This window comes from Tetrao urogallus (assembly GCF_951394365.1).
Source record: "Tetrao urogallus genome assembly, chromosome: 1".
NCBI lineage: Eukaryota > Metazoa > Chordata > Aves > Galliformes > Phasianidae > Tetrao > Tetrao urogallus.
In genome coordinates, this window is record NC_136813.1 from 21,191,480 (window position 1) to 21,252,427 (window position 60,948).

Consider the following 60,948-nt stretch of genomic DNA (forward strand, 5'->3'; position numbering starts at 1 on the left):
GAGGTATATATATATATATATATATATATGTAAAAGACAGTATTTTGTTTGATACAAATAGAATGACAACTCCTTGAAAGCAAGAAGATCATTAAGTTTCTATGCAAAAATGAAATCCTTGATATCCCAGGGATGGATCATGCCTCTAGACAGAAAATTATGTGCTTAGAGAGATTTTCTACTCCCACAAATGTGTGCACAACCTCTGCACACAACATCAGCTTTCTCTTGTCTGTCCCACGTCCTGCAGTGCCATCTGACATTCCAAAAATAACACATTAACCGTGGTAAAGGAGGGAAGTTGGCAAGCTGTTTTAAGTCTACCTTCATTAGTTGTGCAGATGTACAGAATGATACCAGGCCCATGGGCAACAAGAAGTAGTGATTTTTTAACAGACTTAATTTCCTGAAATTATAAAATAGGGGTGAACAGTGGGCTAAGGACTGCCACCCAAGTCATGGACTTGAAGTGAGCTGAGGTGCTGCTGTTGGCCAAGATTTGTTAAGATGCAAGGTACAGTACCAGTATGGAGCAAGATGTGGTTGTGATGTACCCTCAGGCCTGAAGAGCCTTCCCAGACCCCACGGCTGAGAGAACTCCTTGAACAGACTCCAAAACCCATGCTCTGCACAGACAAAGTCAACAGCTCATATTTTAAGTTTGGCTAACCACAGGCTTGCAGCATATAGTAACCAAAAAGTGTAATGTAAAGGCAGTGGAGTTTTCACAGATTCATTTTTCCTGATGAGTAGCACTGTGACCATTAATATTATCTTCTACTTGAAGGAATCAATACTCTATTACCGTCAAAAGCTATTAGAAAAAAAAAAAAAGCACTCATTTATAAGGTTATCACTGCTTAGATTAGATCAGTAGGCAAATCTGATTTTTCTGAGAGTCGAGGTTATTTGGGAGTTTTCCCTTGCCATTGAATTCCTGCATTAAAAATGGATCTCACAGAATAGTGATGACAAATTACTGAAAATTTTTCCAGGTGCATTCTTATATGCTCATCAGTAAAAGACAAAAGATGTAGCACCACATCTTTGTTTTATGGGCAACAGTATTTTATTTCTTTCATGTAAACTGCACTGTTAGCCAAATCACCACTTATAGTGAAAACTTCGTACGTGGCTGGAAGAATGCTGAGCAAATGACACATGATATTGAATTATCAGCATCATTTGTTTCAAAGCCAGAGCATACAAATGATTATTTTAATATCTGTATTTCTGTAAGTTTTCTCCGTGTTTTTCTTCCATTGGTTTTTAATACACAACTTTGCAGGTGTGATAGAAATTATCACAGGGTTTTTTCAGAGTGGACTATGCAAGTACAACGCCACAGGTTGGATTATATTGAATTCCTTCAGCTACCAAACATTTTCTTATTATTGTTACATTAAATGGAAACAGGATTGCTTACATGACTCATTTTTGCATCTTTTTTTTAGAGGAGAGGAGGAAAAAAAGAAATTGTACTTATGTTTTAGCTATTTTCTTTCTTCCCTTCTTTCCTTCCTTCCTTCTTTCCTTCTTTTCTTCTTACTTTCCTTACTTTTTCCTTTCCCTTCTGCTCTTCACTGGTGAGGCCTCACCTGGAGTACTGCATCCAGATGTGGAGTCCTCAGTACAGGGGAGATAGGAGCTGTTGGAGTGCATCCAGAGGAGGGCCACAAAAATGATTCAAGGGATGGAACACATCCCTGTGAGGACAGGCTGAGAGAGCTTGGGCTGTTCAGCCTGGGGAAGAGAAGGCTGAGGTAATTTGGATAATTTGGAAAGAATTGTATCCTTAATTGACATCCTAAATGTCTCTATTTCTGTGTGATTTTGGTGTGATGGGAGACTTATAGGAGCAAAATGCAGTATTAGCTAACAGTAGTACTAATGATGCTTTGTTTAGTAGGGTTGCAGTAATCACCAGCCACTGGTGAGCCTGACAACTGCGGACAAACCATGCTAAGTAGATCACTGGCATTCTCTATAAACATCAAAATGAAAAATGATGCATTAAATTGCTTGTATTTTCTGTTCTGACTATTTTCTACTTGTATTTCAAACTCTTTTGAATAAAAATAAAGAGCTCTGTTGGTGTGAATGGCTCCAGTAAGAATATGCCATGTAAATCATGCAGGTACAGTGAAGTGTTCCCTTATAACATTACTTTTGTTAGCTGCTAAGCTGTCATAAATACTGTCTGCTTCATCTGAAGTTACTTTACACACTTTCTGCCAGATATTTTCCCCATGTTCTTTAGATTCAGGCAACCAGTAACTCAGTTCCTTGGAAATCCAAATGAAATGCAAAAATACGTTTCATATTTCACTTACCTGGTTTATATTCCGAGTGGCTACTTGTTGGAGGATTGGAGGTACTTTCCTAGGGAAATAGGCTTCAACACAAAGGTACCTTGCAGTGGCCCAGTGAAGACTGTCTTTCTATCTAATATTGTTGCAAACGTTTTCGTACTTTGAGTGGTTTTGCCTTGTAAATTATTCAGGCGGAAACGTTATGTTGCATAAGATCACACTGAAGAGCCAGAGAATGAAGACTGCTGCACAGGGATGAAAGGAAAGTATGCATAAGAGACTTTGTAACCAGTCTTCTCTTTTTCTCGAAACATCAAATCTGTAAGGATTTCTGATGTCTATAGAAATAGAAAAATAAATTGCTTTGGGGTTCTTTGCTTGAAGCAGACCACTTTCCTCACCCTGCTATGCCAATGAAGCATTGTAGCAACAGGCAAATGCAGCTCCTGGCAGGTGCTCCTGTGGTTTATGCTGTTTGGTTCACTTCATGACACTAAGAAGATTAATATTGGACCAGCTTTCTGCTCTCTTATTTTGATCTTAAAGTGACTCTACGAAGGTGCAAAGACAGATATTTAAATCTCCTAACTGGGGCGATACCTCAGTGCCAAGGTCAGGATGCTGGCATTTTTCAACCTGACAATAAATAACGATCGAGATTTTTGCACCTCCTGCCCTTGAATTTAGTTCATCTATTTTGAAGTGGGGATTAACATCTCCCTTTTGGGTACTTAGGACATATTTTCTATGATTTCTCAAGAACTGGGCTTAGCACCATGAGTTAAACAGCAGAATGAGGAGTTTGGGGATTTTTTTCTGCAGTATCATGCAACAGGAAACCCTCTAGAGCACTTGCATTCCTTCTCCACATAGACTGGGCTTGTGGAGAAGTAGCTATGGGATATCCTTCTAACAATGTAAATTCCTCTTTTACAGGTCTCCCAATGAATCTAATGAACAAGTAAAAATTCACTAGCTCCCCCCAAATCCACTAATTCCAGTGGTTGTAAGTTGTGCTCATTTTCTTTTGCAGCTTGTTTTCTCTTGAATACATCTATGGGTTAGAACTTCCTTTTTCTTTTTTTTTTTTTAGCTGAGAGGAATCAGAGCTCCATGCAGAGCCACGTGTCCTCCATCAGCCATGTCCCCCAACCCAGGATCAGACATGCTGAGCCCCACACAGGATTTGTGCCATGTGGGGGGCAGAGAGGTGGCCGTGCTGCGGGGCCGTGCTATCCCCACCTGCCTGCATGGTGCTCAGCTATAAGGGAGGTGCTCAAGTTTGAGATGCACATAAGGTGAGATGATAATTCTTCCCTCTAAATGCCCACACTCTCCTATCTCTTCTTTGGTTCCCAAACTGAAAAATAAATGGGTATGGATTCAGTAATGTAGAACCTCATTTGTTGGTAGGAGTCATCAAAGTTCAGTGGCTGTTTATGGGTCAATGATTCAAAGCCACCATTTTTTTCCCTACATACTCCAATTGCCCTCTCCCACAAAGATGCTCCATTGAGGAGCCTTGCACATTCATTTTTCAACACGTGCATTTTTGCACATAAATGCAGGTTTTGCAGCAAATGATGTTTTGGGACTGTCTTTGTTAGACCAGATGTTGCTTTGGTGCTCGTATTTTTGCTGTTAACTTCTCCCCGGAGCACTGTTTGCAAATGGAAAGCTTGTTCTGATTTCTAAGAAAAAGTACTGAAAAACTGCATGGCCCATGGGTGAGGGAAGAGATTGTAAAGGAAGGAATAAACACATGGCACTGACAAATGTTGGCAATGAGCTTATGGAGCTGACATGGACACTGTGACCCTTCCATCTTCTCTGGTACCAGTTCCCTGTTGTCCATTTTCACAAATCCAGAATAATTACTAGAAGTTAAAACGAGTTAGTAAGATTCAGATGAGGAAATGGTGTTTTATGGGTAATAATCATGAACTCTGGTCATCAGAAGCAATCAGAATCACTTACAGAACTGTGTCTTTCTCCAGCACCTCATCCATGGGCAACGTGTGCACCTCCGTGCTTTGTGGCCAAGAAACCAAGCTGCGACAGGCTTGTAGCAGGGTGCATGGGGTGTAGAGAATGCTGTGCTGAACAGACCGTAGGAGCCATAAATGTGACCCATAAAGGCCTCCTTGAAGGACAGCTGCGTAGGTAAGAACTGGGGACTTCCTGGAGGTGCCATCAATAAGGAAATATTCGACAAACTGGCAGCAACTTGTCACCTGAACAGGTAAAAATAGTATGGAAAACAGAAAATATCCTCAGATAGTAGGGATTATCAGCTCCTATTGGATATTTACCTGTAAGAAAGGAAAATAGTGAGGGGAAAGTAAAATTGTCTCTAGGAGAATAGGGAACATCACCTATAGGTTACCACAGGAGAAAAAGAGAAATCATCAGCATTTCTTGGCTACTACAAAAATAACTCACTTTCCATCCAAAGTTGAGTCTTTTTTCTCTGCGAACTTCCTCTGCTGCACAAAATTTTCTTTTTACCTTCAAGATTCTCTATACAAATCAAACTTTTGCTCTGGCCCTGAGCTCCATCTTTGAGTTGAGACTTTGTTATCTTACACTCCTGTCCCACTCCTGGGCTCACTTCTGTGGTCAGACCTCACTGACCTTTTTCTGGGGTCAGTTAGACATCACTTCTGGCATCTTTTTTATTGGCACTTGGTACCTGCAGCATTTTTGAGTGTATATGTATGTATATATATATACACACACAAATATAAGTAATCATTCATAAGTATATTTGCTACTTTCCTACTTCTAAGTTTGTAGTAACCTGTAATATTGAGAGAGAAAGACAGAATTACATTCCTGGTAATAATTCATGTTAGCTTGATGCCTACTTGCTTCATTCATCTTAGCTGTGCTTGATAGTTGGAATTTGTAATAACCTGTGACAGAGAAATCTGAGAGAGCCTACGTGCCCTTGTGTATTACAGCAGCTTACATACTCCCTGTTGTAATCTCCATAGAGGCTGGATAATCCTTTAGGTCACGACACCCCAAGGTGTCCACACCTGGAGCTGAGTCTGGCTCTTTCTGCTCCTCGCTGTGGTTGACTGTCTTAGCAAGTGGCAGCAGGCAGACCTAATGGCCAACATGTCCTCTTTTGTTCCTCTTTTGTTCATGTTCCCCTTTTCCCTTTGCTGTCTGTAACTTCCCCCTCCATGGCAATAAAGAAGCAGAGCAGGGCACGCATCCTGCTCTCCTGCCTTGTTTTATCTTGTGAGCTCTTTGTGCCACTTAGGACAACACCGTAAAGCACTCTATTGCAGATAAAATACGACTGCCTGATACCACTCCATCCCAGTCACAGCAGTCCCTGCTAACTGCCTTTCTGTGAACGTGGCATAAATTCAAGTCCTGAAAAGAGCTTAGGACTGAAGAATTTCTGGCCTGCTTGCAGCTTTGTGCATGTATTTCATGCCACCAGCTCAACGCAGCAGTCATGTGCATCATTCCCCGCTCCCTCCCCCGCTGCTGGGGTGTTAGGAGAAATAATTCTCACTCTGTGGCTGCAAAAGATAACACAAAAATCTCAGGAACACATGAACCAGGCAACCCCCACCATCTCCATCCCACATACACTGACACTGTGCTGCAGGTTACCTGCAGTACCACCTGCCATATGGATCACTGCTCCGTTTCCTGAGGATGCTTGCGGGCATGATTTACAAGAGGCAGGGATTGTTCTTGTTCTGCCTGTTCTCATCTATGCTCAAGTGTGTATCGGTGACGTTTTCATTTTTTTCTGCATGCTGGGCCATGGAAGAAACAAGCTGTTTCCTGATTATAGGGATCTGAGCTACATGCATATTATTCTCTGTTACACAATGAGTTTGATTACTAACATTCTGGAAATTGCAGACTCCTCTTCTGGCAAAACCAATTCTTTTCTATAATCTCACAGCATGAGCATGGCTGTCATGTGAAAATCATTTTCCCAGGATTGCATTTTGTCATTTCATGCTACGGTTTTCTTCCTCTCTTAAATCAGCTTTTATCTGTCTTTTTCACAAGATTTAGCCGGGTGCATGCTGGAAAGCCTCAACCAGGGCATCGGTCTGTTGCTCTCAGTATTAAGTATGTTCCTATTAGCAACAACTGCTGTGACACGTGGGAGCCCTGACTCCGGACCAGATTCCCACTGAACTTGTGACTCCACGCGCCCAGAAAGTGATAAGCTACACTGTAGGAGTTTACAGCTGAAGTGTGTGTAATAGGTATATAGGAAACAAATGAATGTAAGGATTATATGTAATATGGTAAAGGGGGAAACACAAATAAGACAGTTCTAGTGAACATGGCAGAGTGTGCTCTTGACGCAGGAGCAGCCGAATGGGTCAGGGTTGTAGAGGGAGAGAGAACATTGCTTTGTAGAGGTGTGCAGCATGCTAACTTCAGATTTATTGACCTTTTTTGTGCCTGTGCTGTGCTAAATAGTGGAAAGAAGAGCACAGGTGGTACAGGGAGTTTTAAACCCCATAGGAAGTTCAGGAAAGAGGAGGTACTTGGATGAAGACAGCTGGTATCTGAGTAAAAGTTGCAGGATAATATTTAATAAAGTCCAATCTGGGGCCACCAGGTTCAAAAGAACTGTGGAGCATTCACAGATGGTCCAGCAGAGGATTACTAAGGTGATCAGGGTCTATAGCACACAGCCTAGGAGGAGAGTTGGGTTACTGAAAAAGAGGCTAAGGGCTAAGTTACCCTTGCCTAAGGCAGCCTACCACTGCCTGAAGGGCTGCTGCAGAGACCTTTGGGCCAATCTCTTCTTGGTAATGCCAGGCAATAGAAGCAGGGACAACAGCCAGGAGTTGTGGCCTGTGACTTTTGGGTGGAACATAAAAACTTCACCAGGAGAGTAGTGCAACACTATCAGTGCAGTTCTCCAGAGAGGGGATTCCCCGATCCTTGGAGATTTTCAGCACTTGGCTAGACAGCATCAAGGTCTGGCTTTGGTACCAGTTCTGCTCTGAGCAAGAGGCTGGTCCAGAGGTCCCGACCAGCCAACACATCTAAAATTGCAGCCTTGTCTGAGTTTTCTATCTCTTCTCTCATACCTTTAATACTGAATAAATGAAGAGTAGTGACCTATCCCTGCTTCCATGGATGAGGGACAGTCTCCTACCTCCCCTGTTTTGGACTTGGTTCTTCTGGAGCAGGCTGGCTGCTTATCTGACACATAGCACTGGGCCCCATGTGTCACCTGGGTCCCATACAGTGCCGCTAAAACATACAACATGGTTACTGTTTGTGGAAGATTTTTGCAGTCCTAAGTGCATGCAGTAACATGAAGGCAGCATTGAAGCACATAGTGCTGTAGAGTGGCAAGGGGGCACGTGGAGCTATGTGAAGGCCTGCTAAAATGGTGTTGAAGGATTGTACAGGAAAATAGGAGACAAATAAAGTGCAGTCATGTCCATGGGCCCTTTAGGAAATGATCTTCCTTTGAACTGTCCATTAAACCATCCCCAGGCATCACCTGGGAAAGAGCTGTTTGCAGTTGTCCAGACCAGAGCCAGGAGGGAGCTGGTGGTAGAGCAGAGGGGTCATCAGAGAGCTTTTGTGCTGGAGCTCCCTCTGCTCTTCTCGAAAGACCTAGTATTTTAAAATTGCCCTAAGTATCTTTCCTTACCCATCTGAAGGGTCTGGCACCACCAGTGACATCTCTGGGTTGGCAGGACACTTTCTTAGGGCAAGATGGAAGATAGGAAGAGGCAAGATGGCTCTCCATTACCTGTTGGAGGAGGTGTGGGAAGGGCAATGGAGGAGTATGAGCCAGACAAAAACATATCTGAGTGTCTGTGAAATTCAAACTTCAAGCTCCAGACTCTGCAACAGGCAGATCTGCCCTGGCAGAGAACCCAAATCTTCCACCTTCATTTCGTGATGAACCAAAGTCTGCAGCTCAGACGAGTTGTTTCCAGACACCTGCCTGTGCCAGCCAGGCCACCAGCCAACAGTAAACCCATGGAGCTGAGAGAAAACTCTTTCTTCTGACTGAGATTTGCCTCCAAGGGATGGAGGAGAAAATACAAGGATGTGTGGGTGGCAGGTAACACTTTTAGATGGAGAATTGGGATGCCGGAGTCTGCAGGATTGCCTGAAGTGAAGAAAAGCTTATAGGATGAGCAAGCTCTGGCAGCAGCTACAGACAGACAGGTGTAGGATAAACACTGGATTGAATTAAGGGGAGGAAATCTCTATCGATGAATGTGGGCTGATTTGTCTTCTGAGCAAAGCCGGGTCTCTGTGGGGACACAAGAAGAATACAGGAGAATGACAATACTTAGGGCTGTGCGACACCTGAGCATGCATGGTGCAAGTAACAGATTTCTACGTCTGATTGCTGTGAATAAACACCTCTCTCATCAACCTGGTGTTATTTATTCCCTTTCAGGAAAGCAGGGTGAGAGAGAAGGGGAGATAGATAACAGATATTGGTATTCAGGAGCAGAGTGAGAATTTTAGTGCGTGCCTGCAAGTCAGGAGGCAAAACTCAATATAAATGCTAAGCATTGCATGCTCTTACGATGATGATTGCATAAATATGCATTGTGGCTGCTGGCGTGTGGAGTCTGTCTGATCATCCTAGTGCTTTGCCACAGTCTGGATGTACAAGAAAGAGCTGTCAGGAGCCAGCCAGAGACTCCCCCAGCAAGAGAAGCAGCCAAGGCTCGGATGGCTGCAATCTGGCGTTTCGACAGAGCTGAAGTCACATCTGGCTGAGATCTCTCAGTGCAGAGGATATTCCTCTCCCTCCTCATGCACTGGGAAATGAGAATCCAGGGCTTTTTCTCTATTCCCACTGGTGGTGGGGGAAAAAAGGGCTGGGCAAGGCTGGGGAAGTCAGCTGAAAGTCCTACCAGCAGAAGCTGTGGTTGAAGCTGATGGAGATGGGCTCTCCAGAGATGACTGTACAGCTCTACTTGGGCAGCTCCTCCAGTGGAAAGATTCAAGACAGACTTGCATCTATTCCTTCTGCTCTCCTTGACAACCTTCCCAAAGCTTTCCTTCGCTCAGCACAAGTGTGTGGCTGGTCCATTGGCTGCCCTCACACTTCTTGTAGTACCTGCCCAGAGGCCAGGTCACCCAGTCAGCCCCAGCTCTAGGCTGGTTGTACAGTGCCAACTGATCTGAATTCATCCTTGAATGACACTATCTGGAATAAGTACTGATAATGAAGTGCTGCTTGTTCCTTTGCTTACCAGCAGTCTGTTCTTGACTATTACTGCTCAAGGAGCATTATCTATGCAGTAAATTATTGATGAATGCAACTCTGTGGAAATACAAAACTGCTGTCTATCATTCTGCTGAATAAATAGTGGTACTTGGAGCACCTGCAGCAAACCATGCCTCCTTGATTCGAACAAAGGGAGGGGGAAAGTAGTCAGATGCTCTTCCCCTGGATGGCTGCAGAGGCACAGATGTACCTTGTTTCTCAAATCTATTAGATTTTACTAGGGACCACATACAATTTAAGAAGTGTAAAAAGTTCCCAGCAGATATTGGAATCCTTATCTTGCAATGAGAAGACAGGTGGGTTAGAACGAGGGTGCTCCGTTCAAGTTCAGTGTTGAATCCTCAACCTCTTCAATAGGCACAGGAAAGATTTTCATTCAGGAGGGAGGTACAGATGGGGTCTCCTTTGTATAGAAACTGTACATTTGTTTAAGAAAACAATCTCATAGGAAAAGGCAAAAAGCATCTGCTAATTAATGCAAAGCTGCTCCTTCTAGAAGCATGCACTCCAGGCACCTAAATAATTCATTACACAGCATTACTGCCTGCGTGACTAATAGCGTTGTGGGTGATGCTTTTTTTTTTAACACTTCTTTCTTTTGTTACTCTGCAAAGCTGAGCAACGAAAGACTCTGGAGCATCTTCAGAGACTGAATTCTGCATTCCAGGTATGACTTTGTCAGGGAAATTGTTTTTTTTTCTCATTGTGGCACTGATTGGAAAGATGTATGCTTGTATCACCCACAAAATGTACAGAATCACACGCTGATTGGAGAGAAATGCTGGAGCAGGAATAACTTTTTGTATGCATTGTGCATTGTGTTTCTATTTAATACTTCTATTTGGCACATTCTTCTCAGTGATCATCATATCTGGTCAGCTTGGAGCGGAACTTAAGGTGTATTTATAGTTCATGTAATATCAGTCCTTCACTGACTCTGAAACGTGCATGTTTTACTGATGCCTTGGACTGACAGGCCCTAACAGCATCCTCAGAGCATGTTCAGAGCACAGGCAGCTCAGGCAAATCAGGAATGTTGCTCTGGGGTCCTCAGACTCAACAGTGAGTACAAACACCCAGAGAGAGCCAAACTCAGCATTCCCAGTAACTGAGTGCACTAGGCAGGACTGGCTTAAGCAGTGCTACAGGCACCTGTGCTGCTCCAGCCCTCCTGGGCCATAGGGATGCCCGTAGTTGCTCCAGGCCGAGGTGGAGGGATGGAAGCTTTCTAGAGTGCCTGTCCAGCCTGTGAATGCTGGTGAAGTGTGCTTTTTGCTGATTGTAGATTGACTCTTTGTCAGTATGATTCCTGCTGTCTGGAGGAAGAAACAGCTTAGGACGAGGGAAGGAAATATGAGCTATGGTCAGGGATTGGAATCTCCACCTTCTTCAATAATAGGGAAAGAGGCAGTAGCTCTCAAAATGGAAAGATGTTTTCTGCTAGAGGAGGAAAGCTGGCACCAACAGAGAAGGAGAGGTGGCTGTAGGCTGGGCAGCCTGTGCAGAGGGGGATGTGGCACAGCAGAACAAGCAGTGCTCTTTCTTTCCTCAGCACCCAAAGGGTTTGTAGTTAGGCAACAAATTCTTCTCTTGCTGCCTTTGGACTGGAGTCTTGGTAATGGGGGGTGCTTGCAGGGGTTCTGGGTGAGGGAGAGGGCATGATGTATCTGCCTCTATTCCTGGCTGTGCTCCAGCTTGGGATGGTCCAGCCCAGCCCGACAGGGCTGCTCCTGCTTCTTGTCTGCCTCCAGCGCTGCTGGGATGAACCCCAAGTGCACCCTCAGCTCAAGGTGCCTGTTACAGGAGGCTGACACCTGTGGTCCCATAGGACCCACAGCAAGAGCTCTCTGGATGGGTTTGCCTAGGCTTCACTATGATACATGGGAATTGCTGCCTTCCTTTCTGCACAATCCATTGCTCAGACGTACAGCAAGCACTGCTACCAACCTCCACCCTTTGCCATCCTCCCCTGCTCAGACAAGCTCCCAAACACATCTGTCTAGACCAGTAACTGGATGACAAGCATGTCTATATCCAACTCGACAGCCAAAATCTTGATCCCCCTGCTCTGAGTGCCTTTCAGATAGACTGTCTCTATCAGAGAGGTGTGATGGAGGTTTCCTCCTGGATGTGACCAGAGGGTTGCTTTTGGGTAGCCAAAAACATTGTCCCACATCTGTACTTTGTACACACCAGATCCAAAAATTAACCAGATCCATAGCATTTTTAAAGCAGTTTGCCTTCCTTGTACAAACTTCTCACCAGCTGCAAACTGTGTTTGTCTCCACAATAGCTATATTTCTAAGGAGCCTGAAATTACCATAATTTGTTTCCCAGTACAGAGAAAGCCCAGGGTTTATTTCCTGGCTTTTGTTTTCCTTCATTATTTAACAGCAAAGATGCCATTGTATCCAGATGACTGAACAGTAGCCAAGCAGATTTGCATTTTATTAAATAGTAGAGTTAGGCTGCAAACAGCACAAGAGAAGAAACTCAGCTGTCACAATTTCTCCAAGTCAGGTGACAGGATCCATCCCAAGGTGCCAATGCAGAGCTGAATTTCTGGACTGCTGGAATTGTGTGGATTTAAGAAAATCATTGTATTTCTAGATACAATTGTCTAGAACTGTCGGCTCACATTAACGTACTTATTATTCAGGGGGTTGAAGCTAGATGATCATTGTGGTCCTTTTCAACTCAGGATATTCTATGTTTCTATAATTAATAAATGATCTTTAAGCAAATCAAATGGAATCTTTTTCAGCAATGTTACATTTCTTCTATTGTCAGGAGCTGAAAAATAAGGGCTACAATTCAATGGGTGTAGAGAAGCTTAAGCAGATAAAAGAGAAGTACTTGAATCTACATAACACAGTAAGTGAGCAACAGTGTTAAAATGCCTGAAAAACAAGAGCCCAGTTTGTTAAAACCTGGCTCAGCTCTATGGATCTAATCCTGCGGGCAGGAGAGATATTCAACAGCCTCTGTGCTGTAGAAGCTGGTGGATTTATCCCAAAATCCTACACAGTAACATTCAAAAATATGTACAATGGAAAGGCTATAATTGAAGCATATTGTTTGTGTCCATAGTGGCCACTTTTTGTGATGGTGGAAAGATGGAAAGAAGACTGTTTGCTTTGAGTGAAACAAGAACACGTTGAAAGACAGTTCATGAAAATAGACCAAGTTGAGAAAGAGGAATTCAGGGGGATGGCTTTGGGGATCTTTAACTTTCTTTTTCTTTAATCTGGAAAACTTAGTCAACCAGGAAGAGGAATAGGAACCACAACTTTGGAAATCAATCAGTGGGATTTAAGTTATGTATCAGTGGGGTTTATGTTATGTGATACTGAGGCAGTATTAAATGACATTCAAACAAGTACTATATAGGTCCATGTTAATACACTTGATTGCAACAATCAGACTTTGTGAAGGCCAGAGGCAAAGGTTAACCCCACTGGAAGAAAAGATGATGTGAAATAATTGATTTGTCTGAGTTATATGGGGTAAGCAAAGAGTTCATCCTGAGTGAAGCACAATGACTCTTAATTCTTCGTATCTTGAACGGAATCCAGTCTACACTGTGCTCAGCCTAAAGGAGATCTCATAAAGCTTGCCTTTAATCTCAGCAAGGTGTTTGAGTTCCTTAGAGGTGTCAGAGGTTAAACACTTATTGAGTTCAGGCTTGGCAGCAGCACCTTGTCATTCCATGGAATATGGGGACTGCATTGACCTCTCTTGCTGTTTAGAAGACCATTAAGAAGTCCAGCTTCTTACTTAGAGCCTGCAATGGTAAGCACTGGTGAGCATGGCTGCTCTTTTTACCAGTCCCCCTTCAGCATCAGCACACTGCTCTCCCTCTTTTCTGTCACTTTTCACACCATTGCACCTCTCTGGCCTTGACAGCAATAATAGACCTATATCATACTTCTTCCACAGTCACCCAGTAGAAAACTGTATCATTAAATAAGTTATTCTCTTTTTGTTATAATCTTAATTTTAATTAGCCACATCTTTAGTTTTATAGAAGAGGAGGCTGAGTGTAGTCAAGCACTGGGAAAAGCTGCCTAGGCAAATGGTAGATCCCTTATCTCTGGAGGTATTTAAGACACATGCAGGTGTGGCACTAAGGGACATGATTTAGTGATGGGAGTCTCTAAGCCAGTTTGACAGTTGGATTTGATGATCTTCAAAGTCTTTTCTAGTGTAAATTATTCTATGATTCCATTTTATGATATGCTTAGGTGCTTATTTAGCTTGAAGATGGACATAAATGGTACTGTAGGGTTGCATTACGGTGAGTAAACATGAAAGGCAGCTAATGATTGTTGAGAATCTGTCTCCAAAATATTTGGTACCTAGAAATGCTCGTTGCAACTGATTGACTACACATCTTAGCCAGGTGGCTCCCAAAATTCCTCATGCCTGGCCACTCACTCGTTTATCCTGCGGGTGATTATGGGGGAAATGTGTTACATTTCCCAGAGAGACAAATTGTTTTGATTTCAGAATATTACAGAAGCATCTTTCAACTAAGGCATAATACATATGTATACATTACACACAGTGTAGAGGTCAAACTCTTGTGATAAATTACTAGTCACACAGCCTGGTGAAGTGGTTTGATCCCAATCCCTGGGGCCATCTATGCAGTCTCAGGGAAGCCAACTAGGAATAGGTTTAATCCCGCTCCTTTTCACTTTGTCAGGTGAAAAACTAGGGTGGGACCCAATGTGATAAAATATCCGTTAACCACTGAGTAAGGTACAGAACAGTTTGCTGTTGCAATAAAATATTTATAACTACTCATGTTGTTAATGGAAACATACACTTTTGTGCACCTTTTGTCATTAACAAGTCATTGTGAATGTTTCACACTTTATTGCCAGGTACTACTAAGATATACAGTGAGTACCTACAAAGGGCTGCACATTTTAAGTGGTCATACTGCAAACAAAAGCAATTAAGCTTTTGGGAAGCTTAACATTGTTCATTTGTAAACAGGAGTAAAGGTGGGACCTTTGCCAAACAGAAGGTTAGCTAAGTGAGATGATAAATCAATCAACCTTGCAGTGCATGTCCTTGTGAAGCTACACTGAAGGGGACGTTTCAGCAGACGCTTTAATGCAGCTGGGTTTTGGTGACAGATAAGGTTAAAAGAAACTAGGGTCTACCTGTACTTAGTGATGCTCTTGATGACACGAATGCTGCCATGAACACTGAAACATTGATTTATGATCTGAGTAGGGTCACCCCAAAAGCTCAGGCAGCTCAAACCATTTTCTTTCCAAGGTTCAGATGGGGCCATGCTTGAATGGCAGGTGTGTAATTCCCAATAACCCATGGGATTTGGCCTTCCTGTGAGTTAACCATGAGTGGGACAGTTTGTGTCTTGCTTTGATGGCTGATACTGGCCCTGCTGGTTGTTTGAAAACCAATGGTTCGCACATATTTGTTGATTTTATTGGTACTCTGGGTTCTGCCTTTGCAAATCGCTGAGCAGCTTTGTGAAACTGATGTGTGCCTTCAGCTCTCACTGCTGTAATCGCTGGTCCTTTGATAACGAGTATCTACAACATGAATTAGCCATCTGCTAAACACTGCCCCATTATATTCGTGCCAAATCCCTGCATCCTTGTTTGTCCAAACCTGCCTTTGAGGCAGTTTCTTGGCTCTTTCTTTTGTTTTTAGAACTGTGTCCATATTTGGCTTATGTCCTCTGCGGGAGAATTCCCAAGGTAAGCATTTACGTTTCAAACACAGTGCAAAAACAGGTGAAAAGGTCTTTTGTGTTGCTCAGATTAAATGCTAATAAAATTTGTGTGAATTGGCTTTCTTCTCTTTTTTCCTGTACAGTTGGCAGGCTAAGTGATGCTCGTTGAACTGCCCAGCTCTGGTGAGGATCACCCATTCTATTGTTGCTCTGGTTTCTTTGTGTTCGCCCTAAAACTGGAGGCATAACAGCTGCAGAGACATGCAACCAGATGAAAAATTTCCTTTTTCACGAGGAAGCCAACTTATGGTGCTTACTGTCTGTGCACGCTTCTTTGAGAAACCCTATGGCAGTACCTGGCCAGATCAACTTGTCCCTCCACTGCCCACTGCCTTATTTATGCTAGTCACCAGCAGTGAGCTATAAAGCTCTCAGTTGCTTGTCACTTTTCTGAGAGCTGAAGGATTGGACTCAGAAGCAAAACACGTCCCACGGTGTTGAGAGCTTTAGGATTTCAAATCCCTCTGCTTTTGGCTGTTTTCATGGAGTGTTTTCTCAAAATGCTGCTTTGCTGCCATCATAATCATTTGGGTTATTTTCTTTAAAATCGGAAGGTGGGAGGAGGAAGGGGAGTTTTATCATCTCCTTGGACAAGTTTCAAAATGCAACTAGCAGGAGCAGACTGTATGAGACAACTTACGCCTGGAAGAGGTTGCTGAGGCCCAGGGGAGTCTGTGCAAGCTGGGTTGATTCTCAGTGTGTGTTTATAGGAGGGATGCTTGAGACCTCTTCAGTCTGAAGGAAAAGGGTGATAAGTGTAACAGAAAAGTACCTTGCTGAGTCTTTCCCAGCACCAGTGAAGAAGTGCTACCCATCATAGAATCACAGAATCATTTGGGTTGGACACTTAACTGGGCTGTTTTGTCAATCAGTGTGAAATATTTTGGAGGCAGATTCTCAACAAGCTTTAGCTGTCTTTCATGCTCACTTATCATCAATGGCTGGGGTGCATTCCAGTGTTATCATTTATGCCTAACTTCAAGTTGAATAAACACCCAAGTCTATCACTGAATCATGGAATCATAGAATATTTTAGGTTGGAAAAAGGTCTTCAAGATCATTAAGTCCAATCATCAACCTGACTTACTGAGTCCCACCTCTAAGCCATGCTTCTTAGTGCCATGTCCACACAACTCTTAAATACCTCCAGGGAGAGGAACTCCACTACTGTCCTGCACAGCCTGTTCCAATGCTTGACCACAGTCTCCACGAAGAAATTCTTCTCATTTTTCAATCTAAACCTCCCATGAAGCAATCTGAGACCATTTCTTCAAGTCCTATCACTTGTAACCTGAGAAAAGAAACCAACACTCCTCCTCGTACCCTTCTTTTGGAAGGTTGGTGGAGAACCTGTAGAGAAGCATATTAGGGCTCTGTTCAGGTTGGTCACTGTTTCTCCAAGTCCCCAGGTCTCACTTAAAGACCCAAGGACAAAGTTTCTTGCACTACTGGGTAGATCACTGCTCAGGCATCTCCTACACCTCTTGGGAGCTCCGAGGGTGCAGGTTGCCTTGAGGGACAGCCTGGAAAGCAGAGTCCTAATTTGTTGCAGAACCTCATTTGATGATCTTTTTTTCCCAGAACATGGGAACAGCTGCCTAAGGCTGAAAGTCTGCCAAGGGGTCATCTTGAGTGCACTGTTCTCTCTGCTGTTGTGACTTGAGTGGAGATTGAGTTATACGGGTAAAAAATAAAAATAAAATATATTCCTGAGCTGCACTGTCATTTGAGAAGCAGGGATGTGGGCAGGAGACTGAGGATGGGAGGCTCTGTCACACCTTTACAGCATCCGTGCCCATTGAAAGAGCGTAACTTGTTCTTATTTATTCAACTCTGTGTTTCCTTTCAACAGACACAAAAACAGAAAAGAAAATAGCTCTGGAGACTGCACCTTCCCGTGAGCACATCTTTTATTAAATTTCCTTCTCTTTCTCTCATTCTTTGTAGTGGAATTATTATGGCTCCATTAGAACAGTGATTTCCACCTCCAGCCATGACTCGACAGCTTTAGTAATAGGTAACAATTTTGCTGATCTTTAAAACCAGCAGGAACTTTGTTCAAGATAACGTGCATCCAATCTACCCTCCCTGTTTCCAAGCCTGCAGCCATTCCATGTTGCTGCGGCTCCACCAGCAGTAGTGGCAGTAGCCTGGAGTTTGAACGTGTCCTTTGATGGTGGAAGCAGGAGCAGTATTCAATTTTTCATGGTTTTTTTTCTTTTTTTTTTTTCTCTTTGAAGGATTCCATATAGTACAAGCACAGCTAGGTTTTCTACAAGGGAGAGGGAGAGTTTAGAAACACATCAAGGCTGGGTTGAAAGGGCATTAGCACTGTCGTACTGGACTGGATTTCTGATTGCTCTGGCCAACACTGGCAGCTAACCCAGCTAAAAGGGTTGCGAGGAACCTGTGCTGCTCAGTGCCCTGCTCCTGTCAGCCAGACCTGCATCCTTGGCCCTTCTTCAGCCACTTTATTTCTTCCTGACTGCATGCTGGCACTCGAAACTTCAAGAAATCACAGAAATATAGGAGCTTTGTCTCAAACTGCCAACTGGTTCTTTTTATCTCACTGGCAATTATGCAAGACAGAAATCTCAGACTGATTAGTAACTGTATGATTTGTTCATATGTGAGTGATGTTGATGACAGCGTGAATCAAACAGTTTTCTAAATGATTTAGATGTGTACGTCTAGGCTTGGGCTGAGGAACCAGGGAATTCCTCTCAAAACCAATTTGCAAGAAAAAAACTTGCATGTTCAGTTTGCTTTCTTTCCTGTGTCTGGGGCCATGGTGCAGGCATGGTGCAGCTCTTGTTAGCAAAAGCCTGAATTGCTCAGCAGATACATGGCGCCATTTCAGGAAAGCACAAACAGCTGCTGAACACTGAGCTCAGTGGGAGCCATGCAGATGTGCTCCCTCGCTTTGATGGATTGAAGACACAGGAAGGTTTTTAAAATCTTTGGTCTTGGGAAGTCAATAGCAGAGCTCCTATTGATTTCAGTGAGAAGAAAACCCTTCAGAGGGTAAGTAAATGACTATAATTCACCTCTACAGAGATCAGCAGCACTCTCACAAGTTTGAAATGTGAGATGCTGAGCATCTCTAGCACTGCAGTGAGCTCTGTGGCACTTCGTCACGGTGTGCTTTATCACCAACCCAGACCTTCCTCCTGCCTGTCTTCATCTGCCCCCAGGAGCAGAGCACGAGGAGTCACATCTCCTCCAGGTCACCTTGGGTTTCCATGGTGACTCTTTGAATACAACTGTCTTATCAATCGGAGCCTCTGTAACTTTCAGAAGCAACTATAAAATCTCTTCTAGTTTCTATAGCAACCATCTTTAAACCCATATATTTGCTTTCTCTTGTCTTAGCTGAATTGTTGGAAATAGAGAGAATTAACTGCTGATGAAATATTTCTTACATTCTTTTCCCTTAAGCTTTCATATACCATCACCCAGAACAACACTTATGATGAGACTACAGTCCTTTTGTTTTACTTACTAAGGGATCCTCTTTGCTGCCTAGGCAGAAGAATACCATGTCTTTTCAACCACCATTTTCATAAGGAATGCACAAACTTGAAACCTGGAGAGTGTTTCCCTTCCAGTTCTCAGCCCCCATGCCACTCTGTTCCCATGCACTCATAAGAACAAGTTGTGCTGCTTTGTTATCCTGGATCAGTTCTCATGAGGATGTGCCAGAGCAGTAAGCTCAGTGCAAAGTACAGTCATCACCTAACTGCAATGCTGTGACTTAGTCAAATATTATTATCTATACGATATGAGAAGCGTGCACAAGGTTAACGGCCTGTCTACACTGCAGGCCCAATAAATGTCAAAAAGGTTTGTGTTTTTTTTTCTTCCCCAGCCTAAATGTGGTAACTGCAGACAAAGCTGCTATCGCACGGTCTATGGTTTCATCCAGCAGACAGCAGGCAGACATAAAGCTATCCAAAATAGCTGACACCGACACAAAGACATCTACCACCTTCCTTCATCATCTGACTGTCAAATGCACTGCCACTAGGGTGGCACTTCTAGCATCCCACTGGAACATCCTTTATTTTCTCCTGTTGGTTTTAATGCCCTCTTCTCTGCCGGGTATTTAGCTGCACGTCCCAGCTGCACATCTTCCATGCAGCTGCTGCCAAGAACACAGTTTTCTTGTTTGTGCTGCTCCCTTTTCCACTGAACTGTGCCTGTCCAGGGCCCACCATGGTGATGATCTGAGATGAATGGCTCCAGTAGGAATGAAACTGGACCTGTGGCTCCAGCACAGTCCTGCAGGGCAGGACCAGGTCCTGCAGATGTGGCGCTGGCTGTCCCCTCCTGTGACTCCCACTAGGGTCTGACCCAAGCAGCCTTGCACCCACCCAGATGCTAGACATCTGGAACCACATTCATTTAATAGGGCTTCAGGTACAAAAGCCCACTCAAACTCATCCTCTGGCCCCTCACTGTAACACTGCTGAGACAGCTGAGGTCTCAGTGATGGTGACTTTTCCATGCTATTTCACAGGAAAAAAGAGCAGAAACGTGGGGACAGAAAGCTTGAACTCCTTTCCAGATTCCACATTTTCTGTGTCCTATTTTTCTTTCTAAAAGCAATTAAACAGTGGGATTTTGAAATAGGAAAGCACCTGTTGAAGCTCACCAATGCTTCTGGAGAAGTATCAATCAACTGTTTGACTTTTGATAGCAGTGGAACCAGGTTGCAATTAATGTATCTGTTACACTTCTGCAGGCGCACTGCTGAAGCATGCAGCAAAGAACTCAGTCTTTCACTTTGGTAACAGGAGGCTGAAATGGACACCTGAAGACGGTCACAACAACAGGTAAGCTCCAGAGGCAGGTAAGCAGTTTGCTAACTTCTGGAAGAAAGAGTGGAATGCATCTAAATTATACAATATTGGGTCATGCCCAGCACTGCGTGAGCCTTGTCCCAGAGCCAGATGCACCTGGTGGGAGTTCACACTGTAGGGTTCCATGCTTTTCTGTGGGATGGTCCTCCCCTGAGACATCCCTGAAGGATTAGTCAGACTCGCACGCCTCAGAAATAAATGGGTACTGCAACTTCTGGAAGAAGAACTACAATAAAGCTGAGCAGAGCTGCAGCATGGGACCAGGGGGCTGCCTGCATGGCTGAGCAGGCCCAGACTGTCCATGAGGAGCATTGGTCCTGCCTTCTGGAAAGGGGACAGCTGGGAAGGGTCTGCCAGCTGAGTTCCTCACGTTCATCCCCTGCTCACCTACAGAGCCCAGGGCTGCAGGAATGTCCATGCCCCACTCTGTAACACCAGGGACAACCTGGTGCCCCTGCATCTGAGAAGGGCAAGAGAAAATGCCAGCAGCTGTCTTGCTCATGACAGGGTCCTGCAACAATAGTGAGATTGATCAGATCTGGGCCCATGAGCTAGATGAAAACAGTATTCCCTGGATCATGGATTTCACTTATCTTAGCTGATTTATCTGTCTCCTTGCTTTCACACATGCACGCATGCAAGTCAGATGTGTCTCTGAAAATCAGGATGTCTGTGTCAGTGTGTGCTACGTCACAGACCACAACCTTGCTGTTTGTACAACAGCAGCCACAGAGCTCAGAGCCCATTGCACTGAAAACAGAAACAAGTGACACATTGGAACAGGCTGTCCAGGGAGGTGGCAGGATCAGCACTCCTGGAGGTGCTCAGGAAAAGGGCAGGAGTGGTACTGAGTGACATGGTCTGGAACGACCACAGGCACTGGTTAACAGCTGGACAGAATGGCCTTGTAGAGCTGTTAGGGCTGGAATGATCAATCAATGAGTACGTGAACAAAAAGTGCTCTAGGAAGAACAGAAAATTATTTCCACAGCATCTGGCTGAGGAGAAGGGGCCACAGCTGAATGTTTGAACTAACTGTGTGTAAACACTACATCTACGGTTGGAGAAGTATGTTGATAAATCAAATACATCCTGAGCAGGCCTGAGCGTTCTTTTAGGCATAGTGGGGCTGTGCAGTGGGACAGAAGAATAAATATGTACTCTGCAAGTAGAAAGACTGCACATAAGTGAGATGATTTATTTGCACAAAACAATATTGTTTTAAATGAAGCTCTGAACTCAATATTTTGATATTCATAAAGAATAAAACAGAAGTAATTTTACCACCACAGGAATACACTGTTTGGACTCAAAACCAACAACAGTTCCCAGGCTTCCCTTCTGAGCCCCAGGAGGTACCAGCAGGCATCTTCCCCACAAAAGGGGTTGTCAGCATAAAGCATTCATTTGCTGAAAACAAATAGACGGGCTCCAACAAACTGAAAAATGGTGGGAATGGGACTGAATCTGAAAGAAAAAGCTCATAACGAGCGTCTGGCCATTCTGGGATGCTTCTTCAGCCTGCTTTTTTTCCTAAAAGAAAATGAAAATACAGTTCATTTTATCTAAACTTGGAAATAAAAATCAGAAGCCTATTTACTATTTGTAAAGTGACATCCCTGAGCAAGGAACACGTGCGTGAGGACAAACCTGCAGCTATGGCCAAACCAGCCCAGCCTTTTTTGTCTCTTTGGTCCAGGGCAGGCAGATGAGCTGAATCACTTTTCGAAAGCACAACCCTCTTGGCAGAGCGATCCACTCAAGACTGCATTTCAGATGCATTATCAAACAAGAGCAGTAAGTTACAGCACAACAGATAAATATTTGATAAATGAGAGTTTTGTTTTGGGGCGTTAGTTGGGAAAATACCTCCGCTTTCCGAAGTCTTTGCGAAAGGAACATCAGAAGAATGCTAAGGAATATTTTGGCACTGCCATTTGTTTTTCAGCAGGCTCTTGCTGCCTCTGGAGCCTATACAGCAGGGTTGACCTGCAAGCTTGCCTGCTGGTGCTGGCACACAGTGGTACACAAGGAGAGAAGCATTTTATCTGCTACACGCACCCCCTTTTCAGGTTTCTCAGACATCTGAGATGTCTGTGGAGCAGCTGGGATGATGTGTATGATGCAATTTACACCCATTTAAACTGCCTGTAGATATGCTATGGGTGTCTTCCCACACAAACTGTTTGAGGCACTCTGTTCATGCGTGCCTGAGCAAACGTGATAAGAGAAAATAAGGATTTTAGGAGAAAATAAGGATTTAAACAAGCATGGTTCTGCTCCCGATTTGTGGCTGTGTATAACATAACCAATCTAATCAAAATCCCCTCCTTTTCTCCATGTTAATCACTTCTCTTCTCTTACATGTTCTCACCAGTTCGTCCTTGGTTACGCTGTGGCTTCTGGTCAGCACAGCCCAGTTAGTCCCTGCCTAGTATTTCAAGTAAAACAATTTAATGGCCCATTGGCTAAATGCTGACAAGCCTACCTGGGATGCAGTAGGAGGTAAGGACCAAGCAAAATCTCAGTATTATCTCAGCTCAAAGGGACCCCTGCATTTTAGTGCAAGCAATTTACTGACATGGTAAATAGCTCAAACTGTGTGAAACCTACTTTAATGCTTTGTGGCATTAAAATGTTCCTGATGCAGGGATGTTACTTAGGTTTCAGTTGCTGGGTTTTGTGTCTGACCCCACAGAAAGCACTGCCTCTTTGCAATGTCACTAAGGGAAATAATTTTTAGTGACATGCTTTTGTGCGTCAAATTCAGTAATACAGATCTATCCTCTCTATTGCTGCAAATAAGGGTCACTGGCAAGAACATAAGAAAGCCACATCATAAACAGTCTTACACAGTGCAATCTGAATGGTGTGAATATCCACAATGCACACAGGCCCACAGATGGCAGCTTTTCAATGGAAACATGATTAGGTTACCGAATTATCAGGTCTGCTCACTGCTATGGCCCAGAGGTCACTGAAAATGGTCACTTCTCAAATCTCAACAACTGACATTGCTGATACCATTTTTACTCTGGACTCACCCAGCTACATCTTGTCCTACCTGGAGGTTCAGCTCCTGGCAACAAGCAGAGGGTTTCAGCATAAGCCATAGATGCAAAACGTTCCCAGCCGCTTCACAGAGTAGGTCTACTTTCCGAACATCCCTTGGGAGAATCCCTTTCCATCTCATTTCTCTGCAGGTCAATCCCAAGATGAGAGTCTGTTTTCTGAGGTCTATCTTTAAAGCCACCCATCAGAGCTGGCAGTCTGGCACAGTGGTGTAAGAGATAGGCAGCATGAGATAGTGGTGCTGGGCCACGGTTCCTGGCAGAAGCCTGGGCACCCACCTGCTGCTCTGCTGTGGTAGATTCACAGTGAAACACAGAGGTTGCTGCCTTGCAGGATGGGTTCTGTCAAACCCTAAATTATTTTGAACTTTCTTACTTTCTCATAAGCATCTTACTATCTGAGAAGGAAGAATATGGTCAATCAACATTTAACATTGACTTCCTTCAGCTAGAAGGACTAGAGACCAGATTTTAAAACTTCTCAAATCTGAAAATGAGATGTTTTCCTCTAGGAAGCTTCAGCCAGCCAAGTTGAACACCCCATTGTCCCCAATGAAATGCTGATGTAGTCCCAAAGACAGCCCATTCACCTGGTGCTAGGAGGAGTATCTTGGGGCTACAGGTCATCCACTCAGACCAGAGACCCAGTGTTTAGAGGAAACCAGTGCTTAACTTTCATGCACAGGCAGAGGTTCTACTTTGTGCAGAATAAACAAAACAAACACGAATACACCTCTGGTTGAATATCAACAGATTAATACAGAATCATAGAATGAATCACAGAATGGCTTGGGTTGGAAGGGACCTCAAGGATCATCAAGCTCCAACCCCCCTGCCGTGGTAGGGTGGGGGGGAGGTTACATCTGGTAAGGCAGGATCCATTATCTATGCAGTACATATATCTGCTATTCCAGAGAGATCATCTCACTTTGACTTCATCGTTTTTGTGATGCACATCCATCTAGAAAGCAAGATCTGTTATTTACTGCGTCTTTCATTTTTGCAACAGAACATCTCACTGAAGGGGAGACCCCCTGATCAAGTGTTAAAAGAATACATTGAACGCTATTAGCAATGCCAGAAGAGTAAAAACAGTTTTAACAGTTGTAAAGATTTTGTATAATAAGAAATTTTAGAGAATGGTATAGCAAGTAAATATGAGAAGGCATACACAAAAATATTCTATCAAAAGGTTTTCAAAACCCTTCTGTACAGCAATCAAGTTGCCTTCATTCAGATGGGAAAAAAGATTCAGATCTCTGTGATCACTAGCAGGCTAAGGCCAATAAATCTCAGTGCCAATAAGATTAACCTGATCAGCTAGCTACTCCTTGCACTGCTGAGTGTTGTTTCAGTACCCTGCAGCATAAAAGAAACCAAACACCCTCACCTCCCTGTTGCTGATGCTGAGATGAAAAAGGAAACAAGTGGCTTTCACATGTGTCTGGTAAAAGATAAATTAGAAAGCAAGATATTCACTAAATTAGAGGAAGGGAGAAGCAGAATATTTAAATCACTGATTTCTGCCTTCATTATTTTTTTTTCCCCTACTTCAGACTAAAGCAGAAACAGCAAGTATTTAAATAAGCCATTTTAATCATTAGGGATCAACCGCTATTAGCTGCTGTGAAACGTGTTCCAGAAATCTGTGAAAAAACACATTTGTCTGTTCTCAGTACAGACTCCTTTTATAAAGGTTCATTAGAAGAAAAATAGAGCAGTACCTTCTCTAGAGGTAACAGAACGCATGATAATTCACTCCAGGGCCAGCAAAGCTGCTTTTTGTAGATCCAGGACTCAGCGTTCTGACAGAATTCTATTTAAAATGCCTTCACAAAGCATTTCTCTGATCAGGCTGTTTCCTGCTGTGGCATCCTACTGGTTTTGCAATGAAAGTTCTGGTATCTTAATGCTGCCAGAGCAACACCTTCCATTTCAGCAAGTAATGAACTACAGGCAGGAGCCTGTTAACCCTTGATGCTACCATTACACTGGCATCAGCAACACACTTCAAGCTGGATTTTGAAATCTGACTACGTTTTTCTTTAGCTTTAGCAAAAGGATGGGGAAGAACCTAAGCTTCTATTACGTAAGCTACCTACTGTACACAATCATCCAGCAGATCCTTATAGGTTAAAGACGTGCAGATAAGAGAAGGCTGTAACAGGGACCTGTGTTTTGATAATGCAGTTGCTTATTATCTGTGCTGAAAATTGGTCACTACCAGGTGAAGCTGCAGCATTGCTCCTGTTCCTGGCTGTGATTAGTCCTAGGGTCCAGCTAACAGTCCTCACTACAAGAAAAATGCTAGGCATGAGCAAGATTGGCTGGCTCTAGAAAGTACCAGTCGTGTCCTGTGCTTCTATTCCCTCCTTCAGTAGCTCCAGTTTAAGAACAGACCTCCCTTCCTCCTTTAGCTCCGTTGCTGCAGATAAAATGCTCCTGCTACACAAGGTCTTTTCAAAAACTACATGATTAGTGACACTGACCTTTCAGCACCCAGTATCACGTACTTACACATGGAGTCTGTGCTCCAATACACCAATTCAGGTAGCATCTTTGGAATATGATTCCAAAAATAAAAACCCTTACCTCCCAACTTCAGGTGTCAGATTCCCTAACACAGTTGAGTCTGAAGCAGGATCCTCTGTGAGTCTGTGATTACAGTTTTTAATTATGCTTACTGGGTAACACTTTCAACACCCTGCATAACTGTTCCCAAGAACACAGAGCCATTTAGGCTGGAAAAGACCTTCAAGATCATCAAGTCCAACATCAACACATACTCACAAGTGCCATCACTAAGCCACGCCATTTCTACACCAAGTATTACCTTCTTTTTTTTTTAATAACTTGTGCAGAAACAGAGTCACAGCCTTCATTATCTGTCATCATAGTGGAAAGGACAACATGTCACAAGTACCAAAAAACAGCTAAATCCCACAAGTCAGGAAATACCAGTAAAATGAACTTTATTTTAAAGCCCATTAAAAGGCTTCACAATAACACTAACAGAAATAGCATTTCCTTCATTTTAAGCACCCCACATGAAAAATGTATTGTTTAGCAAGAGACGAAACGTAAGCGTTTCTGCATGCTGCTAACACATTCCATCATCTTATTATCTGATAAATGCTTTGGACTGCAATAATCAAAAACCTTCGAACAGAAAAATTTATTCTGCAAAGTCCTTACGAACGGGACAGACACTGGCTTTACTGACATACCCAATCAGATGTCCAGATGAAAGAAAACTACCTTGGCATCTACAAATGCCTACGAAGGTCTCAAATACAACCTTTTGAAGGAGCAGTATATTTCAGAGCAAGTGCTTCTCTTCATCTTTAGTGATGCAAATGGTTAAATACTGCACAGAAGCTTAGTAGGAACTCACAATTCCACAGGAATCTGAAAGTTACCAAGGCAATTTTCCTTTTAGGATAGTCATGACCAACACTATCACTATTCTTTCCTCCCATAACACAACATATTCCAGACAAGTTTTAAGAAAAAATATAAATAGTTCCCAAAACAATGCATTCCCAATCCCGTGATCATGTACGACAGCAAAAATATCTTCTGTCATGGGATGAAATAACTTGCTGCAAGTGCAGTGGTTTAGTCCAAGTCCATGCTAACAGTGTTTTGATCACCTGGATGACATTCACCATTTTGTTGAGGCATGTCTGAATTTTTGTCATCTTCTCCCATGTCTTCAGTTTTATAATCGCCTTGTTCATCTAATGGGTTTTCTTCCTTAGGAGAGTCAACTTTTGGTTTTGGTTGTGTCACAATGGGCTCACAGATATTGTTCAACTCCTGAAAGAGAGGGGAGAAAAAGATGTGGTCAGAACAAGTGTTAAGGACAAATAAGCTTCACTAACATCAAGAGTCCTACGCCTAAAATGTTGTTTCAACTTGCTTCTTCATTTCCTGAGTCCAAAGTGATGAGTACACACTGTATTCTGAAATAAACTGATCTACTTCCTGAAGTTCTGTAAGCAAAAAAAAATTTTTTTTTAATTAATATGTGGCTGTGGTGTTTTCCCTTAAGACCACCTTGTACTTTCCAATAAAAACTCCAACTGCCTTTCAATATTAAGGTGACTGAAAGACATGTAAAACACCAATAGCTCCACAGAATTGTAAACAGCATAGCACAGCTTCTCTGCTTTCTGCTGAACCTCATTGAGTTTACAGTTTCTTACCACCCTCGAAGAATATTGGAAAAGTTAGATGAAATATGAAAAGGAGTTTAGAGAAGAAGCAAACCAAGTCAGTCTGGCTCTCTTTTTTTTTTTTTTTTTTTTTTTTTTAAAGTAATAGCCTGTAAAATTAATTTCTTTTGATATTTACCTGAAGCTTTGCCTTAATTTCAAAGGAACGCACAGCTGGATCCTGATCTAAGCTCTTCTTAGCCTGTGCACTCACAGCATTGTTCATCCACTCTATCACTTCGCTCACACACTTCTCTACTTTCATCATTTCCATTTCATCAATATGGATGTATTTTTCATCCTGCACAAATAAACTTTTTGTATTAGTTGATAAAGTCACAAAGTTGCATGAAGTTACTGACAAAAATATCCCAATGTATCATCATCTTTACCAACTTTCAAAATAAATGGTTAGGCAAAGACTGAATCTGTTACAGCAAGAGATAAGAGAATGCAAAAATTGGAGTAAGTTTTCCGTTGTCCAATATTTAAATAGGAAATAGTTCACAGAGGGAACACAGACTTCACAAAGAAGTCACAAAATAACACAATGTTCTTAGGAAGGTTGCTTAAAACACCTTTCAGAAGAGCATTCCTTTAGATGCCACAGAAGCAGTCAATTGTTAACAGAAGGACCTGCACTACAACATGACCTGTGACTTAGGCTGAGAACTGAGAAGATGGATTCAGTGTACTTGAAATATCTAATATCACTGAATGCAGTATGTTTAAGATTGTAGCAGTACTGAACAGTTTCAAGTCATAATGATAGTCTCATAACGCATAGCTTCAAATAGATACGATTTTCTCTTGTGAGCCTCAATCTCAAACTAAGTAATTTTGAGTGTTTTGAGCTGCCCTATTAAAACAGTGAAGCTGATACCCAAGGACTAAGTTTACCAAAAGCAGGCATGCTGATCTAGAAAGTCATCTTTAAACAACAGTGCCAAAAAAGAAACATGTACATAGAAGCGCTGAATGCTTTAGTGAATCCTGAGTTACTTTTACAGTAAAGCTTCTCATCACTGCACAATATCCAGTTCTTCTGGGACTAAGAATGGAAGAGCACACCTCTGAAGAAACTAGATCACCTTTTAAAAGGTCAAGAATTAGACCACACAGTCTGACCTTCTGCCTTTTTGTCAAGTAATTATTATTTTTTTTTTTTGCTTGAAAACATCCAGAAGTATCAAGCAACTGAAGATACAATGCACTGTGTGAGGTTTTGTTGACTACTGGGAAACATTTGTGGTGTTAAATTTGTGACCTATATAACAGTAGAGTATAACTCAAATATGGAACCTCTGCCAGCTGGTAGGCCTCAATGAAACCCTACCTGGTATTAAGCAAAAAACAGGTTCTTTGAGGCCACTTACTTTGTTCCTGAATTCCCCAGCTATTGCAGCATAATACTGGAGCCTGTGTCCCAGTTCTTCTAATAGCTTTGGTCGCTCCTCTGCTTCTTGATAGCGCATTTCAATCGGGGTACCTAATTTCTAGAGAAAGCAATTTCTGTGTGTTATACATTTCATTAACATTCATCAATGTTGTTTCTTGTGGTGCATTGGAAAGTTTGCAATTCGGGTTGTTTCGCATCCTAATGGACCTACCTTTAAATCCTCTAGTTTGTCTACGTACACCTGCTTAGCTTCGTCCTCGCCCTCTTCATACAGCCAGCCTTCTGTCTCTGTTAGGAGTGCAGAGAAGCCTTGCAGATCCTATGTGTCAATACAATTCAACATGTCAAACTTCAAAACACACAACAATTGATCGTGCTTCTCTTTAGTAATAGGGTACTGGTAAATACAAATCACATTTCTGTTGCAGCTTTCACCTAATTAAGTCAACTAACTCACATCAGATTTTAACTGGGAGACATGCGTCTACAACATTGGCAGCATCAGTAACTACTTGCCTGGATCTAGACCGACACTCGGGCTATGGTTTTAATTCATGTTTTTAGTTATGAATACAACACAGCTTCCCTTGCTATTCACAATCTTTATTTAGAAGCAAAACAGGATTTTGTTGCAAAGGGAGTCAAGGGAGTCAAGTCCTCAGGGATATGCACTACTTGCTAAACCTGAGAACTTCAGTTCTGCATCAGTATCAGTCATAAGCTGAAAACAGGCTAAAGGAACTGGGCTTGCTCAGCCTGGAGAAGAGGATGTGGGAGACCCCTCACTGCAACCTTCCAGTATTTAAACAGGAGGGAAATCAGCTTTTTGCACAGGTACATATGACAAAACAAAGAGGAATGGTTTTAAATTAAAGGGAGGGAAATTTATATTAGACATCAGGAAGTTGTTTTTGTTTGTTTTTAACTGATTGGTGAGGTGCTGGAATAGGCTGCCCAGTGAGACTGTGGATGCCCCAACCCCTGAGGTGATTAAGGCCAGGCTGGATGCCTTGGGCAGCCTGATCTAGTACCTTCTTATCTAGTGGCTGGCAACCTTCCCTATGGCACAGATATTAAAGCCTGATAATCCTTGAGGCCCATCCAATCCAAACCATTCTATGATCATATACAAATGAATCTTAATCTATTCCTGCTTCCATGACAAGTATATGATGAGAAAAGTTAGACTAAGGAATACAGAATAGTTATTATCAGTGTTTTCAGGGAAGCTCCTGAACCTATAACCTACCTTTTCACAAACAAATTTCTCATATGGTCCAGACAATTTGTCCCTGAACTCATACACATATTCTTCCACTGCATTCTTTGCATCATTTCTTTCTTTTTCCAGTTTGTCTTGCATAATCATCTTACCCTGTGTGATCATGTAAAACATTTAATTAACACTTATGTTCAAACAAGTATTCTGTAAAGCACAGCTGCTATAAAACACAGAAGCAATGTGAGCTACAGCTTCTGGCATTCTCAAAGCTGCAGTGGACTCACCTGAGAAGATGGTGCATCATTTTCTAGATTCTTATTCTATAGATCAGTGCTCTGATGTTATTGTTATAAACAGCACTTCAGCACAGTGCTTATTAGCATTTGTCAGTTACATGTTAAAGTTGGAGAATTACAAACCCACTCAATTAGTTGAGTCTACACTCTAGGTTTATATAAAAGATCAGAGGTTGCTCTGAAAAGCAAAGCAATTGTTAATAACTGCAATGAAAAAAGCAGTCCAAACCACACTAACTCACCTCTGTTTCAATATACATATTGAGGAGATCTTTTCCTAACTGCCAAACCAAGTTAGCTTCGATAGGCAGTTCCACATTCTTCACTTTTATCTTGGGTTTTTTGGCTTCTGGAGGCTGATCGCCTTTCTTTTCACTTGTCTAAGTTGGAGAGAAGAAAAATAAGATACATTCCTGACTGACGAATTAACGCTATGATAGAAACATCCATAGGGAAGAACGGAGATGGTGTTCTTGGAGAATTCTCAGCATGTACTTGCAAGGCACTTGTCCTCTCAAGGAAGTCCGCCTGCTATCCTAGTCTGGCTACAGTATTTCACAGACAGTAGTGAGCAACAGGAAGGACATTTCCCAGATTTATCATCTATTTGCAGGTTTTCCAGAAGCACCCATCTATAGCTTAGCGCTTCACTGGTGATGCTGACAGCACCGAGATTTTAATCTAAAACAGTTTCTCATCTTACACAGATCAAAGAGCAAGCTACTAGCAATCTCACACAGGCACATATTCCACACACTGATTATCTCCCTTTCAGTTTATAAATTCCCGACTCAAGCTTCTCTCAGCAGACCTAATAACTTTGGCCTGTAACATTGTTGAATAGATTGGAAATATCTCCTTTCCAAACAAATTAGCTGCACAACTCCTCGTAAAGAGAGGCAAGGGTAGAGAGACTTGCATCTAGCAGGAATTCTGCAAAATTTTTTATGAAAATCACCACAAGATACACAGATTATTTTTGACAATTAAAAATAAAAAAGGTATAAAAGTAGAAAAAAGGGTTTTGAGTACCAAGTTCTTCACTTTTCTCCTGGAATGTTAACAATTTTAAATGCCACCATCAGAGTATAACAATTTCAACAGAGTTAAAGGGTCACTCACTTTCTTGACATCTGGGATTTTGTTTTCTTCAGAGGGAGGTTCTGATGAAGGGGGAGACTGTGACGTTTGCTGACCATCAGTTTGTACCTGGGACTGTGTTCCAGCCTCACTGTTCTCTTGCTGGTTATTTTTCTGAAATGAAAGCCCAGGCACAAAGGATGTAGAAGGCATGTGCACTGGAATTTATTCGAAGTTATAGGGCACCACTTCTGACACACAATACTGTACCAAGTGCCCTACAAAGCATTCTGTGCACACGCAAACACACACGCTTTAACTAACTCTGTAAGAGTGCTACCAGTGCCAGGCTGGCAGCACAATACTCGCGTGTGTGCATTCTACCACCTTCCTTTATAAAAAGTGGCTTTGAATTTATCAAGTCATAGCTTTTTAAGGTTTTTTTCTTCTTAAAAAAAAAAAAAATTAACACAAAATCCACCATAACAGTGCTGCTTTATTCCCCATTGCTCCCCTTTCCTTCCATGCTGTAGAAAAGGATCCAATTTTCCCTGTCACAAGGTTTCAAAAGTTCTCTAATACAGAGCATTAGGCACAATTCTTTTTGAGACTGAGAGCATGGAGGACTCCCAGTCTAAATCAAGTTCTCCTACCTGGAACACTGATAATTATGACTGTAAGCAATCCCACCCTCAAGGAAACCCACCTACTGCCACATCACATGATGCCTGATAATTGATTTTGAAATCCACACAATTTTTCAAGATAATACTTATTTCCTCCTTTTCTTACAAAGGTATCTTACTAATAACTACGCATACCTCAAAATTAACCTCATTTTGCTTCCTTAGAAGGTACTTCTCTTCCCAAGTATGTACCAGAAGAACAGTTTCATCAGTAAGGATATTTACACACAAGAAAGGCCAACTCACATCACTTGAATTTTCAGCAGGCATCTGGTCCTGAGTTTCCAATTCAGTCTCAACACCGACATCCTCACTATCTTCACTTTTAACTGGTTCTACCATGGATGCAGTGGACACGCTGAAAATGCCATGAGTATTGACACGGACCTTCACTTTAACTTTAGACTTCTCTCCATCTTTCTGAGCTGCCACATTCTGGATAACATACCTACCTGAAGTCAAAAGAATCTATATTCACTGTGTGTAATAGACTAGGTAACATTACAGGACAGTAACACTATGGGACAGGAGAAATACCACCTTCTTTGATGCAAGCACTTTCTAAATATTTGACCCTGCCAATAATATATGTGCTAGCTGCATGGTTCCCATATTAAATGAATACTGTGAAAAACAAAAGGGATGTTATTGTTCTACCAATCTTAGCTTCTAAATAGTGATGGAAAATGTTGATTTTCATCAGAGAGCAGATTCTCCTGTCACTAGTAACGCAGAATCAATACAAAAAGTAAAAGCTCACTCTCCCTATGCTCGTGGTATCTGTGATACTATAATGCGATGAACAAAAACTAGAAAGATTTTGCCTAATTGAAATATTGTGGTGCATGCCTTTTTAGTTGTCCAACAGAGGAACAGGATTTCTAAAAGTGTAATAAAATAATAATGCAGTTTTGCCTTTCAGCTTCTAACATCCATATAAAGCCTGCCATTACCTTTCACTCTAGGGAGAACATATGAAGAGTGGGATTTCTGATACTCATTTAAGAGCAGGTATGTTTTTCTGCCCACTGCATGGTTCTGTGTACATCATCAGAACAGTGACCTGGAGACCACTCTGCTTCCCTGATATTCTCACAGGCTGGATACGCACATGCTCACATGCGCTGCTTCATCAGTAGATCTGATCTTCCTGCATATCAGCTTTTATCAGCTTACTCTATAGGCCAAAGAATATAATCCCCTGCTGGGTAAATCCAATAATACTGAAGTTGTGATCTGCCCTCATTCAGTAGTCTCATCAGAACTCCTGACTCACTCATATGAGCTACTAAAACTGTTCTGAGCAAAGACTTAATTGGTGAGTAAGCTGAAGCCAATCAGATTTTCAAAATCCATGCTTAGTTTGCTGCACAGAAGTTAGCCATCTCATTCGTTAAAGCCATAGAAATTTAACTGGCACAAATTGCATTACTGGCCTTTAAAGGCAGAGTCAACATGAAAACAAGTCTGCTGTTTCTGTGACTACAAAATATTGTGCTGGTTTCTAAGAAATGGAATTTAAACTTCGCGACTTGCTGTGAACCAACCACAGAATTCACTTCAACACAGGGAAAGTTAACTCATTTTTTCTGTTGATAACGGGTACAGGTGACTTCATAGCATATGACATAGTAGCTGAAGCACTGGTAAAACAGATTGCAATGTTTTAGACCTATGTATTCTCCCAGTCATCTCAAGAATATTTATTAAGTTCATCTTTAACATGGCAATTCCAGTGTAACTCTCATCCAGGTACACAGTTAACCAACAGAACAGCTGCACCATGAAATGCCTACCCGGTCAATAAGTCAAGGGTAAGACAAAAAAAAAAAAAAACCAACAAAAACAAAACAGAAAATAAATCATTTTTTTAGTAAGAGATTTTATCATTGCTTCTATCACCCTAAAAATACTGAGGTCTAAGTGCATGAGGACGCTTTAGTAGAAAAGAAAACATGGTAAGAAGTTCTCTCACAAAAATAGTCTCAATCTAGTCTTGGCTGTACTGTTACAGTTCCCTTCATTTCATCACTGGACTAAAACAACTTTTGAAGCTAATCAAATTTGGATTTTGTCCATCTATGGAATGAGATATTTGTTAACAACTGAGTCCTCCAGAGACTGAAAGCTACAGTAGTGTAAATACTACTATTACAGAATTGATTTAAGACCAACACTGATATTAAACAATGTAAGACAGCAATATTTCCAGCACAATTACTTACCAATTTTTGACTCTGGATATGGGACTCCATTAGGATCAGAATAAAAAGCTTCTAACTCAAATGGACCTTTCCTATAGAAGGTAAGAACTTTGGAGAAAGGTGCTGCATGATTTCTGCTGAATACCTCATGAACCCTACAATTAGAAGAAAACATCACTTAGCAGAATATAGAATCACTCAGGTTGGAAAAGACCTTAAAGATCATCAAGTCCAATATCTGAGGTGAAAGACTGATTTAGCATCAGAAATCTTCAAAGAAACATCCCTACGCATTGGCATATTTGCCCTCTTTAAAAATTCAAAAAGGCTTTGCAACCATACCACATAGACAGAATTACTGCTCTGTCCTGTAATCAGAAAAAATCCTAATCCTATTTTGAGTCTCAGAAGAAAAGTTCAGGTTTAGGTGGCAACTGGTGACAGACCATCAGTAGACTTCCAGCATTTGTTTTTCCTTCCAAAGTTTAGGGCTACTGTTGAGTCTGGAATTGCATAACTGAAATTATGATTTGCACCCTTCCTCACTTAGCCTCAAAAAGCAAATTACAGCCCCATTACTACCTTACTCATTTACCTTCTGTGGCTCATTTGAAAACCCTGACACCGGATTATTATTCATTCCTTGATATGACAAAGACAGCCAGCTTTAATTATGTTCTTTGTCTAAGTTCTGTCTACTGTTACATGCCTGTCTGATTCTAATTCATTCTAATTCCCAACTTTTTTTTTTTTTAAAAAAAAAAAAAAAACAAAATAACTCCCCTAACTACAGAAAGTTATTGTATCCCATCTACAAATTCCGTGTGAGAAAACAAAAGCTTCACCTAAAACATGAACGCACAGTTTGCTCTTGTAAGCTCGCGAGGGAACAAATAGGTTCTGCATTTCCATGAGATTAAAGACAAAAGAAAAATTTGAGCTGCAAAGAGCTTGTAGGGAAAAAAAAAAAAAAAAAAAAAAAAACAAGAAAAAAAGAAAAAAAAAACCAGGATGAAAAGTGCCCCTAGCACTCCAGACTCTCCAAAAGAGAATTTCAGACCTTTCAACATCCTAGAAAGGAAGAACAACTTCTTTCATGCATATCACCACTATTAACATAGGTCAGAGTCTTGAGGTGCTGCAATTGCAAGGAATTACTCTTAAGAAGCCCTAAGAGTTAAATCCTTGCTTCTGTTTTCAGCCAGATAAACAGTATCCATGCAAGTACACAATGTTTACATAGCGTACAACCTTCCTGCTGAAATAAGAATCTGGGTAGATGTTAGCAGAAACCAGCAACAGAAAAGCCAAAGAGAAGTGGTACGGGTACTTCCGGAACTTTTCTTGTTCACTTTATATTTCAAAACCTACCAAACAGGTAAGAGTAATGCAAGACAACATTTGTTGGCAATTCAAAGTTATCTTTAAATTATTTTTATGTGTAAGGGTAATTATGACTAAAATCTTTAAACTCATGCCTTTACAACAGAATCTCCACCACCAACCCTCTCTGCTACGTGATCTACAGACTTTCTGCATCAGAATGCCAAGATCCTACTTTAAATGCAACCCAGAACATTGCCCTTGAACTGAAAGGTCAAACGCTTCACAGAACAGCAGTTTGAGCTACGTACCCTTCAGTGTCCTCTGCTTCAGTGTTCCACAACAGAGAGATTGGGAATGGTGTAGCATCTGTCACAGAGAATTCTCTCACTTTAAAAGCTGGAGAAAGAATTGCACACTAGAAGAAAAAACACACACTTTGCAGTTGCTTAACTACTCTGGTACTTGTCCCCGTGAAATTTAAACATCCGTAAACAAGAAAATGAGAACTGCAGTGACTAAAGTAGGTGAACTGCTTGATTTCAGTGCAGTGTAATAAGAAAAGAACTATACAAATATGTTCATATTGCTTGGGTTAGCACAACTTTCAGCATTATTCTTACTGCAGCTTGTGAAAAAGGCAGCAGTCTAAAGGAACAGTGGAAATGTAAAAGAACAGAAGCTCTGCATTACTTAGCCCTGAAAGAAGCCTTTGCTTTTTATGTCTTGCTTCTTCCCCTGCAGACAACTGACTGCCAGTAATGGAAAGCAATTGGTGAAATAGGATAAAGGAAAGTAAGTGAAATAAAAGAATGCACAGAGCAGAAAAGATGAGCGAATGAGTGGTTTGCCTGTAAAATGCAGTTCATTATGATCTGTAAAAATACCTTACGGATGGCAAGGGGGAAGGGAATAAAGTCAGTTTCATACTGATATTAGAATCATACTTGATACCAGAAAATGCAAATACGTAGTGTTTTTGGCTCTTCCTTCATACATATTCTTGCACACTTTGTTGATAAAAAACACTCCCAGCTTGTCAGTGATTATTAAATTTCTCTCATCAAATGGTTTGTTCTTCTGAAGAGTTGGCTATTTAAGAACACACCCAACAGTTGGCACAGTGGCATTTTAAACTACTGCACCAAAGAAGAGTCTGATTAGAAGAGTCAGTGAACATGCTCTTTTGAATGCCTTTAAGGGAGCACTTCTGCCATTTCTAAGGAAATGTAATTCTTCAGTTTTTCAAGTGCTGCCAGTACCGTACCTGCAGAGCACAGCCTCTAGCTATTGCTTCATCTGCATTCAGTGTTGTACTGACATCTTTGCCAAAGAATTTAGCAATCCTCTCTTTGACAGCAGGAATGCGGGTTGCTCCTCCAACAATCTCTACAGCAGTCACATCTTCCACTTTCAGTTGTGTTTGTTCCATTAACGAAAGCAGAGGCATCTCTATCCTCTGCAGCAGGTCAGCACACAATTCTTCAAACTGGGACCTAAGGAAAGAAGTGTGTTAAACCAAACCTGCCCATTACACCACTAAGATTTCATGGTTTGTTTTTTTTTCCTTAACTGATTCTGACTGGGTTTGTTAACTACGCTGTAAGGCAAAAAGCCTTAAATCTAAGTCCCTGTGAGTAGGCTGAATTGACAGCAGGAGACAAGGCAGTACACGAACAGCTGCATACAGATTTTCCTATGCTGCTATCAGGGTAGCACAGTAACATAAAGGTCCTGTTTGGGCAGGTGTTGTGTGTATGACTCTCAGCACAGGTTACAGATTAGAGAAAGCACTTATACTCCCTTTACAAAGAAGTTACTTGACCTGTTTTCTAAATAACGGGAAAACAACCAACCAAATGACCCACTCAGAAATTAAAGGACTAACTAGAAATGAAGCTGTGCCTGTGAGTACATTCCAGGCATAAATAAGTCACCCCCATGGTACCATTTCTGTCCTTTATTTCTTTCCTAATACCCACGGTTCAGTAAGAGCAACCGGGGAAAAAAATAAGACAGCAACAACTCATGTTTTCTTTTAAGAACAGTAGGAGATTTAGGTTACCTAAAGTATGCTGCAGACCTAAATATATGCAAGCCAACCTCCCTGCCCTGCTTTGCAGGCATCAACCTGTGATTTTAAAACTGTGCCATTCTACAGAAAGAAACCAAGGTTCCTATATACACATTATTACACTGAAACACTGCTCTGGTAGCTGAGCATTGTACCTCAGCTTCAGTTGTTGTATTTCTAAGTTGAAATAACTATTCAACACCCGCACTTAATTGTAGCACAGTTAAGTCTCTATTGAAATGGAAATAAACACTTGGTTATACAGTTGCTTGGGGGCCATATATCTTAAATATCTCCCATAGTGCTCACCTGTTCATTTTTCCAGATACATCAGTGTCGTTCATGAAACACTCAATGTTTAGGGGAATGTCTGTGCTATTTGAACTCATTAGTTTCTTCAGCTTCTCACACTCCTGATACAGACGAAGAAGAGCTCGAACTTTTGATTTTGGATCCAGTTTGTACTTTGCTTTTATTTCTGCACAAAAGTAGTCTACTAGCTTTCCATCAAAGTTCCTTCCACCTAGGAAAGGGTCAAATGCTGTGCCCAGTACCTGGTTTGAAAGAACAAAATTATTCAGTCTAACACTCAACAGAAACCAAATAGAACAGAAGTCATCCAATATTGGCAAGCCTTTGTTTCAAAAAAAAGGTGGGGGACAAGCCAGCCTACAATTCTATGCACAGTCTTAGTATTTAAATCAGCCACATCTTCCATTCTACAATGGAAGTAACTCTAAGTAAGTAGGTGACAAACCTGAGCGTTCACAATTTTAATCCATCCACTTCACTTGGATGATAGTAGTTGCACTGTATACCTTACACTGATGCATTGCAAAGCCATCTCCAGTCTTTATCTAAAACCATACTAATGATGGATACTGAAAAATCTATACCTTCTATCTCTTTGCCACTTTCCATGTATGAGATTATTTCAGGATTTTAAAAATAACAGGTTTAAAGGCTAGCTTAGTGTCTCAAAGCCTTTTAATTTCAATTAATCTTAGTACCTTTAGCTTACTCTTGTTGAACGCGCAGGCAGATACTTGAAATGCAGAATGTCCCATATCAACAAATATGACTATTCGTGGCTTCTCTTCAGGAGCTGGAAGGTCTTGTTTATAAATTCCATAATTCAGAGCCACTGCATAAGCAAATATCAGATATCAGTGTAATCTCTATTGAGTCTCCATCTGTATGCCAACATATCCTGTAAACATTAAGCTATACGATCTAGAGCAACCAGACAAAACCACATATGCAAGGTCTTACCCACATGGAAGGTTGGATCCATTAACACATTGTAGGATCAGAGAAGCAAAAAACCTTCCTCAGTCATGTATACGCTCTATCCCTAAACGTGTAAGCATGTAAGACCAAGAATCGATTAACCTGTTTTAAATACTGATCTATTTCAATCCATCTGTTTCTTAACAGTTCACCTTTTAGCTTCTCATAGTAATCAAGGATGCAGCATTTGAATTTACAAAGTAATATCTCCCAGGCATGAAGATTATATCTGAGAATGCTATGAATGGTCAGAAGAGGCTATAAAATGGAAGAATTTCAATCTATGCACAGTACCAGGCAGGGACAGATTGCAAAGAGTAGAACAGAAGCTAATTTGGCATGCAAGCATATGGTGGTCATGTCAGAGGAAGAACATTACCAGTTTTGCTGCAGAATTCTGATCTGTAGCAGTGGCACAGGTAGGTAAGAATTTGATGCAATAATCGAAGAAAAACTGAATAGAGTTTCATCTACACAGTTACGTAGGAAAGCCTCCAATTTTGACGTGAGGTAGAATACACAAGAACATGCATTTGTACGTGATGAAGAAATCCCAAGCTGGAGGGCAGGCTACTAGTCAGATTATCAGGCAAGAGAATTATAGCATTAGCAAAGGTGCTAAGGAAGGCAGGAAACACATGCTCTCAAGAGCAATGTATTACAGTCACAGTGACAGCCTTATATTAGGAAGGAGGGACTAGCATCCCTGGTCACAACAAAACTAAACTATCTAGAACAAGGACAGCTGGATTCCCACTGAGCTTTGACATTTATGGATTCTAGTATCTAGTGAAGTTCCCCTACAGCTGGTACTCCTCTCATTCTCATCACTGCAGACTTAGGAGGGGTCTTAAAAAAAAAAAAAATTAAAAAATTCTGGTATCAGCATTCATTAATCACTCCCATAGCTGAGTCATTAAGAGGTGCTTAATTAAAAAGAAGAAACTCTTATTTCATGGAATATATTGAAGTGCTATAACCTTGAGATGTAAATTTGATTGCGGCATAACTAAACAAACTAACACACAATGTATTTTTGAGTATGTTGAATAAGTTACCTTTGTTTCCAAGCCAGGCTTCAATGTCTTTATTGATGACCTGGATGAGGGCATTGAGTGCACCCCCACTAAGTCTGCAGATGACACCAAGTTGGCAGGAAGCATCAATCTGCCTGTGGGGAGCGAGGCCCTCCAGAGGGATCTGGACAGGCTGGACGGCTGGGCTGAAGCCAATGGAATGAGTTCCAACAAGGCCAAATGCTGGGTCCTGCACTTTGGCCGCAACAACCCCAGGCAACGCTACAGGCTTGGGGCAGAATGGCTGGAAGACTGCATAGAAGAAATGGACCTGGGGGTATTGATTGATGGTCGGCTGAACATGAGCCAGCAGTGTGCCTGGGTGGCCAAGAAGGCCAATGGCATCCTGGCTTGCATCAGAAATGCTGCTGCCAGCAGGAACAGGGCAGTGATTGTCCCCCTGTACTCAGCTCTGATGAGGTCGCACCTCGAGTACTGTGTCCAGTTTTGGGCCCCTCACTGCAAGAAAGACATTGAGGCCCTGGAGCAGGTTCAAAGAAGGGCAACAAAGCTGGTGAGGGGTCTGGAGCACAGGGCTTATGAGGAGCGGCTGAAGGAGCTGGGAATGTTCAGCCTGGAGAAGAGGAGGCTCAGGGGAGACCTCACTGCTCTCTACAACTATGTGAAGGGAGGTTGCAGTGAGCTGGGGGTCAGCCTCTTCTCTTGCGATAGGACTAGAGGTGACAGGACGAGAGAGAATGGCTTCAAGCTGCGCCAGGCAAGATTCAGACTGGATGTTAGGAAATACTACTTTTCTGAAAGAGTGGTCAGGCTCTGGAATGGGCTGCCCAGGGAGGTGGTGGAGTCACCAACCCTGGAGGTGTTCAAGGAACATTTGCACATTGTGTTGTGTGACAGAGTTTAGTGAGAACTATTGGTGATAGGTGGATGGTTGGACTCTGTGATCTTGTAGGTCTTTTCCAACCTTGGTGTTTCTGTGATTCTGTGAGTAGGACTTCAATAAATCACAGTAGACTTTGTCTTCATTAGAAAAAAAATAAGCAAAATTTTCTTCTCTACTTTACCATACCTCAGAATCCCTTCTCCACAGATATTATCAAAGATCATAGTATTTAAAACTAGAAAAAGCTGAACAGTACTTATTAGCCTTACAAGGTAAGGACAAGAAAATGAGAAATACCGTGTTACACTATATAGGAAAGCTGCTGGTGCTGCTAAGGAAATGGAAGGTTTGCATTTCTGTGAACAGTTCATCCTGTTGGCACAGTTTCTAAAGATCTGTACTTTACCATACAGAATATTCATCTGAAAATTGTTCTAGCAAAAAATCTTGAAGGTACCACCTTACCAATACATGTTAAAGGTACTTAAATCCTTAATAAGCAATTCACTTAAAGGCATGAATCCAGGTGGATTTCACAGAAAACCCTTCTCAATTTATCTGACTAATGTGGGAAGAAGAAAGTTGATTGTTCTCTGGTACAATTCTTACCCACCTTTTCTCTCAAGAAACAAATGCTAATCATTAAGCCATTTAAAAACATGGAAAAATGCCCTCTCCCCAGATGCCAACAAGATGCATGAAGACTTGGGACATGAACACTTGAATCAAGAGACCAAAAGCTCTTGGTTGACTAATATGTTTTTAGAGCCTTGAAAACATTAGCAAAGAAGATCAATTGTCCAATTTTTCATTTTAAAACCACAAATATACTGACAAAAACTCTGAAATTAAGTGCTAACAATTAATCAGCAAATTTCCTTTAAGAGTGCCAGGAATTGTCTTCTCTTCCAGGACATGTGGATACTAAGAGAACAAGTAGTCCAGGCACATGTTGTAATGCTGAAGAACTCAGGGAGATATCTACCACTAAGGCTTCATCTCTTGCACACTTTCAGATAGAAGACATTAAAAAAGACTAAAATAAAGAAGTGTTTAGAACACTTGTTTAATGTCCTATTTTTTTAAAGCCAGCCCAGTTTCCCAGAGTAACTAGATGCATCTGCTACCAGTACATAAAATTTGAAGAAACTGCTGTTTTACAAAACCTACCAGCTGTCATGTCATTCATTAATCTAAGACAGTTTAATCCAACAATCTGAGCTGCATCCAGAACCGATCTCCTTTCAGCATCAGTGAAAAATGATGGAACCTGAAGAAAGCAGGTGAGAGTAGGAAGTTAGCTTCAGAATATGAGACTACACGCCATCTATTTGAAAATGCTCACACAAGTTGCATCTATTCCTCATGTTTAAGGACAACATTCACTGCAAGCACTTTGTTGAACCAAGACTAAATATTCTACTTAGTCAAGCTGAGATGGAATTAAATGAGCATCAGTTATACAATCATACACTAGAAAGAAGCAAATATTATTTGTACACAAATTGTTAGGAACACGAATTACTGCTGCAAAATATGAGACTGGTTTTTAACGAGAAAGAGACACAGAATAACCTCAAGCACAACTGGTAGATATTTACCAGCCAGGAAAGCAAAATAAAAATGCAGTGCTGCAATAGAGGTGTGAGAGACACAAAAACAACAATGAAAAAGTTATAATTAAGTATCTGCTTTGGACAAAATTACTTTGGAGAAGAATTAGCAAGAGGTTCTGGAGGATTATGCTGTTGAAAATCTGCTGCAGATCTCTATCAGCTGCTTTGGACAGTGACCTGTGATATCCCTGGAGACTGAAACTAAATCATTAGAGGACATTAACTTTTCAGATTACTGAGTGGATAAACTCCTTTAAGGATAACAAACTAAAATATTTCTAGATACAACACGAGGTAGACTTGTTCAAAGAGTCAGTGAATGCACAGAGGCAGATGCCATTTTATATTTAGGCTTTGCAATGCAATGGTTTTTCTTGTTCTGTGGTCATTTTCTCGTTCAGTCATAAATTTGAAAAATGAACTGAAGTTAATTAATTTCAGCTGCCAGATGGCAAATTCTGACGAATAAAGGTATCTTTAACAAGTAATTTAAGTGTTTAGTCATGGGATAAAATTATAGAATGGTACACATCTGGATCCCAAAGGTGTTCTTTGTGCCAGAGTTCAGACATTTCCCAAGAAAATGAGCTCATGCAGTGGCTCAGAGACTGAAATATGGAAGTGGCCCTGGGATTCCTTTAAGTCAGGAGCTTTGAAGTTAGTTAGGATTAATTCTTTTCTAAGTGCTTATCTGGTGTTTCTATTCATGTACAGTGAAAAAGAACAAATTGTCCTCAATAGCTGAAGTTTAAGGACAATGTTCCCGTGCACTACAATTACTTACAGAAATAACACAGTCAGTTACTGGCTTTTTCAGGTTACTCTCTGCAGTCTCCTTTAATTTTGTCAACAACATCGCTGAAATCTGTTCCACACTGAAGATGTGCTCCTCATCCATGTACATGACCTGGATAGAAAAAAAGCAGGAAAAGTAATTCCATTATATCAGTGAAAAGAATTACTTACAGTTAATATGTTTTTTGGTACACTGTTGACTAACACTCTTTGAACCTTGACATGCTTAATCTGTTCTACAGCGAACTAGAATTTACAATTTCATTTGCCACAGAAGCAATAATCCCATTTTTGAAGTTAAGCACTGAGAACCATATGAACACTATGGACAAAAGTAACAGCTGACAGTTCGCAACTTTGAGTGACTGAGTCTAAAACACAAATAAGACGTAGGCATACAGCATTACGTCAAAACCAGTTGAAATAGCCCGTTTCGTAATTGCTATCAACTACAGAAAAGTCCAGAATTACCTGCTATTTTCCCCTGACATTTTTATAAGCCTGCTCAAACATGAGCAGTCTCTCTAGAGGGAAAGCTCAAACTACACATAAGCCAACTAAAAAGATACAGCTCAGAAAAACTTTATTCTCATACTGTTTCCTTACCAAAAAGGGATTTTTGAATCACCGGTTTTCTGTGTAATAGCATAAATGCCAATGAAGTGAAGGAACACATTTAAAAAAAAAAAAAAAAAAAAAAAAAAAAAAAAAAAAAAAAAACCGATTCTTGAAAGAGTAACTGATTTTCATCCGCAACATTTAATCAGGGAAAAAAAAAAATTAAAAAAAATTAAAAAAATTAAAAATCAGAGCACTTTTGTTTTAGAAGAAAAACTGTTCTCTAGCCAATTGTATGACATATTGAATCAATTACATTTTATTTTTACAGCAGTTAAATTGGAAAAAACACGACCAAAAAAAATCTAATTTGTTCTGCTAACAGACTAAGAACAAATAAAAGATAAGTAACACTCTTCACTTGCTACTAGACTTCACTTACAGTAAAGCACTCCTACATGCACTTGAATTTCTGTCTGGAACGCATCTGTTTACATCACCAGTCACAGTCAGCACAACAAAAGGCACCTCCTCTTTTATATAGCTTGACTTCTCTGTAAATCCGTTTATTACCAAAGCCTGATCTATGCCTAAAATTTGATAAATCAGTTCGAAGTATGGAGAAAAGCATCAAGACACACCCTAACTAAGCTAGGGTCGTCACTACTGAAGCAGCATCAAGTGAATTTCACAAGCTTGGATATCAGTATTTTTGGTACAGGTCTGTAAATGAATTAACACTAAGGATACCTCTCATAGGAAATGCTGACACTGCGTCAGCAACCTACTGCTAGTGTAAGCAGGACTGGATCTGGAGTAGTTGTACAAGACGGGCAATTACTGTTGCAAACATCCTAGAAGACACCAGACAGTGCTCTAAAAACATGCCACTTGTTTACAATCAAGGTTCTAATTTAGAGTTCATGCTACTTACTAGGCAGTATGTAATCAGGTGATTAGACTGTTACAGAGCATTCCACACAGGAGTGACAAAAAGGTTAATACTTAAAAGCAAATCCACACAACCTCCAGATCATCCTTGACTGTAATGTTTGACCTGGATGCACAATTTGGCAACAGAGAAGCTCAGATTTCAGCAATTATTGCAAACAAATGTTAATTTGACATTTAGTATGCACGACTTAAAAATGGGAGCTGGCTATTTGTACAAGGGCTCCTCTTCAACAGAATGGTTAAGGAAAACCTTTAGGCTACTTAAATAGAGCCTGAATTTTCTTGAGTAAAAGCTGAAACAAACTTTTCTGTGTAACTACAAAATTGAAAATATCATGTTCCAAGCATACCTTTACTCCAACTCCACCATTCTTCATAGGAACCAAATCATAACTCAACTTTTCCTTTTCCTTCTGAACAAACGGATCGTTAAACGCACGGCCATGGAATCTCTTGAAGTTAGATACTGTGTTGTGGGCATGAGTGATTTGCTGTAAAGAAATACAAGACATTTACAAATCTATCCTTCATCAACCTGCAGTGTTCAGTGTTGCCCTGTATGCCCCAAGCATCAGTCACTCTTCAATAAAACTGTTCATTTACTTGTCACATTTGTTACTATAATACCTGTAATTACTATCTGGTATTTTATAACAGCTCATCACTACAACAAAAATCGGGTAAAAGAGCTACATGTCACAGAAGAGTATACATTAAGTAAAGGCAGCACTATATGAGCATCTCTAAAACCTCCAAGCAATCAGGTGAGTAATATCACAGAATGGCCTGGGTTGGAAGGGGCCACAAGGATCATGAAGCTCCAACCCCCCTGCCACATGCAGGGCCACCAACCTCCCCATTTAATACTAGACCAGGCTGCCCAGGGCCCCATCCAACCTGGCCTTGAACACCTCCAGGCATGGGGCATCCACAACTTCTCTGGGCAGCCTGTTGCAGCACCTCACCACTCTCTCTGTAAAGAGCTTCCCCTGGTATCCAACCTAAATCTTCCCTCCCTCAACTTCAAACCATTTGCCCTTGTCCTGCCATAATATGATTTACAGTGCCTACTACTTTACTCATCTAATCTAGATGTGATTCAACTAATTAAAAGCCTCTTTTTCAGGTGTTTGCCAGGCCTGTAACTAGCACTCAATTCACCAGTAACCTCATCACCCCCAAGGGTTCACTTGAAGCACCACTACAAGGAGCACACACACACATACACACACCTGAATCTTTAGTTATTGGCATTAGACTTCTCATTCATTTCAATACTTTTTCCCTGAGCTACTCTTAAAGAGGGTGAGCTGCCTCCTTGTGCTCACCTAGCAGTCACTCCAGTTCTTTACACCAGACCAAAAGGCACAAACAGCAGAGAGAAGCATGACATTACTTTGGTACCAAAGTTAGCTTGAAGTATATACTGAACTGCAGCACAAGAACCCCACGGAACCAATTGATCAAAGAGAAACATTCTTTATTAGGACTGCAATGCAGAACAGAAAGCAGACAGCTAGGCTATCCTAAAAGAGATACAACAAGTATCTCGAAGTAGAATGAAACCTATCTGTTGGAGAGAAGCTGTGGAAGTAACTTTAGGGCAGGCCCAACAGATTAAGTGGTATTAAGTCAAATGATGAACATACTGAGGAACAACATGGAAGCAAAAATAATTTTTACGTAGCTGGCAGAGAAGCACAAACACTCTGGTGGCTTTTACGGCCTAATTTAGAATAACACTCACAGTCTCTTCCAAGGAACAATCTTCAGATATTTTTAGAGTAATTGTATGCCATTAGATCTGCAGCACATTTCAATATCTTCCTGCTTAGTCACAATTAAGGAAGCAGAGAATTATGGTCTGTTAACTAATAAACTGCTCTCATCTCCAGGCTACCAGGGTTACCTAAGGAAATAAACTCTCTGAAGATATACTCCAGCAGCAGCTCTCCAGGTCTCAAAGGACATCGACCCTGAGTACGATCATAAGCTCCTGCATACAGTCACATTGTTGACTGGTGAGTTTTTCACTTTATAAAAAAGTTCTTAATAAGTAACTTCAAATGAAACGGATGGTTGTACTCCTTCATTTAAGCATCTGCTACACTCTAAGGCACAGAAAACATAACTCAAGTTTTCCCACGTGAAGGAACTTCCACATCCAAGAAAGAAACAATGTGCCTGACGGGCAGTCAGCCAAAATGAACTGCCTCAGCAAGAGGAACAAATGCTCTGCATCTTTTAGCATTTAATGTACCACATGCTTTTCTTTTCTTGCAAAAACCATTCAGTTTCAACTGGTAGACAACCAAGCACAGAAGATGTAATATATCCACATAACCTAATGGTTGCCTCAAGTCATCTGAACTCGCTGGCATTCATCCCAAACACAGTCCTTTAAACACAATTTCATACGTCACAATCTTTTTCCCTTTCAGCGTGCTTCAAGTTCTAGCATTTCATCAGAAAACAATATTAAAGATACTCTCAAGAGCTTCCACATAGGATTTAGATCACTTCTATTTTGATAAATGACTCATTTTTGCACACAAGTGAATGTTGTTAGTTTCTGAGTAAAAGCACGTAGTAAGAAAACAAAAGAGATGCTAAACTGAAGTTTCTCTAAAGAAGGAACATAAATGCATGTAATGACTGTACTACTTCAAATATTAACCTTGAACCGAAGGAGTACATGTGTTTGTGAATGTGTAAGCTATTCATATTCTCTCAGCTTCCAAAACTAAGAGAACTGTTACAGAGAAGGAAGTCTCTTCCAATGCTCTCTCCATGGAAACACACTGCAGTCCTTTCACCACAGATCTGCACAGCCCAGCAGAGCTGCAGGCTCCTCAGTCTCTTACCAGCTGTGGTTATGCAACAGATACAAGGCTTGACAATACCTGAGGATTTGTTTAACATCTATATTTAGCTATTCTGAAACGCTAAGAAGAGAGCTTAATTCTTGCGCATGAAAATACTACTTCAGTGAAGAAAACACTCAGTGTTTCTTTATGTACCTATCAAACTGCTCAAGCAATAAAACCAAGTTATTTGTACTATAAATGTTAAGCTTTTGAAAAACACACAGGCATTTATCTTCCAGCAGAAGCAAAGGCAGTGAGGTAGCTACACTGCTTTAGGAAACCTCAACTAACATTTCTCTTTCCCATCTAATTTTAAGCACCTCTACACAGCGTTCAAACATTTTCCTTCAGACGCAGGAGAAAGCTATAGAAAAGCACCAAGAACACAAACCCGATGCTTAGGCCCTCAGGAAAGGAGCGTGTTCTACTGGAAAATATTGCCATTAAAGAAACAGCGAGCAGGGAAGTTCCAGCAGAACCACCTGCGTTCCTCCGAAAGCAGCGCAGCACTACAGCACATCATTTTTCTACCGTACAACACCCCGAGTTCAAAAGGACCCGTAGGGATCCTCCGACAGGTGTACCAACGACAGTTACCCGTTCCAACTCCAGCCCAGCGGTTCTCCACGCACCCCCGGCACCTGAGCCGCCGGGCCGTCAGCCTCCTAGTCACAGCCACCTATAAGGAACCCACCTGGTTTTTGGCCGAGACGCCGATAGCTCTGTTTTTGGACCCGAACGAGACCACCGACCTGCAAAGCACAAGGGACTGCTGAGCGCGGCGCTGACGGCAGACTGCCCGCGTTCCAGCGGTGGCGGAGCTCCACCATCCCTCCCTCCAGCCCCGTTACCCTCTGCACAGCGTGGCCGTCCCGCTGGCACCGCCGCTCCCGGCCCCGAACTCCAAGCGGCAGACGCCCAGTTTCCATCCAAACCGCCCCGCTTCCGAGCTGCCTTTATTAAAGCAAGCTAAGTAATTTGAACGGCCGCACACCCCGAACCACGGAAAAGCGGCGGCCCCCCCGGAGCTCCCGCCCCGGTCCCCTCACTCACGGCGTGCAGCGGTCGCTGAACTCGTTGGCCACCGTCTCGATGCCGCCGGCCCGCGCCACTGCAATGTAGCAGCTCTGGAAGCCCAGATCAAAGCCCACCACGGCCATGGCCGCCCCACCGCCGCGAACAGGCCCCCCCCACCCGACCTACTGCCGGCACCACCGCCCCAGTCCCGCTACCGGCGGATGGGCGCGCAGAGGCGGGCACCCGGCGCCGCCGCTTTAAATATGACAATGAGGCGAAGTTTCCAGAAACTGCGGCAACCACTCACCGGCTCCACGTGCGGCTTCCGCTTCCGCCTTCGGCGGCGTTCTCGAACAATTCCGACCAATCAGCGGCACCGGGGCCCGTGACGTCAGCTGTTCTCATAGCGACTGCCGACGCCACCGACTCAGAAAGGAGAACGAGGGGAGGAGGCGGGAAAGGGGCGTGGCCACGCGGAAGGGGCGTGGCTAGATGTGAGAGGCGGGGGATAGGGAGCGCGGGTTGGGCGCGTTTCGCGGCTGTTGGGCGCGGCGATTAATGGCTGTTGGGTGCGTGGGAGGAGAGCGTTTGTTGCTGCTCGCGTGGGCGCTGAGGCGCTGTTGTGCTGTGGGGGGCGCGAGCATTGGGCTGGCTGGGACTGGCGGGGGGAGGGCTGCCCCTCGTTCCCATAACGGCGGTCCGCTGGGGTTTTAAGGGCATCACTAGGTGCGTTCCTGTGCTCGGCTCTCGGAGGGGTCTGTACCTTGCTGAGCCTGTATGTGTGGGAGAGGGGAAGAAAAGAGGTTGGCTGAAACAAAGTCCTTGTTGTAGCTCACTGGGAAGCTTATTTTTGTACAGCTGGGGATGCCTAATGATAGGTGTTTCCCCTCCTTGCTGTTAGAAAACTCTCAAGAATAGTCAAAAGTGGCAGAGCAGGTTAGGTGTGTGTGTGCTGCATCGCTTGCTCTTTTAAAAGAGGGTTTTATCTGTCTAGTGCTACGTCCTGCTGCAGATGAAGGTCTGCTATGTGCCGAGCTTGGGCTGTGTGTTCTGGGCAGGTCCCAGCCTCCAGCATTGCCCGTGGAAACACAGTGGGTATGCAGGTGAGATGTGTGCTGTCAGCGTGCCTCCCTTACCTCCCTGTGCCAAAGGGAGAAGTGGGTGCATTCAGGGTTCTCAGTCTTCCTCTGTCGGAGGGGAAAGCAGTATTTTCACAGAATCACAGAATCGTAGGGGTTGGAAGGGACCTCCAGAGATCACTGAGTCCAACCCCCCTGCCAAAGCAGGTTCCCTACACCAGGTCGCACAGGTAGGCATCCAGGCAGGTCTTGAACATCTCCAGAGAAAGAGATGTTTTGACCCCGCTTCCTTTCTGCTGTGCTGTAGCAACCTGTCTCTGCTAAAGATTTGCTTCCTAACGGAGTAATGCTCAGTTTTCTGTCAGGCCCCAGCCTTTCTTGAGTGTATTATTTGTGAAGAGTTTTTTTTAGTCCACTAAAAATAATGCTTCTGTCAGAGGAGGTAGAGAGCTGAAAATCCCCTCAGGCTGTTTTGTGGCTGTTAGCTGAGGCTGTAATTTCTAACTTAGAATAAGCTGACAGGATGGCCAAACCCCGAGTGCCTGTTCCTGATGCTGCTGCACTTGCTATTTTCAGCAAGAAGGTAGATTTCTTTCAAAGTATTTCATTTGCTTAAATAACCTACTTTTTATTGGATGGCATGGAAATGCTGAAAACACTTCCGTCTTCCTCACAAATGTACTAATTCCTTGAATTTGTATGTTCTTGAATCCTGGATTGTACTTCTTTAGGGCTGGGTGAAAATCCAGTCATGTTATTAATAATTCATCTGTACATCAGCCACAGCCCTATCTGGCAAGAAGCTGTGTGCTAGTATTTTGAGTGATTGTTTTGAAAATCCTGCTGTGGTGAATGATAAACATACAGCATAACCACTAGTTTAAGCGTCGCCATAGATGAAAAAAGTAGATACCAAACATTCCTTTTGCTTTTTCATCCTTTGCTGTAAATTGTTTATCCTTGAAGAGAAATACGGAAATCTTGACTGTTTGCCCAGATTTGCAGCTGGTCTCTAAAGGGAGAAAAATGTTAAGCTCAACACAGTGAATTTGGAAGTTGCTCTGTTGGCACCATCTATCTATCCGATGGCTTAGCACAGTGCTGTGTGGTGCAGTAAGCGAGCTTCGGCTTCAGTGTGTTGGGATGCCAGTAAAAGAATGAAGTTTTTCTTGGCCTGGAGCAGAAGTGTGTATTGACACAGTCTTGGTATCTGTGCTGCTGTAGAAGGGTGAGTGGTGCTGGGAAAGTAGGGGGGGATGTAAGAGGTGACCAAAACCTTAGTTCTTTCTTTTTCTTATGTGATTGTCTCCCCTTCCTACCTAGAGATAGTATGGGTTATGTAAGGACACTTTAACTGCCCTGGGGTAGGGGAGGATAATGCTGTAGTTAATTTTCTTCGGGGCTTACTTTTGTTGCAATGCTTGTGAGTTTAGGAACTGAGAATAACCAATGCTATGCCTTCTCTTTGTTAGATCAGCACTTGCTAAATGGCTGTGGACTGGACGAGGAACATGCTTTACTGTTGTCCCCTGTTGTACCTCCAAAGCAAACTGGCATCATAATGCTGCTGGAAGAGAAAGCTCCTGCTGTTCATATTATTGTTCAGTGAGACCTCGGACTCATACACATGGATACTCTGTCTATATGTCAACCCTTGTGCTTTTGCAGTGTGCTAGCTTTTGCAGCTCGCTAGCAGACTATGGAAGTTGCTGACCAATGTTTTCATCTTTTTAAGGATGCCTTGCACAGGCAGAATATTTTGGTAGGCTGATCAACATTCGTTTTACCTACATAGGTGCTTGGCTTATGGTAAGTGAGGTGAGTGGCTTGGTGAGTGTGGTATGTATTGTGGATTTTCCTTTGTTCCTCAGTTGTGTAGGTGCTCTTGTGGCTGTGACAGTTAAGGGTTTCTTTAAACATGTCCACACTCTAACTTGGAAAAAAACAATCTGGTCTTCATCAGCAGTGCAGACAATGTTTTAAAATAGTAGTTGATCAGTCCTTTAAAGAATTATTTTCGTATTCCATGCTGGATGTTCTGTATTGTGGCATCTACCAGAACTAAAGGCACAGATGTGTGTTAAGAAACAGAATCTGATTTGGGAACAAGGTGATTTCATCTGTTACACAAGGCCTAATGTTGGTAAACTTTCTTGTGGTGTAGTTAGAATGACGTTACTGTATATACAAGGAATATTTCCATTATAAAGCATTACTCAAAGAAGACTAGCTAATGACCCTGTGGATGGCCGAAGTGCCACAGAACACAACACAGGAATCTATTGAGTTCCTAGGATTTCTGCTGTGTTTCCAAGGGCCCAAAAAACTGAGGTGTACAAAGAGCAATGCCTTTACTGTCCCAGTACTGTTCTGTACATAATCTTCCGGTCTTAAATAAAACAGAAGACAGGAAAGGCCGTCCCAGCACAGGCAGGCAACATCTGTACTTTCCACTAGAAGTAAATAGGTATATCTGTATCATTTCTGTAGGGATTTCTTGTTTGTTTCACTTCCCATTTGTGGGCTGAGCTTGCCTCCAGCCCATGCTATTTCATTCTAATCTATTTGGAGGCTGCCTGCCCCAGCTTTACCGCGGCTGTATCTGCAAGCAGTTGGCTCCTATGATAGTACTCAATGGACTTGCTGGTCAGTCTGAGCTTCTGCACCATCTCAATCTCTGTCCTTCAGAGAAGGCCTTTAATGCAAACCTGATGAGATGAGGGTTCTTTTCCTCTTGGGAACAAAGCTGAGTTTTAAAAGGGTAAAGGTCACTTGAGATCATTACTTCTGCCAGAGACAGGCTGGTATTCCTATAAGGTCATGGTTCTCCAGAAATATGACATAGATCCAGTAGTTTCCCTTCCTGTACAGTGCTGTGCTGCAGCTCTTTTTAACATTTATTTTCATGTCACTGTGTTAATGGTGTTTGATATTCAATTTCATGTACATAAACACTTTGCAACTTGAGTGGAACAGATGAAAGTAATAAGTAAAATGCCGTGGGGATTTGCAAGCACATATATTTTCATATCAATATTACATTATAACATGAAATATATATGTATATTATTATATCATATACTCTGTACTAGGAAATGCCAAACATTAATTCAACTATATGAAGCAATAAGTAACATATTATGCTTGTAAATAGCTAAGTGTTTTCATTTGGCCTTTTGCCTCTTCTGTATGTGAAGTATTAATGATAGTGTTCAGTAACATTATCTTTGTTAATGCTTTGATCCACATACTTATGCTGGAGAAAGAAAGAATGAAGCAGATATGTCACCGAGGTGACAGTGTAATCAGCTTAAGGCACAGCCACCAATGGGTACTACCTTCTCAAGGCTGACAGCTGAGCTGCATTCCTCAGAGCATCCCTAGCGTGGGGAATATCCAATTCAAACAAAATGTGCAGCTTCTGGAGTAAGGCAAATAAACTTCACTGGAAACTCATGTGACTCCATGGCTCTGCCCACGTTTCAGCGTACTTGAACACTCAGCATAGCATGGATCCAAATCCCAGTGTAACCAAGGGGGTGATGCTTTATCTTCCTGACGCTCTGAGTGAGGTTTTAACACAAGAACAGCTTTATAGTCAGAATACAGGGCTTTCTGTGATCTTTTCTTTTTCCCCTCAGTAAAACTTGGGTTAAAATGGAGCAGGCCTTTCTTCTGAGATCAATGTGAATGCTTTAAAGCTGAAGTGATTGTAAATGTTTCATTTGATTGCTGGGAAACTACCATTAATGTCTCTTTAGATTTTAAAACAGTGAACCTAAAGAATGCAATGAAGGAGAAGGTAAATTACAAGTTATAGTACCAAGGTTATTGTAAACTTTTCAGTCTTATTTAAATATATAGATGTTTTTGTAGATATTTTCACTTATTCAACTGTATTGTCACAATGGAAAACGTGGAAACTTCAGGAAAAAGAACAATGAAACTATTTGCTTTGTACTTCAGACTTACTACAGTGTGGTAAGTGAATGCTTGAAGCTATACAATTGGGTTCAAAAGCATTCAAATAATAATAAGCCTTAAGTATTCATGAATCTCAAACACATTAACTTGAATGATAGTCTGTTTGCATTGCCCTCATAATCTTTTATTTTCCTGTTGCTTGGACACAATAAGTGTTTTGAGTGAGAGAGAAGATGATCAGATTATGGTGCAAAACAAATTTCATGTAGTGGCCAGCTGCACATCACTAATGGGAAGGAGTGAAGTGTTGAACAGTTTTTATGTAAATACAGAAATGGATTGCATAAGCTCTCTTGTGTCTAAATGCAGTTAATAAATGTTTTGGAAATGTAAAAAAGATCGCAAAGCCAAGAGTCAGTGTGGATTGAAAACACCAAAGTTTCTGTCAACCACTCAGGAACTGAATGTTATTTCAAAAAATAGAAATGAAAGTGGATATAATGACAATTTGGGAGGGATGTTAATGAAGAAAAAGAAGCCAAGTTACTTACTTGATCTGATAGCAAACTATTACTACTTGATCTGATTGCAAACCATCTGGCAATATGCTGCCAAATCATTATGCATCCTTTGTATGACTCAGTGCTAATGAGCTGTGCAGGGATTATGCAGATTTCTTGTGCTTTTGGCTTTGGTAGAAGGTTTTAAAAATAACACTTGCAATATTAGTATGACATGTACTTGCTATGAATTTCTGACATTAATCCAAACTTTGTTTTTTCATTAGAAAATACCCCAACCACTTCAAAGACAGTCCAAATGTTGATTTTTATGTGAACAAAAACAAGAAAACAGACAAATATCAGTATTCTTTATACTAACAAACAAAGTTAGTATAAGTAGTTAATTTTTCTGTTTTTTTAAGAGCTTACTGAACACATACTGACTAAGTGGTGCAGAAGGGTAGATAACAAAGTACAACTACACTACAGTTTACAGTAAGCATGCTTGGAAAACACACGTCTTTATTGCATCTGTAGTTAATCTTTCTGTGTAATAATCTTTCAAAGTGAGTGGGCATAGTACTGTGTGTGTCTACACTTAGACAAGTCCAACATTTTAATATATTTTTTTCCTAAGAATACACTATTAGATAGGCTATTTCTTTGCTGTCATTGTAACGAAGCAAAGATTTGTCATGAAGAAATGGACTACTGGAAAGTTTTCTTCCAGCATTTGTAGCATGTCTGTGGCTATACTTAGAATATATACTTAGTCATATTCATAATGGTTAAATTATTCTATCTTAAGCATTCTATCACAGAAAACTGTTAGTATATTTCAAGAATCAACTCTTTGATAGGGTAGATAACAGCAGGACAAGGGGAAATGGTTTTAAGCTGAGGGAGGGAAGATTTAGGTTGGATGCCAGGGGGAAGTCCTTTACTATGAGAGTAGTGAGGTGCTGGAACAGGCTGCCCAGAGAGGTTGTGGATGCCCCATGCCTAGAGGTGTTCAAGGCCAGGTTGGATGGGGCCCTGGGCAGCCTGGTCTAGTATTAAATGGGGAGGTTGGTGGCCCTGCATGTGGCAGGGGGGTTGGAGATTCATGATCCTTGAGGTCCCTTCCAACCCGGGCCATTCTGTGATTCATTGAATTTAAAACTTCAAATTGTCCTTATTTAAAAAATCCACTGAGTATTATATATTGAAAGTTAAAAATCAGTACACTGAATAAGTACTCTAACAGCTCTGATTGCTTTCTTCCTCCATCAGAACGATCTCGAAGGTGGTACATCCAGGACTTATGAAAATGATTTATTTATTTTTAATAGAATATGCTTGACTAAGAAATATTGAGTATATTCTGGACATCAAGAGGCTATCAAGGAGCTTCTTTATATGTTAAGTGAACAGAAGATTCAGTTATGAATCTGTGGTAAAGACAAAGTAATAAATCCTTAGCTGTCAGAACGACTAGTAAGCATGAATGAAGTAATATTGGAGTTGGTCTCCTCTCACTGGTGACGGGTGACAGGATGAGGGGAAATGACCTCAAGTTGCACCAGGGTAAGTTTAGGTTGGACATCAGGAAACAATTCTTTATGGAAGGGGTTGTGAAGCACTGGCATAGGCTGCCCAGGGAGGAGGTTGAATCACCATCCCTGGCTGTGTTTAAAAATCGCTTGGATGTGGTGCTCAGGGACATGATTTAGCAGAGGGTTGTTAGAGTTAGGGGAGGGCGGTTAGGTTGTGGTTGGACTTGATGATCTTTAAGTTCTTCTCCAACCTGAGCAATTGTATGATTCTGTGATTCTATTTGAAAAACTTCATCAGATCATCATATTAGAAATACAGATCTTAGAACAAGACTATTTCATATGATCTGGATGCTTGTGTAAATATGATTTGTTATATGCAGTTTCTTGTATTTACTTTTACAGGTGATTTTTATGAAGATAGTTATGAAGATAGAGCAAAATTCAAAATGCAAGTGAGATGAATGCGTTTAACTCTCGTTGATGATCTCCTGGTAGACTTTTCCAAAACAATAAACTCATCTGAATACTTTATAGTTATGGATGGCTGTCTTCCTTAAAATAAATAAATAATCCTTTGAGCATGGGTTGAATTCATGATTCAGTGGATGAAATATGGATTGTCATGCAAGAGAGCTGATTTTCATAGTGTCACATTAAAGTGCCTACAGTGTTTGGAACATGCTGAGAGATTCAAATTCTGTGAGCTCAAAAGGTGATGAAACTAAAGCAACAATGAACATAGGCAATGCTGGTAAATGGGTTTTGACAGCTTGTCTGACTCTACCCGAGCTATGCTAGTATCATTTTACAGAGAATTCTAGCTGGGACAAAAGAAATATGAAATATTTGGCCCTTTCTGAAATTTACCACACTTACCAATCTTACTTGTAAGTCAGGCATGATGTACAGGAATGATTATTAGTAAGCATTTCGTAGTTTTGTTTGGTTTTCCCTTTCTCTCAAATCAGTAAACAACCTTGTCTATAGCTTGTGGACATTGGGGGGCACTATAGCCTCACTAAACAATTCAAATGCCTTCTATCTTAAATCTTGCTATGTTGGCTCAGCTTCTTTTCTCCATGTAGTGTAACTATCTAAGGCAAGTAGAAAAACAAACAAACAAAAAACCCAGAAGTAATAGCTATGTTTCTTTTCCTTCATTTATTTATTTTTGTTAGTAATTGTTTTGCTCTAAATAGCAGTGGATTTCTGACCAAGAAGTGATGTTGCTTAGTTTAAGGAACTCTTTGTTTCGAGTGCTAATTTACAGATTCTCTGTGAATCTTTTTACAGCAAATGGGAAAATGTGCTTTGCATCCAATCTGCTTTTGTGTGTTTGTGTCCCAGCCATTTGTAATGAAGTTGTCCACTAACATAAAAAGCACATTTTAGACCTGTGTAGTTTATTCTCATTTACTTCAGTTTAAAATGATTTCTGAGTTAAGAAATGTTTTTCCATTGGTGACATAGCTCACATGGATACTGCTATATACTTCTGTGAATGAAAAATCTCCTCTAAGTAGTTTACTTTTTAGGACACAATTTAGTCTATCTAATTGGATTTTAATCTTCATGTTACGAAATTTATTACAGATTGGGAGATATTTGTATGTACACCACATTCAAGTTTAATGTATTACTGGTATAAGGTATACAAGTACTTCTTCTAGCTGCAGTATCTGTTTTTTTTTTTTTTCCTTGGGTTAAATGTATTGTACAGAACAAATTATTCAAATTGTAGATAGCTACAAGCATTTTTTATTAGTTTAATTTTGCCAATAGACAGATAATGCCTTTTGAAAACTGACTGGCCATACGGTTTTAACTAGTGTGGGACAGAATAAACAAATAAAAAGGAATACAACATTTGGATTAATCTTTTTTTTTTTTCTTCAGTTTATGGCTGTATTTAAAACAAAAGGGCAGAACTAAGTTTTGCAGTTGTTTCAGAATGTCTAATAGTAGAACAATGTCCAGTCAGTCTCCAAGCAGTGGCCACAATGGAAATCAGAACCACCTCCTCCTTTTCTTCCTCCAACCCAGTTTTTTTTGTGGAGAATGAGGTTACATGGTATGAAATATCTCCTTGGCCAGTTCAGGTCAGGGTTTGCAGCTGTGCTCCCTCCCAACTTCTTGCTCAGTGTTGGGATGTGCTGGGTGGAAGGATGGCAGCAGATGGGCTCCTATGAAGAAAGTTAACTCCATCCTGGCCAGACCCAGCACACCAAGTCTTTGTGGCTTTTTAGTAAAATTCAACAAATCAGTTGTTTTCTGTACTCCAGTTACTGGGCTTGACTGTACACGTCATAGGAATTGTCTCATAAATTGTGATTTTTCTTTTGTATATTTTGTAAATAGTGATTTATGTTAAGTCTTCTTACTACAGTTAAGCAGCATTGCATATTGGCAATCTCCACAGAACAATTTTTTTTTTTTTCCAGAGTCTTAATTGAGCTTTTTTTTTAAATTTAGGACTGTATATTTTATTTCAGTAGGATTTTTTTTATGGTGTTGGCCGCAGTATTCTAAACATCCTTTGACTTTATCTCATCTTTGTCGTTTATTTGATGGTGTTGTGCATAAGTGACCCTGCACTTGACGTTCTGTGTTTTTTGTGCTTCAGTTCCACCTGGTTTTCTCAATCAAAAGCAGAATGATGTAGGTCTAAGTGAGCGGTTGCTCATGGACATAATCTAAAACAGCTTGAGGCTAAGCTGGTCTGCAGTAACTGTAGTTGCTCTGAAGTGACACCAGACTGTAATGGCTCCTAAGGGTCATTTCATAACTGAAAATTCCTGGAAGGAGTGCTCTGGTTCCTACTGTAAGTTTTGCTCAGTAAGTCCCTTATCTGAGTAACTATCCCAGGCCTTGTTTCCCTTTACCTATGTCAGTAGGGTGACACAGATGCTCACCTTAAGCAAATATCAAGATGCAGAAGACCTTTCCAGGTTATTAAAACTATTTCTGTAGCAAAGAAGATGGTTTACTTATGTCAAGGGAAGATTATCAGGTGATGTAAGCCATCAGGATGTAGGTCATGGCTAGCAAACTTAGAATTGCCGTGGAGACTTTCAAGGTGAGACTGAATCAGGCCCTGGGCAACCTCGTCTAGCTGTGGAGTGGAATTTTCCTTGCCACAACCTGTGACCACCTATTCTCTTGTGCACTTTTTGAGCAAAATCTCTAGATTTCCAACTGGGTAATTGCAGACAGCAATTAGTCTTACTTTAGTTTTCTTTTTCCCTTGTAGTTTGAACAAACTCTGTTACCTGACTTGCCTGATGCACCATGTACTCCATGCCCTTAAGCAACTCAGCAGCCATCCAAGGATTTACATTGCTTTATTATCCTGTCTTAAGCTGGTAGGCCCCACATTATACAAAATGCTCTAGATGCTGCCTCCAAATAATGACTAGGGGTACTTCTTTGGACCTGATGATTGCACCACTTACCAATGGAGCCTTTCGTACACTCAACCTTCATTACCACACGGAGGCACTGCTCATCTTGTCTACAAGGACTCCCATGCCTCTTCCAGCTGAGCTCCGTGGCCAGTCAGACCCAGCCTTCTGGTATTAGATGAGGTTATTCTGACCCAGCTGCAGAATTCTGCATTTGTTTTTCTTGAACTACACAAGGCACTGTTTTAATGCTTGTCTAGGGCCTCTTGAATGGCAGCTTTCTCTCCAGGGTTTTGACTGTTACCCAGCAAACTGAAGGTGCGCCCCCTCAGGAATTGTTTGTGACTGGAAAGGCCAGCAGCTGCCTGTGTAGCCCAGAGTTATCAGTGTGAAGGTAACTGCTGTATTTTGTCATTTTATGTGATGCAGCTTCTCATACCAGGGCAGAATGTAACACTAGGATGTCACTGTCAAAAGCTCTTTTGAGATCTATGAGGTTTGGACTCCCTCCTGTTACCTTACTCTATATGATAGTAATCCAAAGAAATGCAGCCGGCATTTGTATTCTGCTAAGATCACCACATGATCTTACTCTACATGAAAATACTCTACGTGGGAAAATATTCCTGGCTGCTAATGATCATGGAAAAATTGTTCTTCTACACGCTGTTCTCTGTATCAATCCAAGGAACTCAGCAGGTGTTTTAAACTGTATGTGCCAGAATGTTATGAGCGTGTCCGTTCCTATAGAATGACATTGGTGCTTAAGTTACTCAACTGGAGATGAGATTCCTCTCAAGTATCATCTCTAGTGTCAAGTTCTTAAGATAAAAATGAAGTATTTATGGAACAGTGTAGCTGCAAAGGTCCATAAGAAAACCATGCCTAACCTAGTTACGCAAAATGTGAAATGCAGTGACTTACCTGCTAGCAAATAAGCTTTTCCAACCCTGCTTGTTCTGCGGCATGATTATTGTGCACATCCAAGTTGGCTCATAGGAAAGTTATTTCAGTTAAAGAAACTAGCTCCTATATTCCTGCCATTCCTTGTGGTGATCTTAGCACAATACAAACTCCTGCTGCATTTCTTTGGATTACTATCATTGAAAATCGTGAGATAGACAAACCCCAAAGTCTCTGGCATTATCATCTTGCAGGATGGATTTTTCCTGGACTTAAATCTACTTTGGATATTGCACGCTCTTTGGACATCTCTGGATGTTACTATGCCTGCTTGTCTGTCCTACTGCCAGGAAGTCTTATTATTCTTTTTTTTTGCTGCCATGGTTGGAATGGCATAGCAACTCTTGACTTTGTTCCTGAACTGTCATAGTTGGCAGTGCAAAAGTAGTAAAGTAATACATAAATATGTGGAAGACATCTGTGAAAAGCACGACATGTTGAGGCAGTAATCCCAGTAGCTAATGCAGTTTAATCAACGCTTGAATGAATACCATTATTTACAGCCCCTCAAAATAGCAGAAAAGTTGCTATCAGAATCAGAAGATATTATTTGACTATGTACTGCAACGTTCCTTCAGCAATTCACCTTGTTTTCCCCTTTGCCACTACGACTGTGCACAGTGGAAACAGGAAGCAATTCTACTCTTTGTTTTCCTGAAGGAATACGAGAAGGGGCATGTAGTCGATATGGCCACTAAGCTATTCAAAATAAATGGATGCATTCTGTTTCTACG

The 60,948-nt window shown here is 41.5% G+C and overlaps 1 protein-coding gene across 1 annotated transcript; it reads right to left on the reverse strand.

The window, feature by feature from the left end:
- Positions 1 to 26,906: 26,906 nt before the first annotated feature.
- HSPH1 (heat shock protein family H (Hsp110) member 1) lies at positions 26,907 to 49,211 on the reverse strand (the record flags this gene model as incomplete). Its single annotated transcript, XM_079546860.1, has 18 exons — positions 48,843 to 49,211; positions 48,484 to 48,541; positions 45,273 to 45,413; positions 43,400 to 43,522; positions 42,170 to 42,269; positions 38,800 to 38,933; positions 38,099 to 38,343; positions 36,983 to 37,211; positions 36,027 to 36,133; positions 34,410 to 34,547; positions 32,435 to 32,636; positions 31,545 to 31,676; positions 30,665 to 30,802; positions 30,154 to 30,279; positions 29,116 to 29,223; positions 28,882 to 29,001; positions 27,645 to 27,806; positions 26,907 to 27,107 (listed from the first exon to the last, which is right to left on the reverse strand). The coding sequence occupies exons 1-18, from the start codon at positions 48,947 to 48,949 to the stop codon at positions 26,907 to 26,909; spliced, it is 2,571 nt and encodes an 856-aa protein (XP_079402986.1). The 5' UTR covers positions 48,950 to 49,211.
- Positions 49,212 to 60,948: the final 11,737 nt, after the last annotated feature.